The 60,500-nt window shown below is 40.2% G+C and overlaps 6 protein-coding genes across 7 annotated transcripts; 3 read left to right on the top strand and 3 right to left on the bottom strand.

Moving 5' to 3' along the window:
* The first annotated feature begins 1,869 nt into the window (after nucleotides 1–1,869).
* LOC308412727 (RING finger protein 11-like) lies at nucleotides 1,870–10,079 on the top strand. The gene is made up of 3 exons (XM_080907270.1): nucleotides 1,870–2,489; nucleotides 2,878–3,047; nucleotides 7,535–10,079. The coding sequence occupies exons 1-3, from the start codon at nucleotides 2,367–2,369 to the stop codon at nucleotides 7,704–7,706; spliced, it is 465 nt and encodes a 154-aa protein (XP_080763396.1). The 5' UTR covers nucleotides 1,870–2,366; the 3' UTR covers nucleotides 7,707–10,079.
* Nucleotides 10,080–11,020: 941 nt separating this feature from the next.
* rpe65a (retinoid isomerohydrolase RPE65 a) lies at nucleotides 11,021–24,255 on the bottom strand. 2 transcript variants are annotated; one of them, XM_080906836.1, is made up of 14 exons: nucleotides 23,355–24,255; nucleotides 15,074–15,156; nucleotides 14,772–14,922; nucleotides 14,333–14,440; nucleotides 14,042–14,183; nucleotides 13,810–13,957; nucleotides 13,326–13,407; nucleotides 12,861–12,993; nucleotides 12,616–12,755; nucleotides 12,411–12,540; nucleotides 12,204–12,318; nucleotides 11,772–11,866; nucleotides 11,572–11,683; nucleotides 11,021–11,463 (listed from the first exon to the last, which is right to left on the bottom strand). In XM_080906836.1, exons 3-14 carry the CDS (start codon nucleotides 14,816–14,818, stop codon nucleotides 11,318–11,320), a joined length of 1,398 nt encoding a protein of 465 aa, XP_080762962.1. In that variant the 5' UTR covers nucleotides 14,819–14,922; nucleotides 15,074–15,156; nucleotides 23,355–24,255; the 3' UTR covers nucleotides 11,021–11,317. The 2 variants fall into 2 exon arrangements, with proteins under 2 accessions (XP_080762962.1, XP_080762961.1); XM_080906835.1 differs by lacking the exon at nucleotides 23,355–24,255 and adding an exon at nucleotides 15,548–16,075.
* Nucleotides 24,256–24,423: 168 nt separating this feature from the next.
* On the top strand, nucleotides 24,424–33,471 carry LOC308412465 (uncharacterized protein). The gene is made up of 12 exons (XM_080906838.1): nucleotides 24,424–24,704; nucleotides 26,087–26,220; nucleotides 29,045–29,160; nucleotides 29,882–29,959; nucleotides 30,045–30,082; nucleotides 30,246–30,379; nucleotides 31,470–31,548; nucleotides 31,654–31,773; nucleotides 31,878–31,967; nucleotides 32,300–32,383; nucleotides 32,508–32,670; nucleotides 32,793–33,471. The coding sequence occupies exons 1-12, from the start codon at nucleotides 24,583–24,585 to the stop codon at nucleotides 32,982–32,984; spliced, it is 1,350 nt and encodes a 449-aa protein (XP_080762964.1). The 5' UTR covers nucleotides 24,424–24,582; the 3' UTR covers nucleotides 32,985–33,471.
* Nucleotides 33,472–34,471: 1,000 nt separating this feature from the next.
* Nucleotides 34,472–46,271, bottom strand: LOC308412464 (ankyrin repeat domain-containing protein 13C-like). The gene is made up of 13 exons (XM_080906837.1): nucleotides 45,472–46,271; nucleotides 45,338–45,379; nucleotides 43,677–43,781; nucleotides 41,106–41,191; nucleotides 40,839–40,884; nucleotides 40,570–40,636; nucleotides 40,273–40,417; nucleotides 40,039–40,170; nucleotides 39,316–39,477; nucleotides 39,151–39,230; nucleotides 38,909–39,007; nucleotides 35,936–36,036; nucleotides 34,472–35,837 (listed from the first exon to the last, which is right to left on the bottom strand). The coding sequence occupies exons 1-13, from the start codon at nucleotides 45,830–45,832 to the stop codon at nucleotides 35,707–35,709; spliced, it is 1,557 nt and encodes a 518-aa protein (XP_080762963.1). The 5' UTR covers nucleotides 45,833–46,271; the 3' UTR covers nucleotides 34,472–35,706.
* A 58-nt stretch (nucleotides 46,272–46,329) lies between these two features.
* Nucleotides 46,330–48,034, top strand: znf830 (zinc finger protein 830). The gene is made up of 2 exons (XM_080906844.1): nucleotides 46,330–46,915; nucleotides 47,002–48,034. The coding sequence occupies exons 1-2, from the start codon at nucleotides 46,414–46,416 to the stop codon at nucleotides 47,556–47,558; spliced, it is 1,059 nt and encodes a 352-aa protein (XP_080762970.1). The 5' UTR covers nucleotides 46,330–46,413; the 3' UTR covers nucleotides 47,559–48,034.
* Nucleotides 47,801–55,926, bottom strand: LOC308412466 (EF-hand calcium-binding domain-containing protein 14-like). The gene is made up of 9 exons (XM_080906839.1): nucleotides 55,217–55,926; nucleotides 54,513–54,661; nucleotides 54,211–54,356; nucleotides 53,387–53,485; nucleotides 53,174–53,281; nucleotides 50,865–51,017; nucleotides 50,639–50,747; nucleotides 50,409–50,540; nucleotides 47,801–49,347 (listed from the first exon to the last, which is right to left on the bottom strand). The coding sequence occupies exons 1-9, from the start codon at nucleotides 55,390–55,392 to the stop codon at nucleotides 49,169–49,171; spliced, it is 1,251 nt and encodes a 416-aa protein (XP_080762965.1). The 5' UTR covers nucleotides 55,393–55,926; the 3' UTR covers nucleotides 47,801–49,168.
* Nucleotides 55,927–60,500: the final 4,574 nt, after the last annotated feature.

The raw sequence follows: 60,500 nt of genomic DNA, 5'->3' as shown, positions 1-60,500 counted from the left end.
AGGAAAGGAGAGACATATTATCCTGTAAGAAAGAGTAAGTAAAAAATGTAAACTGAATTATAGAAAATCCATCATTCACATTGAACATAATGAATATTAAATGATGATGTAAAAAAAAAAGATGCAAAAATATAACATTAATCCATTTCATATTAAAGCCCACTCCCTGAGAAGTACAGCGTACCTAGAATGTAAGACTGAGAAATATTGTTTCTCTACAAGATTAACAAACTATTTAAAATTAGTTATGCTGTACTTAAGTTATTACTTACATAATTGTGTCTCCTTTCCTGTAAAATACCTTGAAGTTGGGGAAATTTAAACCACTCCATAATATGGTCTGAATCCCAAAAAGTACAACATATTTATAATGAAAGATGGAGAAATATTGTCTTTCTGCTAAATTGCCAGGAAATTACACAGTACTTAAAATGATTTATGCACAATTTAAATTATAATTATTTCTGCGTATCCTGTAACACCAACCCAACTTGTTAACCCCTTATTATAGTGTATCTACCATTAAATATTTGTAGGTAAATATAATTGCAAAAAGGGTAATTTCAAATCAAATACACTGGAATTCCATTTGATTACAAGGGAATAACATTCTTAGCCGCAGGCCGTATTATAAAGTGTTACCCGAGTTTATTGCCTTGGACTCCCACCAATATCCTTGGCCAATATCCAAAGACAAACTTTGAAAGACCTTTGAAAAGCCCGATGATCTATTTTTCAAGACTACTTTAAAAATTAGAAGGAGGTCTGGGATTCTTGGAAGCAAAATATAAAGAAATAACAGGTAACTCAAGACTTTTGCACAGTACTGTTTGAGCTAGCAAAAGCTAGCCTCACCCCCAAAATTGATTTTCTCTTTGGTGCATTGATTATTTTTCTCTCTGAGTCACTATGAAATGTAATAATGGGGTCTCCTGTGTATATATTATAAAGTCAGTGTTTGCAAATAGAGAGTCTGGTGAAAGAGAGGCTGTAAAGAGGTCACAGAGAGTGAAAGAAGGGTTTGAATAGGTGCACTCAGTTTATTAGAAGCACCAGTCCAAACACTGCGGAAAATATTACTGCTAAAGTTATATCCTTACAAAAACTTACTTCAGAGAAAGTTAAGAAATATTATCAGGAAAAGTTTCTCTGTAGTTGTTCCACAAGTCTGTTACCTAGTCCCAAATGACTAAATGTCATGTGAGACATTTAATCATGTGCACACGTGAAATACAATCATTTAAAATGCAACTAACAAATGAAAAAAACAAACAAACAAAACCCCCTTCTGGATAACAAATAACTTGTTAACACCTTACATGTGGAAAAAGGTGCACCCAGATGTATCAGTAATGTTCCCAACCCCTCCCCTAACTATTTGACATATTACCTAATTTCAGCTTCAGATGAGGTTTAAATAGCCAGAGACGAGAAGGCTGTAACACAGCTAAAAAGTCATGAACTAAACATTGTGCTCTAAAATCTAACTTATGTATTTAAAAAAAGAAAGAAAGTATAATGTAAAAAATGTATAATGCACATTGTATACAGTCCAAACTATTCCGGACTATTTTTATAACATGTGACCAAAACTGGAAATTAGATTTTTTGCAATGAATTACAGTGTTAGCTGTGTGGAAAGTGAAATCATTAGCTTCTAAGCAGGACTTTAAATGTAATTATCTGCTCAAAAAATGTTATTTATATACTTGTAATACTCTATAAGTATTCCTTCATATTAATGTAGTCTTTTTTGTAGAGATTAAATATTTAGAAATACTTTTTAACAGTTATTTATTTTTTTGGCTCTATTTTTCTTTGGCTTTATGTCCAATCAGCATGCAGAACTACAACCTACGTCATATGAAACGGACTGATAACATATCCTTTGGCTGAAGAAAGAGCTAGCAAGGAAGCAAACTGTTAAATAATACTCACGAAGTTAAAGGGCGGAAATGTCTGTACATTCAGACACCCAGACAGCTGAGTAACTCGGCTAAAGTTACAGCTGAAGTAGATATTTTGCAGAGACTGCGAGTCTTACACAGGAATGAGCGATACTTATAGAGGAAGTCGCCCAATTGGCTAGCGTAATAGTAGCTAGCTCAGCTGCTAGCTGCCGTTAGCGAGGGGAGTTCTTTGTTTTGTTTTTCAGGTGGAGGTCCAACTAAACATGAAGAGAGACTATTAGTATTTAACTTTTACTTAGGAGTTTTATACGGATAAGCATGTAAAGAGTGCCCACAGCGGTAGTTAGCTGAACAGTAACTAAACAGTTTGTGGTGTAGAAAGTAAACAGCCAAGGGGGGCAACTTTAGCAGCAAATATCTTGTTTGTTGGCGTGGGTCAGGAAAGGACACGACGACATGGGTAACTGTCTCAAGTCTCCTACAGCAGACGACATTTCTTTGCTCCACGAATCCCAGTCAGACAGGGCTAGTTTCGGTGACGGGACAGACCCGGACCTGGAGCCACCTCCGCCCTACCAGGTGAGCAGCTGCTCAGTCTCAACTTCCAGGTGCTTTAATCCAAAACGGCCGGGGGAGGGGAGCGGAACATGCCCGACACATGAGTAACATCATAGTTTGTGAGGTTAATGTCAGTTAAGAACATACATGCTAACATGCAGTAGGTGGTGATAACAAAGGATAACTCAGTTTCATATCTGTGGCCCTTTGAGAAGTAATCATACGTTTAGTATGTGTTAACAGAAGGCATTTATCAAAAGTTGTCAAACCAGACAGCTGCTGCATTATTCACCTTATCCCAGCACAGAGCCTAATCTAGTCTGACCACTTTCTTCAGGCACACAGTTAGCTTATAGGGGGAAGCACATGTTTTGGTTTCATATTGTTGTTTTCCTGTTTGTGCTACCAGGAGCAGGCTCACATGCCCATGTACCATCCTACACCCAGCCAGGCTCGTCTGGTCACCCAGCTGACAGAAGAAGAGCAGATCCGCATAGCTCAGCGCATTGGCCTGATCCAGCACCTCCCTAAGGGCGTTTATGATGGAGGGCAAGACGGCTCAGAGAAGAAGATCAGAGAGTGAGCATTTTACATTTCTGAAATATGATGAGCTTACAACAAGCAGGGGTGCGGTTGCGTTTTTTTAACCTAAGAACTGAATAGACATTTTGGATCTCAGGCTGGTTGCTTCTCAGGAGTACATCGTAACAAAGTTGTTTAGGAGTTTGGCTGTTTCACAGTGTGTCACACTATTGTTATTATTAATGCAGGAGTGTGTCCTTATAATAGAAAATTATTCTGTCTGAAATGTATATATATTATAGGTTAGATATAATAAAACATAAACAATAAACGTAAAAATCTGAGGGTATGAAGTAAACTCTGTTTAGGTCAGATGTGATGTTGCAGCTGTTTTCAAACAAAAGCAAAATCTGGCTCATTAGCTTGAAAACAAACTGCATTTGTACTTATTCTTTCAACTTTTGTGGCACAAATTACTCTGTCATCTGTTAAAACATCTGTTAGCCTTAAGTAACATGTTTCCTTTAACTCAGCTGGTTCCCTGTTGTGTCCAACATAGTAACAGTGACCAGAAATGAAGCAAAACCACAGTCCATTTTCAAAACTGAAAAACTTCCTCTTTTGGTCCCAGGTTTTTTAGAGCATCTCTGGTCTCTTTAGTTTATCCCCCATCTGTCTCTTTACTGCTGTTAAACCCAGTGACAGAGCTCCTAAGTAGCTGTTAGCAGACTGCTATTATACCTCGTGGGCTAGACAGCATTGGAATTTTAGAAATGAGCTATGTTTCAAAAATTAAAAAGCGAGTTAAGAAGCGTTAGTATTAATTGTTGTGTACATTAGTTTTTGCTTCATGTGATTGGGAATGTGTGTAAGGAAGCTGCACAGTTAGAAGTTTTGATGTTGTGTCAAGCGTTCAAAGTGCAGATGTTTTGAAACACTGCTGTGAAGTGTGTTTCAAAACACCCAGGGCACATGGCTACAGCTAGTTGAAGTTTCGGTGTGTTTAACCCCAGTTTTGACAGGTGGCTTACCTGCTGTTTCCAGGTTTGATTGACATTGTGTAGAACAAATCTGATGACACCACATACACCCAGAAAACCTATAACTTTTTATAGGATTGGAAAAACAAAGGAATCTACAGACAGTTGTGGGATCTTTTTGACAGTTGGGTTGGTGAAACCCACAGAGTACACACAACACAACTGCTGATGCCACTGTAGAGGTCAAAAGATAACTGTTGTTGCAAAAAGACATGATTCACTAGTATTTTGGCAGGAAGTTGTGTTGTATAGCCACACATTTATATCATGGCAAAAAAAAAATACCAACACTATGTATGCTCATAACAAAAGTGCCACGTGAATGGATTTTTTTGGAGAGGTAACATATAAAAACAGAAGTTGATTCAGCCTGAAAGCAACCAAAAAACCAAATTTTTGAATAAAAATCTTTTCATAGGGCAAATATAGATGTTGTTACTTGATCCTTTTCTCTTATTCATCTTCGTCAGCAAAATGAGCAACATTCACTCCAATGTAGACAAAACATCTTCGACAAAGATTATTGGCCTATACTTAACCTTCCCATCACAAGAGAAAAAAATTAGGCTATTCAAAAAAACATAAATGGCTCAGAAAACCTTTAAATTGAGCACACTTTGATTGAACAAAGTTAAACATTGGCCAAACAAATATTTTGTTTATTTTTTACAAGATGTATGAAACTGTTAAACAGGTACCTTGTTAGTTAAATCACCTTTTAAATGTAATTTTGTACCATTTATAAAATTGCAACACACACTGTGCCAGCACTAGCAGCAGGAGTATCGGTTTCTTCCACGTTAGTGTCCACACCATGAGGTTACACGTCGCTTTTTACTGTTTAGCCATTCAAAACCAAAACCGATAGTTATTTATTAAGCAAATACGCTAAATTTTATATCCGTTTGAACCGACACACAGTACTTCTGGCAAGTCAGAAGTCTTATCAAGCATAACATGAAGAATACAACTAACTATGAATAAATAAGTAAATGGGTAAACGTGGTTCGCCATTTTAATCAAATAATAATAATAATAATAATAATAATAATAATAATAATAATGATGTGCTTTGCTGTTTTTTTCCTGCATTTCTGTAAAATGATATATTTGAAAATTCTTGGATAATAACAGTTTTTATATCTTAACATTATAAATATTATTTTGGCTAAAGAGTTTGGTTATATTTATAGATTAACCATTATAGAAACATGAAAATAATTTTTGGTAGTTACCAATACTGTTAATTTTGGGCAGCTGTGACATAAACCTTACACCAGGTATTGTTCTAATAAATAAGCATTATGGGTTTTTTTTTTTCATAACTGCTGTTGTACATAAGCAAGCATAATGTGTTTAAGTGACTGGGCAAGGATAGAAACATTTTAAATGTCTAGTGTCTCCATGGTGTACTGGTTAACATGTTATTCTTACTCATGAAAGAGCCCCAGTTTGAAACCAGAGGAAGACACAAACAGAGGGTCAAAAGCTAGTGCACTGCCTGTGCTGTTCCCAAGCATGGGTAAATGGGAGGTTTACATCAGGAAGGGCATCCGTTGTAAAATCTGTGCCAAATCAAACATGTGGATCCATCCACTGTGGTGACCCCTTGGGGACAATAAGAGAGCAGTTGAACGTAGCTTTAAAAGGACTGAAAATGAGACTGAAATGAATTTAAAAACCAAACTGAAACGAACAAATCCAATCTGGAAACGTACCGTGGATAAAATTACCGTAATTGTCGGGCTATAAGCCGCTACTTTTTCCACAAGCTTTGAACCCTGCGGCTTTTAGTCAGGTGCGGCTTTTCTATGGATTGTCCCTGATTTTTGTCATATCGTAAGACGATTTGTTTTGTTTGTTCCGCTGTTGTACGGCACTACGTTGCCTGGCGGAAGGGCATGTGATCAGACACACAGTATCGGTGTTCAAGAGTGGTATGTTGGTCACATGTCCATCCGCCAGGCAACATAGTGCCGTACAAGTAGCACGAAAAACAAACTTCAAAGTAGCGCTACGCGTTCAGCGGGAGTCGTGGATGGTGTGCAGCAATAAACTTGCGAAAAGCAAGTTATGCTCAACTCCACCGGTGGAATCTGACAGCGTGGAAAAGTGTGAAAACATCCATCCATCCACCTGAGCCTAAAAGGTAGTCTGAATCTATTTTTCTGGTGTGCTGTAGGTTATTGTTATGTACTACATTTGTTACTCGTTTATGAAGCACAGCACATGTTTCGTACTTGTAATTACCGCTACTTTTACATATACCTAAAAAGTTGTGCAAATATGTACCCATAACTTATTTTTCAAAATATTAATAAAAGTGATGTGTCTCCAAACAGCCATCTCTTTCCTGACAATTTGCTTTGTGCATATTCTCTTACATATGATAAGTCAACATTGAAACACCTGCGGCTTTTAGTCAGGTGCGGCTAATGTATGTACAAAACAGGATTTTCCCCTGATTTTAGCTTGTGCGGCTAATATTCAGGTGCGCTTTGTAGTCCGGGAAATACGGTAGTTGAAAACAAAGAGTCAAAGCGAAATAAAATAAAATCTAATTAGAAAATACAAAACTATAATAACCGACAATTGATTTCGGATACCTGTGGGAAGTCTTTTTTAGAACCTGTAATATAATGTTCGTGAGGGGCCGACACTGTTGCTGACAGTTATTCTTGTGTGTGGTTCATTGTGTGTTAAAAGCCATGTGATGTGTCCCGGCAGTGTACATGCAGTGCCAGCCAACCGAAACAAATAAAATGCTGGGACTTCTTTCCCTCCTGGGTCTCTGCTCTTTGTTGTGGTCAGGTTTTTTAGGGGGGGATAAACATTTTTGTCCCTGTAGTTTTCCCACTTCTTTGTGCATTCCCTCACATCCATCCCAATGGTTTCAGTAATCTCCCTCCAGGAGAGCATGCTTATGTTGATGCTTATGTTGGTGATTATTATTCCTTATACTAATGCTATGAATATTATTCTCTCACTGATACATTTAAAAACAGTGGTGAAAAAGTAGCTGGATACGCAGAGGATTATTTGACTGTATTGAACAGACATGTGTAGTTCAATTTCTAGGGTGCAGATCAGGTTAATGCCTTAGATTTACCACTGAATAAATCCCCAATTCAACGCAAAGTCTAAATCAACCTTTAGTTGTGTGGACATTTTTACGGGTTAATGATTAACTACTGACTATAAATTGGATCTGTAAAATCATAAGCTGTGTAATTGTTTTAGTTAGACTGATCAAACAAAGTAGATTAGAATGAGCGCTGGGTCTGTCTCGTCACAACTTCCAGTGACTTAGAGCTGAAAATCAGAGGGTATAAATGGAGAATATTTTGACATTTTATTATTAAACAGTCAATGATGAATTGATAACGTGTAACTGCGCTACATTAAAGCATGAATAATTTCAGGTTTAGGAGAACACTTCATGTAGAAAGTCTGAGAAGATTTCTGCTGTCGTGTGTTTACGCGGACTGTTTTATCTGTTTTCAGATGCGTGATCTGTATGCTGGACTTTGTTTATGGGGACCCCATCCGGTTCTTGCCATGTATGCACATCTACCATATGGACTGTATAGATGATTGGCTTATGAGATCCTTCACCTGCCCCTCCTGCATGGAGCCTGTGGATGCTGCCCTGCTCTCCACCTACGAGACCAACTGAATTTTCCATCCCTTCTTCAACCGAATCGATATATCAAACACGACCCCCTCCAGCTCCCAAAACCCAGCAGCTGCCCTCTTATAGAGTGAGAGGAGCTGAAAGAAAAAAAATGAAAGTGTTGGCTTTTGTCTTGCACTTTAAAAGTTTCCCACTCACCTAACGTTGGCCTTTCATACCCCTGGTCTGATTCCAGATTGAGCTGGTCTTAAACATCTGTTACACAAGTCGGTAAAAGACAGGTGTCCCAGCGACCCTGCATGGTTGTGTTTCTGTGTTTCTGTCATGCCTAGGCACTCTCCAGCTTTGCCGCTAACAGCGAGCATGTGGCATTTGTGTCTAAAAGAGCTGTTTGGTGACTGCGTTTCCACTCGAGCGGGTCTCAGTGGCGTTCTCCCCATCGGCCAGCACCTTTATTCATCACTGATCACGACTTAAATGAATAATTTGGTAAACAAATTATTGATGAAAATGCTCGGATGATTTGCCAGATATGTGTTGGCAACAGTAAAGAAGACCTTTCAAACATATTGATCTGTTAAACACATTAAAGTAGCCCTGCCCTTTGGATATGTGGGAATACACTGCTGACATTTACACTGTTGGTGTAGAGAAGAAGCCAAACACGATTACAAAAAGAAAACACTTTACAGAAGTCACCCAAAGTGTAAAAGTATACAGTGGTGTACTTTACTTATATCAAAACTACTTCATATGTGTCTTTAGCCGTTCCTCTAAAAATATATTTTGAATTCAAGGGAAAACAAAGTAGAGTTTTGTAATGTTTGACCAGACGATGTGTTGTAGCTGACGGCCAGTGTAAAGGGCTCATTTGTGCATGGGCAGGTGGATCAGTCAGTGGAAATTAGAAGCGCTTGCACACACTCTTCATCTGATCCAGAGATTTGCACTTTACTCCTAGGACATTATGTAAAACAGTATATTAATATATGTACATTATAACCTTGCACTATCAATACTTCATTCCTTTTATCTCCTGAGATGCAAAAGTTATATAGCTGATAAGGATGTTTTTAAAGCCGTCAGTAGTCACTTATCACATTGAAGTAATCCTAAACACGCATTTCATGAAATCTGATTCATGGTTTTGTGCAATTTCTTTGATCTTTTTTTCTTTGTGTGTGTGTAATTGAAGGGACAGAGGCTTGCTCAGCTTTAAAGGAATGGTTTGACATTAAAGCTTCTTCAAATTCTTGTTGAGAAGAATTTTTAATTTCTCATAGCTCTATTAATGATTTCTGATTGGACTAATTTCCAGCTCCAAATGATTATTTGGGGGTTTTCTTTATAGAGTAACTTTGCAGGATTCTGATTGGCTGGCCCTTTAGAACAAAAGGTATTTACAGCACGTGTTTGTGGCTTGTGTGGTCGCAGCTGCAGCCGTGCACGTGACTGTATTAAAAAATCTGCTCTCGCCGACTTCATACAGATCCAAGAGTAGAAAAAATGCTTGAAACCAAGCCTCTAGAGCAGACTGAGTCTGACTCGGGTGTAACACCCACATATTCTTCATTAAATGAAGCTTTTCTCCATAGTTAATATGAGCACCACCGATTTAAAAAGTGTGTTTGTGACAGAAAGTAAGAGATCAACAACATTTTAAATACAGAGGGAGAACGTTCTAACCTGGATCTCACCGAAGTCCAAACCCACACCAGCATGTTCACCATCATCATTTGTTTCCATCTGAAGATGAACAAACAAGATTGAAGTTGTTTCATGATTTAATTTTATTGTGGTTTTTGTGCTCTGTAGACAGAGCCGGGTGAGCTGTTCCCACGCTTTATGCTAAGCTAATTGCATTCCCTAATCCAGCTTCATCCCTAACAGAGATAACCTTTGTCTCTAAGCAAATAATGTTGAACTGTTCCTTTAATAAAGAAGCATTGTGTGGCATAGCTGGTTAATTCTGAATCTACATGAATACAGTTTTAAATTCTACACAAATATTGATCACATTTCTTTTTTGTTTTGTTGCGCATTATTGTCTTTATTTCTGTAGTAGACGTTACATTTATTGCTTTACTTTTTACTTGTGCTGTTTTGGTGGTGGTGGTGTCGGTGTCTCTTTCACATTTTCTGTTATGTGTGTAAAACCCATCTTGTATTGAAGTATCCAGCTGTTTGGTACTGTCTGGTCGTGCAAACCTGTCCTGGCTGAATTTTCAGAGTGTGAGAGTTTTTTTTCTCTCATGGTGTGACAGTTAAACCTGAGATCATCTTTTTCACTGAGCTTTCCTTTGCTGTGTTTTCATGAATATTTCTTTATAATCTTCTTTTGTTTTGTTTTTTTGGATGGCTAAGGACCCTTTGTGTAAATAAAATAATAATAATAATTAAAAAATTGAAAAATGATATGCGGTTTTGGTTTATTACCACAGAAGCATCCATTGACTTACCCCGAAACTGCTCACATCAGCCAGTGAAGTGGCTAAATAATGGGGCAGATTTGTAGCCCTGTGATTACCAAAGTAAGAGATTACAGAAAACACAAAAGCAAAAACACTCCTTTTGAGCTTTTTCATTAATGCAATCCTCAAATCTGGCAGTGGAGTGGAGAACGTGACTACATAATGAGCGCTGTGTGATTTGACTGATGTAGCAACTCAGGCAAAGCCACTTTGTTTCCTCCGCTTGCATCAGCTGCCGAGGAAAACATGAGCACGGTTGGTGCCCGTTTCAAGCGTTTCTATATGTGACGCTCAAATATCTGAGATTGGAATTACAATTGCAAAAACCACAAATTTAAATCCTTGTTTTAAGTACGATAAAATGTGGCATATAAAGGCTGCGCGTCCATTTCTTAAGCACCTTTTGAGACGAATACATTGCAACATGCGCTTTGTTTCCTCAGATATAAGAACCGACACAGTTAATCAGCTTTGCAGTGCTGCAAGATCTGCGTGCCTTTACTGTTTTTAGATTAAAACTCAAACAACTTTGACAAACACGAGGACAGACGTGGAAAGGTCCCCTATTCGTTTGCGACCATAATGAGATTTTTGTGTGGCAACATATTAAAATTGTACTAATGCCTCAAGAGTTTAGGCTGAAGGATTAGTTGAACTGCTCGTATATGCATCGCTTACTGAGAGAATGCTTGATTTACTCCTCCCTCATAAATAAAAAACAAAGTCTTTTTGTCTCAGTAGGCAGTCGTGGAGCTGGCAGGAATGCAGTGTTGCTCAAAAATTTGAAAGAAGCAACGCAATACAACAGAGAACTTAAACCTCAGATGAAAGGCAAAATACTTTGTCACTCTGTGAGTAGCAAATGAACATGGTGTAACAGATCAACACAAAATAAGAATTGCATTGATAGTTATGCATTTATTTTTGCATCCATGACCCATTTATATGAAAAATCATGTGAACAGATCCTTTTTTTCTTTACCAGTACTGACAGTTCAAGCTTAGACATTTTAGTTGAGATTTATTATCATGGCTCAGAAGGCATCCAGCAGCCTACGCTGCCTGCAAAGGAGGACATGCAATCACTTTCTCAAAAACAGCTCGACACAATGATCAGTTTGTGCCATTGTTCTAATAATGAGTGGCAGCTGGTCACAGAGAAATATGCAGAGTCACGAATCATTAGGGTTTGTACATCCCATGAAAGGTGACGGGAATAGTGCACTCCACCTCTGCCCTGGCAACCTCAGAAAGATCCTTGGCGTTGAGGATGAGGAGGTACGCTGGTCTCTGGGCACCGGGAGCTGCAACAATGGTAAGCAGCACACCTGTGGGGACAGCAAACACCAGCCTTGCTTAAAAATTACTTCTTACAATACAAGTAATTGTTAAAACACACTGCATGGAACATTATACTTTAACTGCTGTAGACTTACCGTCATCCTCATCGACAGCATCAGGAGTCTGTACAAACAACGGCTCTGAGGGGTAGGAGTCGGGCTCCTGCCATACCCAGGTCTCCTTGGTCTTCACGTTCAACTTGCAGATCTACACAGAAATCAAAAGAAAAAAAATCAACCAAAAAATTTTTTTTTTCTACACTCACAGTCTGAAATCTGCTGCTCTAGTCTCTTACCCTGTCTGGTATGAAGTGGTTGAGACCCAGGGCATAGGCGTATGTGTAATTCTTGCCGCCATACCTATTGTAGTTAATCTGAGGAAACTCAAAAGCTACAAAACCAAAGAATAACAAAAGATCACTCAGTAGCCATTCATCCCTTTTTGTCCACTTATCCTATTTAGGGTTGCGATTGAGGGTGGAGCTGTCATAGAGCAAGAGGAAGGCTACACCCGGAACAGATATGCTAACCTTCACACCTACAGTCAGTCACCAGTTAACCCTGTGTATGCTTTTTGGATGTTTGTACTCATAGTCCACACAGAAAGGCCCCACACTAGAATCAAACCCAGCACCTTCTTGCTGTGAGGCAACAGTGCAAACCAATGCACAACTCAATCATTCAGTAAAGTCTAAAAATATCTTCTTGAAAAATAGCTGCATTGTCACCTTGGTGAGGACTGGAGAACAGCACCTCAGGCTCAAGCCAAGTCGACCCATCAGCGTACATGGTGGCTGTAGCTGTGGTGTACGGCAGGCTCACCAGATTCTTCCCCTGCTCCTCCTACATCAAATCCAGATCATGGTCAGAACAACCAAACCTTGCATTTGTTTGTAGAAGATTTTATCAGTCTGATGAAAGAGAAAGGTGCTCACCTTGTGGACATCCAGGGGAATGACGTATCTGCGCACCTCCGGCTGGGGGGCGAGCATGGCTGCCTTCTTCACCTCGTCCCAGTTAGCCCTCAGGTTGGCCAACCAGAGGTAGTTGTAAACAAACTCAAAGCTGCAACACAAAAATGTTCATCAGCATTAATCTTGCTGGATCAAACAAATGCGGTCGGTCGAATGCTTCAGTTACCCTTTCCAAGCACAAAGGTCAACAACAATGAACCCCTGGTCCTCGAAGGTATTAATATGATGAAACATGCCAATAGGTGCTCCTTTAAACTTGAGATCGATGTACTCTCCTGGGTCTTTCTTGGCAATGTGGAACAGGGTCTACAAGAGAACATCAGAGCTTCAGATGAGATTATAGAAGAAGAGCAGCCAAAAACACCAGTGTGGGTTTTTTGTGGATTTAAAGATATTCGTTTGGCTCCTTACTCCTTGGCTCTCATTGGATTCGAAGCAGTCCATGTAGTTGCAGCCACGGATACTCCAGGCACTCAGGAACTTCAGCAGGTTGATTTTCACAGGAGTCTCCACAAAGACAAAGTAGTTGTCTGTCTTGCCGAAACTGAAGTAGATAAAAACACAAAACAATAAAAACCCATCAACTAAATTCAGTTCAATTCAGTTCAGTTTTACTTACATAGCTCCAAATGACAACAACAGTTGCCATAAGGTATTTTATATTGTAAGGTAGAGACCCTTCAATAATACAGAGAAAACAATCAGTAGACCCCCTGTGAGCAATCACTTGGGCGACAGTGGGAAGGAAAAACATTTTTTAAGAGGAAGAAATCTCCGACAGAGCCAGGCTCAGGGAAGTGCACCCATCTCAGAGTGTGAGGCAGGACAAAAATAACACTGAATCACGCACACAGACTCACAGACATGTGGACACACCTGTGCACGTAGGAAGGCTTGAATCTCTGATAGCTGGGGAACTGCACCACCACCTTGGACTTGTCGATCGGATCAGATTTATCTACAAAAGAAAAAGTTGTGGTGTTTTAAAGGGATCACTCACTGTTTCGAAGTCTCTGCTTGGTCCAACACTTCATGAAATCTATATGATGTTTACACTGACAGAAAATACAACCTTTTTCATAATTTATATTTTTGCACTTTAACCTTACTTTCTATGTCTGGGGTACTCACACTGTTGTATTTTAATCCGTGGGTATATATATATATATATTTTTTTTTTAATAAAAGGTAGAAATAGCCATTGTAGAGTAGATTAAGCATCATAAGTACATTTACTTATTCATGTTATTTGGAAAATAACCATCTTTTTAAATTCCATCTTATTTTTTGTACAAAATGAACTGAATTTAATGAAAAACCAAGTGTTTGTGTTATTGTTGCATGCGGGGTTTATCTAAACCTTTCTGCGTGGGTGGGATCCTGACAATATTGTAGGCCAGTGATGCTCCTTTCCCCATGCAGTTTCCAATGTTATACACAGTACCGTCCCTCTCAATATGAGGGTGGGCAGTCACTCCATTAATATTGACATAGCTGCACATATCGACCTGCACAGAAAATAAAGGCGAAAGCTGTAAAGGTGAAAAGATTGCTCGCTCTCGTCTCAGATTCAATGTACTTTATTGATGTACCTTCTTCAGAGTCTCCAGCGTATCTGTGTTGACTTTAGTGATGTAGTTGGTTTCTGTTGCAGCATAATAATCCTCACCAATAGGGTAGACATTCACCAAGCAGTTGTCTGTGACCTCAACACCTTGGAAGTAAGTGAAAAACCTGCAACCGAAGAAAAAACAGGAAAAGACTGCAGTCTATACAGGATTGTAACAAAAAAAAAGGGAACTTGGAGGTAAAATACTGCAAATATTTGCAAAGACATTGAGACATTTCTAATTTGCTCTCAAATGTGTGCATGTGGAACCAACCTGGAGAAGATATTCTTGCAGGGATCAGGATATGCGAATGTACCAAACTCAGTAATGACCACACGCTTCTCTGTAATGGCTCGCACATAAGCATCTGTCCTGATAAACCTAAATGGAGGAAAGAGAGAAAATGCAAAATCCACTTTATGGGTCATTGACTACCCCTCAGACTTCCCATACATGCAGCAAGTGGACGGGAATGTGCTAAACGAAACAATCATGTGTTTGCAGGAGTGTTTCATGCAAATGTGTTTGGTATCTATGAGTCAAAATCTCATGTCAGGACTCAACATGAGCAAACTGGCTCGACTGTGTTAGGTAATCCATGACACCATCCAGTCTTATGGCAACATATGATGTTTCACACGAAATCACACAGCACCGGCTACTCAGCTGCAGTTCAAATGCAATATGTGACACTGATAAATGACCGCCTTACTTCCGGAAGTAGGTGACCTGGCCATTCTTGAAGTCAAATTTGTGCATGAGGGCCTGGCCATCGAAGAGGTGATAGAAGGGTTCATCTCCGACCTCAAAAAGCCCGGGTCCCAGACGGAGAAGGCTTCCCTTCAGAAACGAAGGAATCCGGCCTGCAGAATGAACGTGGATCACAGAAAGTTTTCAGTGTGCTGAGTTATAAACTAGAAAGTATAAATTTCCAGAAAAGTGCAGTCGATATGCAAATGTCAAAAGAGTTATTTTCGTGTCTAGTCTATTTCTGTCTGAAAGATGTAAACAAACCTGTGACTGTTGTGGGAAGAGTCTCAGACAGCTCTTCACATGTCTCAAAAAGCTTCCTGTAGCCACCAGCTGGGTGTTCAAATCTGTTAGCAAAAAAAAAAGAAAAACAAAAGAGCAAAGACATCAAGAAACACTGCCAAAGAAATTATTGCCGATGGGTTTTCAGCAGGTTAAAATTATATATCTTTCAGCTTTAAGTAATTTTAGGATTTCTGATGACTCGTTTTTGGTCAGAAACCCAACCTGCTCCTGACTACCTAATCCTGTGAAAAACACCACAGGATTAGGTTAAAGATTTCTCTACCAAAAGTCGAAATAATTAATTGCATTAATTTCCAAAAAGTACTGAAACAAACATCACAGTTTTCACCTAACAAATCTCTTTAGTTCATTTACTAAAAAAAAAATACTACCCTGGTTGTCATTCAATGTAATAAGAAATATGAGATACAATTGAATTCATTAGAAACTGACCGGCTGACCATGGTTCCTTTTTGCTGTTGAATATAAAACAAAAAGCAAACTGTAACAAAAGCCTGTGGTCACTGGTTTAGTAACTGGAAGCCTCTGATCTCCCACTGGATTTGAGGTATTTATTCATCTGGGCCTCCTCGGAGTCAATCTACGCAATCAGCGCTGTAAAGCTTTGTCCCAGCCAATCATGTCACATGGGGAACAAGTATCCCATTGTGCCAATATCCTCTTTTGGGTGACCCAATGGCTACACCTCTCAACCTGGATTTATTGCAGAGAATATGCACTGCAAAAAGTGATGCTTGGCAAGAGAGTTGCGCTTGTGTGTTGGATTTCTTTTTCTTTCTATTTTTAACTGTTCTGATTTATGTGTTAAGATAAAATTATGCTGAGTCACAGACAGTTTATTTTAGCACTCATGCAACATGTAGGTCAACTACCCATTATGAAGAAATATCAAGAGTAGGAACTTTGATCCACATAACACTGGTTTTGCACATTGTGTGAAATAAAGACAAACACCTTTCTCATCTAAACTGCAGCTTTTATCCCAAGTGCAGTCCGTATTAGTGCCAAAACGTTTATTTACTACACTTTCACTATTTTAATTATGTATGTATGTATGTATGTATGTATGTATGTATGTATGTATATATATATATATATATATATATATATATATATATATATATATATATATATATATATATTTGTAATTTCAAGTATACATAGGGTAAGTAGAAGCTAGGTGCTGCTAATCAAATGAACTCTAAATGATCATCAGTAATCTGTGAGCATCTCTGTTAAAGGTTTTGGCAGTTTGCAAGTGTGGAGCATTGAGATGTGTTAACACAATGCCACAATTTTCCCAGGAGTGGACCCCAAGGTCAGACTGTGTGCCTCAGTTAGCATGTTAAATGTTAAAGTTCATGGCAGTATAAGACCGTTTGGAAGCAGTAAAAAGAACATGGTAGCACAGTTTAGTTCAGTGTCCTCTGAACAAACCATAAAACTCCTGGAATGCTGTCCCGTATATCATCTCAAACACCTCATACTAACCGTGTAGCACAGCGGTGGAGGGGTGCTGATTTTGGCTGTTTTGCAGTCACAGGACTTGGGCAGCTTTCATCACTGAGTTGACCATGAACTTCTCTGTATATCAAAGTGTTCTACAGTCAAATGTGAGGCCATCTGTTCAAAAGCTAAACCTTGTCCAAAACTGGGTCATGCAACAGTATAATAATCTGAAGCCCAGCAGCAAATCTACAACAGAATGGCTGAAAAAAAGATGTTGTAGTGGTCCAGTCAAAGTCCAGACCTTGACCTGAGTGAAATTTTTGTGGCAGGACCTTTAGAGAGCTGCCCACAAACCTCAATGAACTGAAGCAACGTTGTAAAGAAGAGTGGCGTAAAATTCCTCCACAACAGTGTGAAAAACTGATAATGTCGCACAGAGAACAATTACTTGCTGCTAAAGGTGATTCTACAAGCTACTGAACTATATGGTGTAGTTACGTAGTCTCATCCCAGGACTGCAGTCAGTAGTCAGTATGTGGGGAAAACAAACAGGTAATTTTGACCCAGAAATGAAATAAATGAGATAAACTCACTGCTATCTGCACTTTAACACTATTTTTTTCCTTTTTGGACATTAGTACTAAATAAAAATAAGAAATGTTTTCAGTTAAACCTCACTGCCATCATTAGGTGGGATTGTACAATGACTGTTATACAAAATGCTACTTGGATGAAATGTGGCCAGTTGTTCTTTGCTCTGAGCACAAAATGCCTTAACTTGCTTGTCTCAGCGCCGCGATAATCCAGGTGAAAAGGATTATCCTGAAGACAAACGCTGTATTGTTCCTCCTGGGGGAAAAAACATCGTTAGGAGAGAGTTGTGTCACTGCTGTGTGACGTAGCGGCCTCAGCCAACACATGAACTGAATGAATGGGAAACGCAAAACATTGTTGTGATAATCTCTCGGGAAAGAAACAAAGCATCTCTGAGTTCTACGGTGATAATCGCAGCTTTAAGGGGTCGGCACAAGTAACACATCAAATATAATCAGCACCCAAAACAGTGAGTATAAGAAACAAACAGCTGATTAGACCACAAACAAGTCAAGTAAATGCAAAGAAACAAAGAACAAAGAACACCTTTTAACCTCCGTCAGTCTGCAGACTGCTTTACGATGTTTGCACAGAGCATCAAAATGGACTAATATCAAGCACACTACAGCAAAGATTAGAGATTTTTTGAGGATTGATGCCTTAGAGCATGCAGTCACAGTGAAGCAGCTTAATCTCTGCGATCACAAGCAGCAAAGGGTCTTTGATGATATCGCCAATACAAATGAGACAGTACTCGTCTTTGAACTGAAAAACAGGTGGTAGACTGTTCATTATAATTTCAGCCTAATGAGACTCTGGGCTTGAAAAGAGATCTTTTAGTGTATGATGTTGCTGCACCTTATTTTATCCAGGCAACAGAGTGGATCGATGCTGAGAAGCTGGTCGGTTTTAAAAAGAGTTTTTAAAACAGAGCCTTTTTAGGATGTGATTGCATTTCATTGTGAAAATATAAAAAAGATACACTGGATGAGCTTTGGAAAGAGTCGATGCAGCTGATAACTATGATTTGTTACTGCAAATGTGTTCATGCTGATACAGCTGCAGTGTCTGCAATAATTTAACTTACCAAATCCAAAGTGCGCTCATTCAGCTGTTAACACCGGAAGTCTTTAAACGAGATCTCACAGCTAAAAAAAACTGTTAGAAACGCAATATGGCCTCAGGGAGGATCTGCGACAGTAATTTGGCTTCATATTTTTTCTTTTTTGTATTTTAAATTTAATGATTTTGTAAGAAAAGAAAGAGTAAGATAATGTTTCAAAATCAAAACCAGATCAGTGAGATTTTAGAATAAGTCACGAGACTGCAAGTATGACTTAGATCTGGAGTTTTTCATTTTTGAGGAAGTTGTAAGCTTTGGAACAAAATAGTTTCAGCTTCATTGAAAAAACAATGTTACTTTTCCCTCCTCTGGCTCTCAGCTACATCCCCCCGGTGGCGTTTGTTCAGATGTCAAGTCTGCAGGTTATTATCACCAATCAGATCCATCTCCAGACAACTTCACCAACTTCTTCCACTTGCTGAGGCCATTTAAACCACGCAGTCTACTGAAAGTCAGTAAACATAGTCTAAAATATCTGCTTTAGATTAAACTCATGAGTGAAACAAGTCGTCACACCACTCCCACTTTTATATTTTCTTCCATCTAGATAGTAATGACTGCAAGGTGAGGATCACCATCTTTAATTTCTCGAGTTCATGTAACAAAAGCCAGGAGCTGCGACTGACAGAGATGAAACATGTCCACAATCTCATGGATTACTGACTACCTGACAGGTAGGCTGCAGTATGTGAGACTGTCTGTTTTATTGATGGGCAGTACATGCCACCTACAGAAATACTCTGACTGATTGTGGAGTGGATGGATCTATTAGTGATGAGCAGGAAAAAGAGTACAGAGCACAAGTTGATGATTTTGTTGAGAGTTCTGGGAGGAATCATCTGCTTCAAATCCAGGGTGGCTGTAGCTCAGGTGGCAGAGCAGGTCAGCCACTAATCAGAAGGTTGGTGGTTTGATCCCAGGCTGTCTCCTGGCTGCATGCCAAATATCCTTGGGCAAGATACTACCGTAACCCCATGTTTGCCTACTGGTGGTCAAAGGGCCCGGTGGCGCCAGTGTCCGGCAGCCTTGCCTCTGTCAGTGTGCCCCAGGGCAGCTGTGGCTACAATGTAGCTTGCCATCACCAGTGTGTGTGTGAATGACTGAATGTAGTGTGAAGCGCTTTGGGGTCCTTAGGGACTAGAAAAGCGCTATACAAATGCAGGCCATTTACCATTTCTAAATGTGAAATGGAACAGAGCGATGGTGTTTGACTTCAGAACAAAGAGACATGTCCCACGACAAACACGGGTCAAGATGTTGATGTGGTGGATGAGTACCTGACGACAAGAGGATGAATTTGAAGACTGACACAGAGGCTGTGAAAAAAAAGTGGATGAGCAGCCTCTTTTTCCCATGAAACTGAAATCCTTCAATGTGTGCTCAAGGTTTTCTATCACTCAGTTGTAGTGAGCACATTGTACTTTGCTGTGTTCTGCAGGGGGAAGCAGCATCTGAGCTGGAGACACCAGCAGACTGGATAACCTGAAGAGGAAGACAGGCTCTGTGATTTCTTGCAAACTGGACCCTTTTGAAACTGTGGTGGAGAGGAGGTCACTGAAAAAACTGTAATCCATCATTGTAATCCTGACCACCCTCTGTACCACTTACTGCGACCGTGGCTCAGGAGGTTGGGAATCGCATCTGTAACCGGAAGGTCGCCGGTTCGATCCCTGGGCTCTCTGTCCTGGTCGTTGTGTCCCTGGGCAAGACACTTTACCCTACTTGCTTACTGGTGTAGGCCAGAGGGGCCGATGGCGCGATATGGCAGCCTCGCTTCTGTCAGTCTGCCCCAGGGCAGCTGTGGCTACAACTGTAGCTTGCCTCCACCAGTGTATGAATGTGAGAGTGAATGAATAGTGGTATTGTAAAGCGCTTTGGGTGCCTTGAAAAGCGCTATATAAATCTAATCCATTATTATTATTATTATTATTATTACTGGACAGGTAGTGGAGCAGCTTCTCTAACAGACTGACTCAGCTCTGCTGCCTTAAGGACAGACACAGGAAATAGAATAGAATAGAATAGAATTCAACTTTATTGTCATTGCACATGCACAGGTACAGGGCAACGAAATGCAGTTTGCATCCATCCAGAAGTGCTTTAGTGATATAGATATATTACAATATATATTAGCAATAATATAGATATGTGAGTATATTACAGAAATGGGTCTATTATGGTATGTTATAATGTACACGGTATGAAGTATGTTGTGAATATTCTATAACTATAAGTATGTACAGGCTGTAGTGAGTACAAGCTATGTACAGGATATGAACAGGATATAAATATGAAAAACTATACAGAATATGAAATAAATAACTTTACAGAATCTGGGATATACAGCTATACAGAAATGGGAACTATGCAAGTTGTAAACAGTTGTAGGATTAAAGATTATCGAATGTACAGAATGATTATTTACACAGAGCTATACAGTAGTGCAGTTAAGATAAGTGAGGGTGTAGATAGTTTCTACAGAGGCTATATAAAGTGCTAGTGGTTGTGAGTGGTGGTTCAGTCCATGTTATTATTGTGTTTGAGGGTACAGTTGTCCATTGTGGGTGTGTGTATGTTCAGTCCATGAGTTTAACGTGGGTCAGATGTCAGGAGGCAGAGTTCAGGAGTCTGACAGCTGTGGGGAAGAAGCTGTTCCGGTACCTGGTGGTCTTAGTCCGGAGGCTCCTGTGGCGCCTCCCAGAGGGCAGGAGGGTGAAGAGTCCATGTGATGGGTGACTGGGGTCTTTGATGATTTTCCCAGCCCTTTTCAGACACCGCTTCCTGTAGATGTCTTTTATGGCAGGAAGTGGTGCTCCGGCGATGCGCTGGGCAGTTTTCACGACCCTCTGCAACGCCTTCCGGTCCGAGGCAGAGCAGTTCCCGTACCAGACTGTTATACAGTTGGTCAGGATGCTCTCGATGGTGCAGCGATAGAAGTTCACCAGGATGTCTGAGGACAGGTGGTTCTTCCTCAGAGTCCTCAAGAAGAAGAGGCGCTGGTGAGCCTTCTTGACCAGCTTGGAGCAGTTGGTCGTCCAGGTGAGATCCTCGGAGATGTGGACTCCCAGGAACTTGAAGCTGCTCACACGCTCCACAGCCGTCCCCTTAATGTGGATGGGTGGATGTGGGTCAGCATTCCTCCTGTAGTCCACGATGAGCTCCTTGGTCTTCTCGGTGTTAAGCAGCAGGTTGTTTCTGTCGCACCACTCAGCCAGACGATCCACCTCCTCCCTGTAGGCGGCCTCATCGTTGTCACTGATGAGGCCAATCACCGTGGTGTCATCTGCAAACTTAATGATGGTGTTGGAACCATCAGCAGGTCTGCAGTCGTGGGTGAAGAGGGAGTAGAGGAAAGGGCTCATCACACAGCCTTGTGGTACACCGGTGTTCATTGTGATGGTAGATGAGCAGCGGTTATCCAGCCGGACATGTTGGGGGCGGTTGGTCAGGAAGTCCAGTAACCATTTGCAGATGAGGGAACTGATACCCAGGTCTGTCAGTTTCCTGATGAGTTGTGAGGGGTGGATTGTATTGAATGCTGAACTGAAGTCTATAAACAGCATTCTGGCGTAGGTGTTGTTGTTGTCCAGGTGTGAGAGGACAGAGTGCATTGCGATGGAGACTGCATCCTCTGTGCTCCTGTTCCGGCGGTATGCGAATTGGTGGGGGTCCAGGGTGGGGGGGGAGACAGGATTTGAAGTGTGCTAGGACCAGTCGCTCTAAGCACTTAGTGATGATGGGGGTGAGTGCTACTGGGCGGTAATCATTGAGGCAAGATGGGTTGGAGTTTTTGGGTATCGGGACGATGGAGGTGGATTTGAAGCAGGCCGGTACCACAGCGTGGGCCAAGGACAGATTGAATATGTCTGTGAGCACTCCTGCAAGCTCCCCAGAACACGCTCTGAGAACACGCCCGGGGATGCCATCAGGGCCTGCAGCCTTGTGGACATTGATCCTGCTCAGCACCGCTCCTACATCGGTGGGGGAGAGAGTCATAGGTTGGTGGTCTGGCGTCATGTCTGCTTTGGTTGTGGTTGTGGGGTTCCCTCGCTCAAAACGAGCATAAAAGTTGTTGAGCTCGTTGAGGAAGGAGACATCAGAGGATGCGGGGGAGGGTTTGGTGGTCCTGTCATACATCATGTTATCGTTGCCTCTATTCAACATAGCAGCCTGGCAGATAATCATTTGCAAAGATAATAATGGTATTAGAGAACCTCATGGAATGGGTGGCTGAGCAGCTGCAAGCCTTGCAGTAGTTTACATTGCAATGCAAAGTTTTGGATGCAGTGGTGTGTTACCGCGCCAGATCCGCGGCCCCGAACCGTAGTAAGGAAACCTCTGGCAGTTACTTGAAGGTTCCGTAACTGACTCGCAGCAGGTGTTGTGCCAAAAAGTGATTGTCTGCCAAAAACTGATTTCCAGTGTTTCTGTGTATTTTTTATGTGTAATATCTTTATGTATGTTCGTAAATAGACTTCGGTGAACAGGGGATACAAAGGGGTTACATAAAGAATTAAAAAATTATCTGTTTTTTAAGTATCTTTACAACTTGTACTTACATTATAACCAATCCGGTCCTTTATCCCCACTTAAAATATTTTTACAGAACTATTGTAATATTTGCTGCCATTTCTGCTGTCCTGTTGGGCAACTTACTCTTACAAAATACATTTTTAATGTTAATGAGATTTTTTTTTACTGCATAAATAAAGGTTATATAAAAGTCGCTGCCAAAAACTGATTGCGGCTTGTATCTTGCTACACGAATGTTGTTTGTGGCTCAAGATGACTTTATGTCATCCATAAGGGATGCATTTGACATATGTTTAACATATTATAGCCCAACAAGTTACTTATACCACTTTAAATATGAGCAATCGCTTTTTGGCAAATACCGGAAATCAGTTTTTGGCAGACAATCACTTTTTGGCACAACACCGGCAACAGCTTACTATACAGGTCAACTCCGCTAGCAAGAAGATCGAGGGAGACGTAGGAAACTGCTTTACCGAACCTTTATTTCTCCTCCAAGGTACGAACACCGCGTACAGTGGGCTGAAACAGTTTACTCACAGCGGGCATCGCCGATACAACTCTGGCTGTCGAGGGAGTTATTATATTCCTTTTATTTACTTTCTCTTCGTCTCTTCTGTAGTTAACCGTTACTCTTCCTTTTTCCTTCTTTTTTTGCTCTCCGCCCCGCACACATTTCCCATCAGGCTCATCCTTAAAGGGCCACGCCTGTAACAGGTGTAAAGCACGCTGCCACTGGATTCTAGATCAGTGGAGACATGTTCTCTGTCGTGACGAATCACGCTTCTCCATCTAGCAATCTGATGGCCGAGTATGGGTTTGGAGGCTGCAAGGAGAACTGTACTTGTCTAAATGCACTGTGCAAAAACTAAAATTAGGTGGAGGGGGCATTAGGGTCTAGGGTTGTTTTTCTGGAGATTTGGTCAATCTTCATCATACAATGAAGTATTACATGCTCCCAACTTTGTGGGAACGGTTTGGGGATGGCCCCTTCCTCTTCCAACATGAGTGTGCACCAGTGCTCAAAGCTAGATCCATAAAGACATGGATGAGGAAGTTTGGTGTGAGGAACTTGACGGGCCTGCACCTGGCCTCAACCAGAACAGAACACCTTTGGGATGAATTATGCGTGTGAAGGCAGATGAAGGCAAGATAGATTGATAGATATTATTATTCAACTTTATTCCACATTGAATGGCAATCATATTCCCAGTTAAACGCAATAAATCCTTTTAGAAATGTCATAAAGGGATGGCTTTTTCTAAATAGCTTTAGTTGACCAGACTGGATTAATTCATGTTGGTTGGTTGAAAAGCTATGCTTAAGTAGTTTCCCCAAAACTTCTCATCAATACTGAATGAGGCGCTTTGGCCACGTCTTGTATGTAAAAATGAAAATAAAGGGCGCCCTCTGCTGGTAATTAATTGCAGGTCAAAAGTATTTCTACATAGTACAAACCTTGTAGTACGCTTCTTTAAAGGACGGTCGATTTATTCCATGAAGGTAAAGTAGCCTCCAGACTTGATGATGTGCTGTTTTAATAATTTACTTTAAAACCGCCAGTTTCGCTACACGCATGCGCATTTCAATCCATAATTACCCAAGATGGCGGCGAAACGCTACAGTTTGCTGTAGTCGCTAGTTAGCGCATACCCAGAAAAAAATTACCAAACAAACCCAAAATTGGTTTTGTAACCAGCGGATAGACGGTAGTGTGGTTTAATACTAGCAGTTGGCGGTTGTGTTACAAAGGTTTTAAGTCGGGAAAATGAGCTACACAACGAAGGTGGTGCAGGTGACGAACGTGTCGCCGAGCACAACGTCGGAGCAGATGAGGACACTGTTCGGTTTTCTGGGAACCATCGAAGAGCTGAAGTTATTTCCGCCAGAGTAAGTTAAATAATTGTATGTGGGCTTATTAGCGGCTTTAATAGTGTAGTCACAGGCTGTTTGGTCGTGTTTCCTAGTAGACTCGGTAGACTGGTTAGCATGCACGCGTAGGTCCATGCTAACCAGTGACCTGGCCCGCAGTCTTTTATAATGTCTTTGTCTGGCCTCATGAACCACGCGTTAATCCTATTTATGTCTTTGATAGTCTGCTTATTTCCTAAACAGGGATAAAAACGTGTATTTAGGCTTAATATGTCCCCCTCGGTGTTTATTTGGGTCTTAATGTTACCGTAGTGTCTTGTTTTTCAAAGTATGTAAAGTCTCTTTTTATCAATGAGAGGAAATGCAGCAAAAGTGATTAATAATTAATATAAACACGCCCAAGTCGAGCTTGTGAGGAAGGGAAAAATTAGTTGTATTAACTTTAACGGTCTCTCCGATGTTTTGTTAGGGTTAGGATAACTCTACCCCTCCTTTCCCCAGTCGTTTTTATTATAATTGAGTCTTTCCAACAGTCCACAGTAAATTTTCTTCTAAAGTATACAGTCAGGGCCTGGGTACTTGTATTTATTTCTGTTTAAAGTGTATGTTATAAATCTGCTTTAAACTCTGTCTGCATATATTTGTTGTGTGTCAAATCCACACTTAAGTGACTAACACAGCATGTGGGTGCCACTGGACCACATCAGGTTGTCAGAACATTTTTCTCCAGCTGCTCCCTTTAGGGATCCACAGCTGACCATCTGCCTCAATCTCACCCTATCCCTAGCATCCTCCTCTGTCACACCAATCCTCTGCATGTCCTCCTTCACTACATCCATGAACCCCCTCTCTGGTTTCCCAATTTTCTTCCTGCCTGTTAACCCCATATTCAACATCCTTTGTCTAATATATCCACTGTCCCTCCTCTGGATGTGTCCAAATCATCTAATCCTTTTTTCCATGTGCTGTCCCTCTGATGTACTCATTTCTGATTTTGTCCATCCTGCTCACTCAAAGTCAAAGTCTTAACATCTTAGCGTCAGCCTCCTGTCTATTTGTCAGTGCCACTGTATTTAAACCATACATCATAGCAGGTCTCGCTACAGTTTTATGTACTCTTTCTTTCACACTCGCCACCATCCTTCTGTCACAAATCACCCTGACATTTGTCTCGATCCACTCCACCCTGCTCCAATCTTTTCTCCACCTCACTTGTGAACCGTTGATTTGGACGGTTGATACCAGGCATTTATACTCCTCTACCTTTGCTATTGCTGCTCCTTGCATTTTCAGTGTTACATCGGGATGTCAAAAGAGGCTGAAGAAAGCAATGTTTAGATTTTGTAAAAATGTTTTTTATTGCAGTTTATTCACGTCATTCTTCTTTACCACTTCTATAGTGATTCGCCGATGCCGGTGACATCCCGGGTGTGCTTTGTGAAGTTCCAGGAGCCAGAGTCTGTTGGTGTGTCTCAGCATCTGACTAACACGGTGTTTGTGGACAGAGCGCTGATAGTGGTCCCGTTTGCTGAAGGTTTGTATAAAAGCTCATTGTTGAATGAATTGTGATGGTGCAAGACTGTAAAAAGGTTGTTGTTGGTTTTTCCCGTCTCCTGTGAATTCACCCTGGCATGCTTATATGAGCTTTGTAAGATAATTTTGAATGAAAGTGGTATTGCCATTCTCCTCCCATGGCTCGTGTGTTTAAAGCAGACTTCTGCTGTCAGATTTGTGGTGAACTGTTTTAGCGCATTGCACATCTGTTTTAGCACAACAGCCCTTAAACAGATCTTTGTTACCTGGAGTTAAGTTGTTCGGGATATAGTGAGGTGTTTGTCTCTGACTAAAACAGTAATGTGCTCTGCGCTCAGAAAGTTCAGTGTACCAAACTCTGCTTTACACACCAGGACACGGACATCTGTGGGCACCACAGGCACGTCAAAGTTCAGAAGTGATGTACTTGAAATGCTTAACCAAATGCATTTTTATTCTCACCATATATTGGACTACCCCCTGTTAAACTTCTCTCTGTTATTTGTGTGTGTATGTGTGTGTGTGTGTATGTGTGTGTGTGTAATTTTTGTAGTGAAGAAGGCAAAAGCAGCCCCCTCGTTGATGGCTGAAAGTGGTCCTCTGCCTGCCAACAGGGAATTGTAGACATTTGCAAAGGCCAGCAAGCATACAAGCCCCACCACTCTCTCTCTCTTCTCATTTTGTCTCCTTTTTTTCTTTCTCTGCCTTATCTTTTTCTTTCCTTCTGTCTAAATTGTCTTTCCCAGGTGGTTTTGAGAATAAAGTTCAGATTTCTAGGGCATAACCTGAAACTGTGCAAATTCTGCACTATTTAACGACACTTTTGAGGGCTGCTTGGTCAAGTGTTTTATGGTTAAGAAACGGTTCCTTTGCAGATAAGGCTGCCTGTATTCATCACTTTTTAATGTCAACAAATCCCATGAAAACACAGAGGCCATTCAAGTCCACAGACTAGTAAATGCTTGTTTGTTCATTAGGGTAATTGCAGCTGATGCAGTTTATTTAGAGTCGGTGCCTCAGGCACCATCATGCTCTTTTAAAAGCTCACTAGCATACGCAAACAGATTTTAAACAACAGCTGGAAGTAGTCCCCAGCAGATGGACAGTTGTTTGAATAACACCACAGTACTTTACGTTTACTGTATGTTTTTAAAGAAACCACTTCGCCTTCTATAGAAGTCAGACAATATATTTCTGAAAGTTTTACACCTGATCAGCTGGAAATCTGTGTCGGAAATCTATGCTATCACATGATGTTATGATAACATAATAAAATACAGCCGCAAGTACGGCAGTTGGTCTGTTCAGCACCGCCGATTCCTCCTGTGCATTTCAGAAGTTGGAGGGAAAATATGTTTGCATGTGATTTAATAATGACCTAAACAAAGAACAGAGACCCAGGAGGGGGAAAAGATCCCCGAATTTTACACTTTTATATCAGCTGGGACTGCATGTAAAACACGGGGACATGATTACACAGTAATTTACACATAATGCTACAGCACTAGCATAAATGCTGGTAACGCAACCACTTGTGTAGGTTGTGTTGTAGCCCCACAGAAGTCTAAATCAGGCATGAGATGGTATTCACTAGATTTGTGGACAGTAACAAGAATATTTCCAGCCTCATCCTTTTTTAAAATGGCTTTAAAAAACATCAACTTGGGAGTGACACCAGTTATTTGGCTCTGGTGCAATAATTGTATATGTCAGGGGTCTGGGTTATTTTTTAGTTAATACAGAAACACACTAATGCCAAAGTAGCCTACTCTGCACAGAGTAGATTTAAAACATTTTTTTAACCTCACAATGTAATTTCAGACTTGACAAAGGGAAAACTAGTCAGTGATTTAATAAATACATGGAACTAAAACTCTCTGGTATAAATCCTCTGAGATAGGCGACCGACATGACGTAGTGTTGGTCCAGTATCCTCTTTAACAGTGGTTTTCTTTTGTTGTTGTGTTTTACAGTTCTTTTTCCTGGCTCAGCCAGTCCTGTATACCAGGCCCTGCTGAAAATACCATCCAACCGTTTTGTCTCCTGCAGCATTTTCTCTCTCCAGTGTGCTCTTGTGTTTAAGTGTTGTGTGTCTGTATTTAGGTGATGTCTCTTTGTGAATGGATTAAGTGTGAGATGATGATGATGATGATGATGAGCTATTTAAAAGATAAAATTGGAGGTATTTTGCATTTTAAAATAAACAGCCCACCATCCTCTGTCCAGGTTTGGTTAATTGATGCAGTGACAGGTAAGGATACTGAGATAATGATGCAGGCAGCATCTAGCCTGAATTTTGTTATTGCCATTTAGCATATAAACTACTTAATTCTCTGAAATGTGTTTGTGGTGAGTAGACGCTGATGGTTTGCATAGTGTTCTTGCCGAATCCCTAAAATTCTCTCTGTTGTGTGTGTATCTCAATTTTTCTCTGTGTGCTTTTAGTAGCGAAGCCGCCAACGTGAATCGCTTGTTTCAGTAAACGTCAAAAATGAAAATTGAGGGCACACCGAACTGGAGAAGCAGCTGTGCTTGCTAACGTTTGGTTCATGACTTAAAAAACACATTCAGGTGATCTATTCTTGGCAGTGTTCATTGGAGTAGTGTGATTTATTCCAGCAATAGTTAAGTCACTGCAATGATTATGTTGAATTAAGGGAACTCTTCTCTGATGTATGAGGTAAACATGTGAAGAAATGTGAACACTTTTCTTTTTTTTTTTTTTCTTCTCCAAAATGTCTTCTCTGTAGTGTGTGTGTGTGTGTGTGTGTGTGAGTGTGAGAAACCTTTCTTCTCTCCTAATGCCTTTTTCTTTATCCCTGTAGGATCTATTCCAGATGAGGCTAAAGCTTTGTCACTGCTGGCGCCAGCAAATGCTGTTGCAGGAATTCTGCCAGGGGGAGGCCTTCTTCCGATGCCTAATCCCATCCCCAATCCACCTGTAAGACCTCACTGTTTAACTGTGTTGGATGTTACATGGTGACATAACCAAAAGTCTTAACATTTTTGCTCTGACATGACAAAATGTAACTTGAAGCCTTTTTTTGAAAAAGTAATTATGCATTTAAAGACATACAGAAGCAGAGTGTAAGATAACATAAAAATACGACTCACAGATAAACTGGCTTTTGTTTATTTTTGTTTTAAAGTTGGATCATTTCAAAGTCCATCTGGTAGTTTGTATAGTTCTTTAAATCTGTTTTTTCTCCCTGTGTTGTATTTCTGTTTTTTTGGTTATTTGTAGGATTGTGGTAATGCAAAATTGTATTGTGCTCATTCACATCCTTTTAGTATAAATGGTTTGAAGCAGTCAGTCATGTTGCCGAGTTACAGGTCTCTTGCCAAGTTGTGACCAAGTAGTATCCTGTCTATGGTTTTCCTTCATCCACTCGCATATCCATCAGTTACTCCTTCGGCTCTGCCATGTTTCTGTCATTTCAAGTCGAAAGCGTATATCAGCATCGGTTAATGTACAGCGTGTCTGCTTACATCACATCTTTACATGCCTCGCTGGCCATTTACTAATGAGAGAAATTAGTCTCCTGCACATAAACAGTGATTTTTAGCCCAGTGTATCAGATAGCACCAATATAATTACATAAACACTTGTTAGGTGTTCGTATCTGGATATTCTTGGCCTGACATAAATTTGTTTATTCCAGCTTGCGAACCCCTTTGGTGCACCCAATATAGACGCAATGGCAGCGTTTGGATTCCCCGGAGCTGGTATGAATCCCCAGGTGAGAGGTTTTCTGAAATGGCAGTGAACGAAGTTGATGTTGAATGTTTTGAACTGACAGTCTTTATCCTCCCGTTTCCACACAGGCTGCTGATCAGCTGTTGAAATTGATGACGGATCCAAAGTAAGTCTCTTTAAAGATTCTTCTTTGAATGCTGTGCATTAGGGTTTGTTTTTTTTTTTTTGTTTTTTTTCCCAGGCACTGTAGAACAACTGAGGCACAGGAAAGAAGCAGTTGTTTGGTGTTTTGTAGTAATGAGTCAACTAATTAATATTTATTTGTTTAGACTGAATCCCCTGGCGGCTGGAATAAACCTGAATGCTGGGCTGAAGGCTGACGCAGCTAATAAAGAAATCGAAGAGGCAATGAAGAGAGTCAGAGAGGCCCAGTCGCTCATTTCTGCTGCTATCGAACCCGGACGTGAGTACATTAAAGTTCAGAAGCTCTTGTTGCTAGGATGTTGGCTTTGCGGTATAAAACAGTGTCTGGATTGTCTGCACTGCTGTCATTACAAACACTTATTAGGTCAGCTTACTTCCTCAGATGATTTCCTTGGCAGGTTTTCATGTTTGCAAATAGTTTGTTTTTGCTTTTGTTTTCAGTGTTAAGAAAAAACGTTTGTTAACCCTTTAAAACCGGACGGAGCAGGCACGCTCCGTTTTGCGTAACTATTCTTAAATCCCTGTAGAACCGGAACCACGTAAGCTAGCAATAATTTTTTTTGCACATGAAACCGGAGGAGTTGTACGTACTTCTTATGCTATCAGCTCGTCCTAGATTACGGTTTCCTTCCACATATAGTTTTGCAAAAAACAGCATAAAAAGCACTTGCAGCAACAAAAACATAATATTCCAGAAACACGCTTTGCCAATTCGATCAGCTGTTCATAACACTTCCTACGTTGGAATAGACGTCAGCGCGAACTATCGTATGTCCGCCATTACCTGGCTGAAACCGGAAGTGGCATCTTTTTTTTTTTTTTTTTTTTTTTTACCATTTCCTCTTTTTTGTTTTTTACCTTCGGGGCCTTATATGCCTATACTGGTGTTTTTAAAAGTCATGTTTGACTTCATGCTTTTCTGAATAGTTTCTGGGATGCTTAGAACTCAAATTGCACTGCTGGAAATGGTTTATTTTGATGCACGTGCTGTTTTCTTTGCAAATTTGCATTATAATATTTATTTTTGTTTTTCCAGCAGTATATAAAAATTGGTGTATCTCAAAAATAAAACTATGAAGACACTCAAAAAAACAATTTTCAATTTTTTGTAGTTTATTGCACTTTTTTGCAATTTATGTAGTTATTATAGACTTAATGCTTACATCTCATTAAAATTTGGGCTATAACGGTTGTATTGATGTATAGCAACTTGAAATGCTCTCAAAAATGGCACTACAGCATGTAAAAATATAAAGATAACTCTGGCGGACTTGGTTCTATGGTAGGTCTTAAAGGATAAAACACAGAGTACTGGAACTTGACCTGTATTTCATTTTCCTGACGTGCAGATAAGGAGACAAAGAAGAAGCGCTCTCGGTCCAGGTCCAGATCCAGAAGGAGGAGGTCCCGATCGCATTCAAGACACAGGTGATTTACTAAAACTTATCATCTGCAGAGCTGAGATGAGGAAACTTTGTATTGTTTGTTTTCACATGAACAGCAAAGTTAAATGTTGTGAATGAATGGTTTCAGGCGAACCAGAAGCAGGTCGAGGCGCAGATCCAGATCGAGAAGCAGAAGACGCTCCAAAAGCCCGCGCAAGAGACACACCCACTCTAGAGACAGAGGGAGGAGATCTCCCAGCAGATCCAGGTGTGCTAACTGTGTAAAAACCTGTCCTCGAACCTGTACTCTGAGGTCTGCAGCTGGGAAACCTGAGATCTAAATCTATATGCATGTTTTCTTTTTATCTACAGAGAGCGAAAGAAAGAAGATGCAGGGAGAAGGAAATCCAAAACACCACCCAAAAGCTACAGCACAGCAAGGAGGTCACGCAGTGTGAGCCGGTGAGTACAGCCAAGGTCTTCAGCTGACAAGTGCTTGAATTCTATTCTGGTAAAGACCTTTTAATATTAAGAGAATTTAATGACTGTTCTATGGTCAGATTTACCAAAGTACAAAATCAACAGGAACAGAATAGTTAAACGTACGTTTTTAAGTATAGTACTTCCCTAATCACGATAAAGCTGCTAATGCTTTAACAGGAAATAAGATTTAATGCATATGACAGTTATTAATGAAATACTAGATTTTTGGTTTTCAGTCAAATGTATTTATTTCAGCTGCTTCTAATATCCTGCGTATGTGCAAAACTTAAATTATTTTGTTCTGTTTGCAGGAGACGCAGGAAAAGTCGCAGCGCCAGCCGTTCTCCTAAGAAGTCTCCTAAAAGGAAAAATTCCCCGTCTCCATCTCCTCGAAGGTTGTCTGATGTGTTTAATACCTTCTGGCTGCACTGAATGTGTATTTTTTTTTTTTTAAAGGAGAAGTAAACATATATCCATTACTAATCTTATTCTGGACTTTTCACTTTCCATCCTGTTCAGACACAAAAAAGAGAAGAAGAGGGAGAAGGAAAGGGACCGGGACCGTAGGAGCGATAAAGAGCGCGGCCGTGAAGAACGGGAGCGCTCCAGCAGCAAGAAAAAGAAGAGTAAAGACAAAGAAAGGGAACGTGACCGGAAATCAGATGCAGAGAAAGATGTTAAGGTTGGTGTGTTGTGGTTTTGGACCCTGTGAGCATCACTCTTCTAATGTTAGCCAGTCGGAGGGAGTTTGTACTTTTTTACTTTTTTTTTCGAGGTGTCTCATGCATCGGCTTCTTTTCCCAGATCACCAGAGACTACGATGAGGAAGAGCAAGGATACGACAGCGAGAAGGAGCGAGGCGACAGGAAGGACTCGGACGATTCTGCTTTGTCTCCTCGGTCGGTAGAAGGTAATGGCACAGCACGTTCCGCGAAGCAGGCCAAAGTTAACGGTGCCGATGATCGCCACGAAGAGGACATGGACGTCAGTGACTGACTCGTCCGTCCCGTCCTTTCCCACATTCTCCCTCCATGTTGGTTGTGAAAAAGCTACATCTTTCCCCCCTTCCTACTGGGCTGAATCTGAAAATGTGAATTGTTTGAAATGTATCAGTTTCTGTCACAGGAGGGAAGCGTGCCCTTTTGCAAATGTTTGATGCTAAAAATCGTCTGCCCTGACATTTTTCTCGGTTTGTCACATTTACTGTAAGTGGTCTTTCTGCTCTTTGCTGCTACAGATGTAATAGATTACAACTGGAAGTAGGCTTGCTTTGCGTTTCTTTAGCTTGTGTTACCAGATTTCTTTTTTTATTTGTCTTTACATATGAACCTTTTTCATTTCTGTTGTGTGGGGTGGTGTGATGCACGGGTCTCTTGTCTTCACCAAAAATGCAAGCTTCTTAGCTTAGCTTCTTGTTATCTGAGAGTACTGATTGTTTTATCAAGGATTTCTTTTATATATTAAAGCTTATTTAAAGAGCTAAGACTGTGAAAATTTATAACTTCCACCTCAGGTTGGGGGGGCTAATGATACAGATATGAAAATCCTCACATCTGGTTTAAAAACACTTAAATCACAGACATGGTTCAGCTGTTTGATCACAGAGACAATTTTGCCTTCAAACTAGTCAAAGGCAGATGCGCCTAAATTAGTAATGCTAACCTTTGGCATCACGTAGGTCCAGTGCAGCAATACTACATAAAGTCTTTATTGGCATAAAACTAATGCTGATGGAGGATTTCTAAACATAAATTTTCCAGTTCAGTTAGATCATTTTACATGTGGGCCACATATAGCCCACTTTGATGTGAAGTGGGCAGGACCATTTAAATAAAGTTGTGTAATTATAAATTTAGAACATATGGTTTTCATGAATTCACAGAAAATGCTTGTGTACTTCGGTGTCGTGGCTTGATCAACAGGAAAAGCGGTAAAACCGATGATAAGACAGGTAAAAGTTGAAAATCTAAGCATACCTTCACATTTTCTTAAGCTCGGCCAGAATGGAGTCTTTGCTGGGCTAATTCTGGTCTCTGGGACTTGTGTCTAAAACCCTAACTTGGACTAATCTGGCATAGGTTTCTAGACATTTAGGATGTTGAATATATTAAATCTTTCATATTAAAGTGAAAAGAAGCCCAGGCTCTGAGAAATTAAATATTTTTCAGATAAAATGACGAGTTTTATTTTCCAATGTCTGCACTAAACACTGAAGCCAAACGGACAGTGCTCTGCTAGTTTATTGCGTCTTCACACACTGACGATAAATCAGGGGAAATTTTATCATCTTTAGTATCTTGGGATAAAACCAGCTCTCCCTTCTTAGCCTCACCTCTTTAATAAACAGACTACAATATTGTCTTGAAGCATCGCCAGATTTGACCTAAAATACCCACTGAAGCGATAAGAATCCCCAATATATCAAAATATTTGTCCACCCCTCTGGAAGCCTCATAAAATTTTTATTACAAACACGCAGTCAGTTGAAAGATGATGCTGGTGCTTTATTTAAAGGGAAGTGAAGTAGGTATGGTTGCAGTACATATTAGCTGAAGCCAGACAGCTCAATGGATCAGATAATGTCTTATCTGGAGAGTTGAGAGATCCAGCAACGATCAACTTCACAGCTTAGTTCCCTCTACTTGCATTTATATATGTATACATATAGATATATATATAAAAAGATAATCATATGCAGACAACAATCAAGGAGAATTTATAAGCACTAAAACATTTTCTAAGAGTCAGTGTTCTAATTTCCAGTTTCTCCTTAAGTACCAGCCAGCCAGCAGGTAGTAGAACAGAGAATATACCTTTAAAGAAGCATGTGATCCAGGAGGCCAACACAGCCAGAGCATGCCTTAAATATACTTCTTATCAGTGCAGTGTTAAACTAAGAACAGTTTACCTGATATCTCACCTGGCTTCTCCCATTCACAAACGTACACACAACAACCCCTGGTACAGTACAGTTACTCACTCACACACTGAGCACATACGATCACGACAGACATGGAGAGACAGCCGAGAGGTAACATGAGCTAACCTGAAGATGCAGGAGACTGCGTCCCTGCGCAGGGAAAAGGCTCGGATATCGTACTGTAACAATGGAGGTCTTCTTTAATGCTAAACCTTATCCCAGCTGGTTAAAAACATTCTTAAGTACCGGAAATGTATTGCTACACAGTGTTACTCATTTGAGTCCATCTCTCTCTATATATTATAGATAATATATAAATGAATATTAAGCACAGTTTGAGGATATAGCTATATCTGCTATTCTTTTTGTTGTGAAGTACAGACGTGAATTATTTACAAACGAGGGTGTCAGTGCACTTTCAAGAATGGGAAGTCAGTTCTCTGTCCTTGAAGATGAGGGGAAATATTTAAATAGTGACGATGAAGTCTGACAGCTTTCAGAGTAGAGAACAGCAGCATGGAGCAGTGGGTTTAACTGCTCTGTTGAACAGCGAGTACAATGAAAGCTATCATCGATTTCACAAAAACGGCTCCCGAAGCATCTACATGTGAGGTGGCGCTCTAACACCTGCTTGCATTGATTTGCTTTGGATCCATCAGCCAACAGAGCAACTGATCACTAAGACCGGCCCCCACCCGCCCCTTCCTTTTCACAGCTAATAAATACAGAATAAAACAACACAATATTCCTTTTTTTGTCTGCACTCCCAAACTTGCTGGCCATATCCCCGTTTACAGATCAGAGGTCTGGGAAACGACTGGGATCTTCTTTGTAATCGGCGGGGATGAAGAAAATGGACTCTTCGAATTCGTCGTAACGGAATTCCTGAAAGGTGACGGTCGCTGTGATCGTGGGGAAGACGGGGATGTCTGTGAGGCAGGAAACACACGCAAAAAAAGGTTATTGGTGATCCTGCTCCTGAAACTCATCTACTCACAGGAATGCAACGACAGGTCGCTTCACATACCGAGTTTGACAGGAAAACCAGGCGGAAGTTTCATCTGGACAAACTCTCTGAGTTTGTTGAAGTGCTTGAACGGAGCTATGACCTCCAACACATTCAGTAATCTGGAAGCAGAAGAGAGTAAATCAGAACCTCACAAATTCTTACAAAAATAAATAAAAAATTAAAACGGATTCAATGCAATTCGAGATTTTGACTGAATTGCAAATCTTGGTAGAGGTTCAGCCACTTTCTCCACTCGACCTTCAGCACACACACACACACACACACACACACACACACACACACACACACACACACACACACTTTCAAGTCATTCTAAGTGGTGATCCTCTGAATTTATTATTCATAACAGACAGATTCACATTTGATCACGATGTCATATGAAAGGCAGATTTTGCCTGGTTTGCTGTAATAACTTCGCCTGCTGATACAAGATTTCTTCGTCATTTCAAAGTTGCAGTCTTTGCGTCGCGCTCCTAAGCGGCATTCTAAGGAAAGAACATTTCCCCTTTAAAAGAAATATTCACTTGCTTTGTCTAAATGAAACTATTCCAGCATCAGCATTAGCTCTAAATGACCCTTTGATTACACCCGAGCTGAAACTAGATCACTTAAATAAATTTAAAAACAACAAAGTGATGCCAGTATGAACAAGAAAGGTAATCCTGTAAAATGAACACAAAAATTTAAAGATCTTATATATTTATGGACTTTATATTTCAGGTTAACAATTTCCATATATTATATAGTTTCATATAACACATAAATAACAAGAGGATAGTTGATACCGGCTATCTGCCGATATGCCGTGATCGGCATTTAAAAAGTAAAGGGAAGGCGGGAGAAATAACCTTTAAGCATGCTATGAGTGTTGATGTTTCATAGTTTCTCCACTAGAGGGCCTTCTGCAACTTCCCTGTTGGCAAGACGAGAAATCCATGACTTGTCGCAATAATCTTCTTATCTTGTCATTTTATCTTAGTAAGGACTAATAAAAAATAAATAAATAAATAAAAATAATAGAATGCTTTGTGTTTAATGTCTGAAAGAAATATAAAAAAAATATCGTCCTATATATCGGATTTTTTTATTACAAACTATCAGCCTTAAAAATTCTACATCGGCCTGGCTTTAATTTCTGTGAAGTACTTTTTTGTGCTGAAGTCTAAGGAATGTTAGACTTCCAGACTCAGGAAGTTATTTGTGCATACTAACTCATTTTTAGGACAAACGCACGATAATATAACACAATTTAACAGGTAGTAAACGCTCCCATTTTATTTACCCCTTCATTCATTCATGCACATATCAACTTTACCTCACTTCCATGTGTGGCGGTAGCTACAAGTTAGCCGTCCAGGTCTTTTCGCTTTCATGACTAAAACTGCCTTTCATGTAAAAGTTAAACCTAAAACACTGGAGTGACACTGATGGCTGCCCGTGATGATAATAAATCAGTTTCTGTGAACCCCCAAACCGATTCACAAGAAAATAGTCCAGTGTTTTATTTCATCAATCACACAAATCACACACACATGCAGTTTAGAGTGAAAGGTAAGCGGGCTGGGGAACTACCAGCACCAAGGCTGGAAATGATGCAAGAAGTGCAAAAGGTTTATCGTACAAATTATATTATTTATCATCAACAACTAGAGCACTGTCTATTTTGGGTCATTATGACATTAAAACCGAAAACGATCAAATACTAAACATAGCATATTAAACATTACAAAGAAAAATATGCAAAGGGGAAAAATTACATTAAAAAAACATTAGCTCTGATAAAGAGAGGTTTTTATTGCTGTCTCCATTAAGGTTCATTCAGTAGACAAGATAAAGCAATTTATTGCCTTTACTAAGTTCCCGTAATATTTAAACCCGAGCCACATCCCGCCTGAATCCCAAATGAGGGCAACGTGAAATGATCTTTTAAAGTGCTGGATCTTTTTTTATTAGTTCTTTCGTACACAGTCGCCAAAAGACTACTTGTGACCGCAAACAAAACCAGAACAGAAGGGGGGGGGAGCTGGGAACGTGCAGCAATAACACTGAAACCAGTGCTTCTTAGACATGAAACATGTAGTTGATTGATGATGGAATTAAAAGCCAACTTTCTGATGCACAAACATGCAATGCACTGAAAGGATGGTTTTGTTCATTACATCCCAAAGACAATAAAGTATCTTTGGGATTAAGATGATTCCAAAGAGTTCCTGAAGAATTTCCTGACACATACAAAACAGTTTATCAAGGATTCACACCTTGGCTCATCTGAACACTTGCATGATTAGTAGAGGGACAACAATCCTCAGGACAAACCCCAACACCTGTTAAATACCTGGGAGCCTCCCATCAGTGGCTTTAGAGCTAATTAAGCCTCTTGAATGAGACGTGAAAGTTTCACAGACTAAAAAGAAGAACCTACACTGACTTAACCAAGTCAGATAAAATATTTTTTGGGGAAAAATCTTTTCCAAAATTTATTATCAACTCTTGGAAAAAAACAAGGTTTAAAATATATATATATATATATATATAAAAAAAAAAGATTTAAAACTGAAAAACTCTTATCAGCCAGGCCCATCATTTGGCCCGACTCTGAGAACAAGTCTCGACACACGAAAGCCTTGCAGCTCCAAGGTTACAGGTGCATACAGTAAGGCATGAAAAGAAGCGAATAAGAAATTTTAACTTCAAACAAACCGTGCCGGGTTCCCATGGTGGCCAAGCTGAGCAAAAGAACATTTTTGGTGAGGGTGGTGAAGGTGGGGGAGTGTTTGAATTTTGTAATCTTCTCATCAGTGGCTCTCTCCCACAACCAGTTGAAGCCCTTTTGTCTACCTGGCCCAATTATCTGATGTGATTCATCTCATCTCTGCACTACCCTTTTCTAGTATCCCAAGTGTATCCACCCAGGCTCAATCTGCACAGAAAGCTTCGCAAATAGATCTAAGGAGCAAGGGATGTACTTACGACTCAATGCCTAGAGGGAAATCCTGGCTCATGGCTACAGTAGCTTTGAAGTTCTTCTTGCTTTCCTTACAAACAAGCTCTCTGCCAAGATGAGGTGGCCTGAAGGTGAGAAGAGGCACAGACGAACACAAAAAGATGTTATTTCACACTCAGCAGTTATACATATTTTCTTCTACCTGCCCTGAATAAATTCCTAATTACAGTGAGGACTGATGACATCGTAGAAAACACAAGGTGCTTACTTTCCGTGCTCCGCGGTTATGTACTCCTCCCATGAAATTGTATTGGGTGCTGGAGCTGTGAGGGACTGCCTTCTCACGGGCTGGAGGGCAGAAAAACATCCGTCAGTGTTAGCACCATTCACCGCTGGCGGATGAAGCCACGGCCCTGAATTCTTTCCTTCTCACCTCAAAACTCTGCTCACTGATGCTGCCTCCTTTACTTAAGCTCTCCATGATGGCTTTGTTCCTCAGGATGTCTTCTTCACTTAGGTGCTCCCGCCGTTTCCTTGACTCCAGCACCAGACCGTTCACTGCATAGAAGTCAGCCAGGAAGTTTCCAACTCTCTCCTGTACAGGAAACAAACAGATGGTGCCATACTTCCAATGCAACAGCAGTAAAAACAAAATTTCAAACTTGGGATGTGCTGCACAGGCTGTATGGAGGATCAAAGTGAGGCTTGTGATGCCTTCAAGGGGTCATGAGGTAAAACCTAAGGGCTAAGTATGTTTATTTCCCACTGTTGTAATGTGGTTGCTCAGTTTTCTCCAGAATACTGTAGGATTTTTAACCTTACACTATAAAACGCCTCGAGGCAACTGTTTTTGTAAAATGGGAAAGGTCCCGGTGCTTAAAAACCCCAAAGTTCCTTTAATATGTTTTTTCCCCCCTTCTTCCTCCTAATGTTGTCCCATTTCTTTTAATGGATTGGATTTATATAGCGCTTTTCAAGGCACCCAAAGCGCTTTACAATACCACTATTCATTCACTCTCACATTCATACACTGGTGGAGGCAAGCTACAGTTGTAGCCACAGCTGCCCTGGGGCAGACTGACAGAAGCGAGGCTGCCATATCGCGCCATCGGCCCCTCTGGCTTTTGCTTTAACCATACTGTGAAATAAGCCTTACTGTTTTATCCTCTCTGAAGAGCCAGCCGATCTGACTACGGGAGAAAGTGATGGACTTGGTAGAAAGGGTTGCAGAGTAGACGTCGCTGCTCATCAGAATATCCACCTCCTCTTCTGTCTCCATCTCTGACTCCTTGGGGCAAAAACACTGAGTCAACTTCTTGCTGTTCATTTCTTTCACATCTTTCTGATAACATGATGTGAAACAGAGATCTCCTTATGCCCCCCCAGTTACCTCGTGGTGTATTCTTTGGTACACTTTTGCTTCATTGTCCAGAACCACAAAGGACTGGGACGGTGCGGCATCGCCGTTGAAAATGAAGCTAAGATCGCCGCGCTGACATTTCATATCGGTGAAGTCTATGAGAGTGGTGTCAAGTCTAAATCAAGAGAGAGGAGGAAGAGTGTGTGAAGATAGTTACGTCCTACTTTTCAGAGCTAAAAGAAGTTCTCGACCTCAATAGGAAACATGCTACATTAAACACACAGTGGTGTAGATGGGGGCAGACTTTAGCTAGTATTTATATCTTACCTGATATTGATGCCCTGCTTGTAGATTTTACAGGCATCGGATGGCAGCATCCGGGACAATAAAGGCACTACAACAGATGAGACGTGCATTTATTCAATAGTGACTTCCTGCTGTGTTCGCACTTAATGGAGGGTTTTGGGTGAGGTTACAGCTCCGGAAATTTTCAAAGGATTTAAAAATCAAGAGCAGCCTCAAACTATTACACGCTGTAGCTGTGTGTGAGAATATGTTGCAGAAAATTTCACATTTGTGTGAAAGTTAAAACTCACCCCAGCTCTGAAAGTCCCAGTGCAGCTCCAGATAAAAGTCACCGAGCTGCACCAAAGCATTCAAACACATCAAAAGGTCAACGCACAACATAACAGAAAGTTCAGATTATACGTGCATCATCACTTGATATTGCATGCTCACGGGTAATCAGCAGACATTTAACCAAATCAATACAGAGAAGGTTTTTCAAACTTTATGGGACTAAAGGTTTAACGATGTCAGTGGAAAACCTGAGTTTGTCATCACAGTGTTTAAATGAGTCTCACCTCTCTGAGAGCTTTGAGTAATTTTGGCCTCTTGTCCTCCACACTCTCCCTCGACTGCTGCTTTAGTTTCCGCAGTATTGCTGTGACTGGGGGGAGACAACAGGGATGGATCATAATGGATGTGTATTATAAAAATGTGGTATGACTTTCAAACTCATTTTTTACATTGTGTGCCACATACAGGCCTCTGTGATCTTAAGTGGGCCGGGCAGGCGAAACTGTCCTTTCTGTCAGCGTAAAGATGTTTAGCTACACATTAAACCCCTGAAATATCTTAATATAAGAAAAAGCAGTGGCAATTTTAACAGCATGTCTCAGTTTTTCTAAATGATTTCATTGTTCAGCTATTACTTAATTCCTCTGGTTTGCATGAATGGTCATAAGGCTATCTTTACCAAGACTGTAAAACATATAAAAATAAAGTTAAAGGTCCCCAAAATGTATGCCCTCCTTCACATTTTCAGCCTGCCAGTGGGCCAGACTGGAGTCTTTGCCAGGCCGATTCTGGCCACCTGGCCTTATGTTTGACCCCGATCTAAAGTCACAACTGTGCATTTTAACAGGAGCTGCTGAGTGCATGTTATTAATACATTTTTAAACCCCTAAAGCATGAGTATTGGCACAAGCCACAAATATTTTATGGTGGTCACCCTCTCTTCCAGCATTTTCAGATGACCTTTCGCGCTGAGGGAGATATGAGTGCCAGGATATGCATATTTCACAACCAGTCCACAGGACTGAACTCTGTCACCCAAACCCCGACACACTGATTGCCACAACGCGTCAGTTAAAATTGTGTGATTTTCATAGATTATTACATAACACAAAAACACTGAATCCCACCCAGCTTTATATAATTTATATAACTGTGCAGACACCACAGCCGTGTTTGGATCGGCTGATGTAACCCGTTGGCTCGTGAAGTGCACGACTTCCTCTCACAAACTGACCAGCGTCCTCTCAATGATACCAGAATGAACCACAAAAAAAAAAAGAAGAAAAAAAATTATATCTCAGCATATCTCACACGTATCCTTGGTTATTTCAGCCAGGGGAAATATTAGGCAGAAAATAGACGTGACCGAGGAGAGAAGTGCTGACGAGGCACACGCTGCTGCACTCGGGTAGTTCATAATCGCACGTCCAGATAGCGAGCTGCTGACACGATGGGCACATGTGTAAAAGTGAAAGCTGATGACCAATGATAAGACTGCAGTGCTTTGTGACAAGCTATAACACACACAAATAGACACTTGACATTTGGCAAACCCCATTATTATTCCTTGCTCTCTGTCTCTCTTTAACACCAGCTGTGCACCGGCTGTAATTTAGCCAAAGATTTAAATCTAAATATCCTTTGTCACTGGATTATGAATTTCTATGCATGGTTTAAATGCACCCGGCCCCCTCTCTGCCCCTCTGCCACCCCTTCACCCTTGTGAGTGATGTGACCTTCTCAAAAGCAAAGCTCCCGGTCCCAGTCCCAAGACAGCCTGCCACAGCAAGCACAGAGAGCCGAGACGCATACTAACAAGGCTGAGGGTCATTATTCAAACTACCAGGCCTCAAACGCTTTGTCGCAGGCTGTGTAAGAAAATGATGCTCATAGCTCACTCGTATCATCTATAGAGCCAAAAGCAAGAACTAAAAATGTGCAGCTCAGCACAGCTACAGAAACTAAAATAAATTATTTACTATTCAGCCCTTTTAGCAGACAATTTATATGTTACTTTAGCTTGAACAAATCGCACTAACTTAACCCAAAACCTACAAGGACAGAGGAGCGAATATATCTCCAAAGCATTAGCTGGGACCTTTTACATGTCATTTGACCTATTTCACTAGATGTCGAACCTAAAAGCGGTAGCATCGTTAAGCAGGGCAGTGGCAAGCTTTAAGCTTGGGGCTAACACTAAGCCATTGCTAAGGCAGTGTTCCAGCCCATCTGGATGGTGAGTGCTCAGAGAAAATCCCCACCATAGCTTTTTAGATGGGATGGCCAGACAGCACTTGTTGTGGTTAAACACTTACATGACTAACAAATGATCCTTTGAATACTAACACTTATCTCATTACCTTACGACAATACTGGAGGAGACAATTTGCTAGAAATTCTACATCTTCAGCCTTATTACACAAGTTTTATTTGTCAAAAAAAAAAAAAGAAACACTGATCTAACCCTCATTTAATGTAGACATGTTCTCTGAAACTTAAGATTTCATCTATAATCAGAGTAACTCATTTGATTCCTGATGCCAGTGCAAAGCATGTGGGGAAAGAAAATCCAACCAAAACACTGCAGCTATCAAGCTGATGTTCAGTAACACCACTACAATATGAACATTCATACAGAACACCTTCCCAATTACCGATATGACTGAATAACCCACAAATACTGTCTAAAGAACACATTGTATATCTATATAACCCTCAGATAGGCAGAACTCAGCCTAACTGTCAAAACAGGGAGTGTGTATGATTGCAGGTGTGACACTGAGATTGCAACAAACAGATCCAAATATGAAAAGCTCAAGTCAGTCTACAGCTATTCAGAGTAGTTTTAGGCTTACTCATTTGCCTGTCGCCGTAGCTGATGGCTTCTGCTAGAGGACTCCATCCCTGTGCATTTTTTATCTTTACAGGTGCATTATGGGCCAACAGGAGGAGAGCGCACTCTGAAAAGGAGGAAAAAGAGAAGAAAACAACCAAACAATGAGTGACAAATGTGATTAGTTCTACAGTTCTGTTACTGCTGCACTATCACTACATGCATTGTTATTAGAAACAATTTTAATATTTGCAAAAGGCCACTATATAGTGTTCTGCACATGCTCAAATTGCGCTCATTTACAGGACCATGATTTGAAGGGTTGGTAAAACGGGTTTACCCACAATAATGTTTCTCATGCTGTATACTGCTGCAGCACTCTGTGGACTTCCTGACTAAAGTGCTTCTCTTTAAGGATCCTCTCCCAAAAAAACCCAAAACAGTTTGCTTTAATCGGTGAGCTGGCCTGACAACATGTTTAGAGCTGTGGGTGCTGAAATCACACCACAACCATTGCCTTTAACTTATGTGAATGTAATCTCATCCATTACAATGTCAGGGTTTTAACAGCAGAGAGCAGCAGGTTCAAAAATGGCTCGAAAGCGACATGTGGTTGATATTAGTCATAACAGGCTGTGTTTGTGTCACTGTTTGACAACTGAAATAACAAAGTGTACATCAGAGCAGCTTCAATTTAGAGTAATTTCTATAAAGACAGTGCATGGGCGCAGAGAGAGCAGGAGAGAAGCAAACAGATGGTAATGCTGGCCACATTAGAGACAGACACATGCTTACGCTAAACATTTCCTGCATGTCGGCGGAGTTGCCATAAAAACTAAAAGTAGTACACTTGGTCTTCAGTTACTCAAATGACAGGAGTGCATGAAGACTCTTGACTTTACTCATTCCTACAGTTATACTTGGCAGATTTGGCTCTAGCAAGGAAATAATGGCAGACTGTGAAACAGCTGTCTGCATCTGGATTAAGTTGAGGCAGCTGTTCTGTCTTCATTTGATGGCATGCCAAACTAGGCATCAGACAGCCACTTTGTTAAACAGTGAAGTAGGTACGGGGCAGCTGTGGCTCAGGTGGTAGAGCGAGTTGTCCACTAATTGCATGGTCGCCAGGGCAAGAAACAAATTCTTTTCTAATAGTTCAGTTTAATCTGTATCAAATTAAGGTTTCAGGACTAGAGGACTTTGCGTGGTACACAGACTACAAAGAGCTTTGAGTCAAATTTGTGTTATAATTGACACATAAATGAAATTGTGTCTCTGTGCCCATAAATTGGCTTCTTTGTATGCAATTACTGATATATGTGGATTTCTCTGAGCCTAACTAATGTGTCATACCAAGATTATGTTATCGCTGCTCTGCAGAGGTCAGATAAGACAGGGTTATGCGCACAAAGGGTATGTGGGCTATTCCAACACAGGAATAGGGAACTGCTGCGTTCAAAGGGGGCTTTTAATGAGGATTCAAAATACTCTTTTAATAAAGCCATGTTAGGCCACGGAGAGCACGGCAGATTTAGTCAAATTTCCTGGGCTTAAGCAGATACTGGAAGATTACTTTTTCAGAGTGCTCTTGGTAATTTTGTTTAATCCAGTGCAAGGCAATAATAATAATAACAATTTTAAAATGAGGTTATTTCATTTTACTACTCTATGGTTCAGCATTACCTTTGTGGCCCAACATGACAGCCAAGTGAAGAGGTGTGTTTCCTGGAATTAATAAAATAAACACATCAAGTAAATATCAGCCTCTAGCACAAACACTGTAAATGGAAATGGAAACATGACAGCAGAAAGCTTACCATGCACATCCTTCTGGGAGATGCTGTGGGTCCTGATGAGAGAGGAGAGCCTACGCACATCTCCCTTAAACACGCATTCATGCACAGGGAACTCCAAGTCGTCACTGGTCAGGATTATTGGGTTCTTGTTGTTGTCGCTGACAACTGATGAGTTACCGTTGATGTTGTTGGCATTGAGCTGCTGCTGTTGTTGTGCCGAGGTTTTGATTGACTTCTGGAAAGCCTTGTTGGACTTGAAATGCTTACCGGTGCCGTTAGAGATAGTCCCGTTGGAGGTCTCATCGTACGTGTCCATTATCTCGTCATTTTTGTTCGGTTTCTTGTGGTCCTTTCTCATGGTGCGTATCTTCTCACCTGTCATGATGTCTATCGTGCGGTAACTGGTGAACTACACACGAGGCTAACGTATGGTGAAGATGCGATATGGTAGTGGGCATTAGCAAAAACTCCACAAATATGAAAAATGCTCAGTCCTATTAGAAATTTTGAGCTAACGGCGACGCTTTTTCGCAACGCTTCTGTTATTAAAATAGCGGTACGCGGTTCCTAGGACACGTTAGCTAGCTGCAAGAAAATGAATATGGTTTGATTTATCTATGGGTGCGGCGATGAAAACAAAAAATAATGACAAACATTAAAAAAACCACACACACAAACAATGAATCGGGATAATAAGAAAGAAGAGCAAACGACTACATCGTTGTCTCTTCTACCGCGTCTCTCGGATGCAGGTTTTAAAACGGTATCGACGCTTTGCGGCTGAATTCAGGAGAATCGGGCGATACAACAATACTGAGCCTCAGCTAACATCTCTGCTAACCCCGTTAGCAGGCAACTGACAGATCTCGCGAGATTATTGTATTGCGTCATCTTTATGAGACGCGCGTACTTCTCCAGAAGCAACTCGCTGGCTAGCTAACGAGCTTGTTTTTGTTTACAAGAATGGCGACCTCTAAGAAAGGGAAGAAAGTTGTTAATCAAGAGGAACTTCGACGGCTAATGAGGGAGAAACAAAAGCAAGCCAGTGACAAGAAACGCGTCGAGTCTCCGTTTGCTAAATACAACAGTCTCGGCCACCTCAGTTGTACCCTGTGCAATGTGCAGGTGAAGTCCGAACTGCTGTGGTCGGCGCATGTTCTTGGGAAACAGCACAAAGAAAAGGTTGCTGAGCTGAAGGGAGCAAAAACTCAACCGGTGACACCGCAGAGTCAGCCACTGAAGCGGAAAGCACCCGACGACGAGGACGTTAAAGGAAAAAAGGCGAAACCCGCAGCGGCTCCTGGTCAGCCTTCGTTAGGACTGCCAGGAAATTTCTTTGAGAAACCCAGCGAGAGGGCAGCTGCTTCTTCACAGAAGACTGCAGGACTGAGCCTGCTGGCTGGAGTCTATGATGAGGACGATGATGATGATAATGAAGCTACTGGGGAGACATACAAACATAACAGTATGTTTGCACTGAAGCAATTTCCTAATGTTGTAAACCCGCTCAACATTTGGCAATAAAACCCTTTCTGATTCTGATTCTGACAGGTGAACAGGTGGCCACACATCCGCCTGCTCAGAAGGATGAAGCTGCAGGACTACCAGCTGACTTCTTTGACAGCTCCATCCCACCCACGCCTGCAATCTCCCATTCAGGCTCCATCCTCAAAGCAGACGTTCAGGAAAAGATCCCAGAGAAGAAAGACAACACAGCCGAGGCGCTCCCGGAGGGTTTCTTCGACGATCCGGTTAGAGATGCCAAAGTGCGCAACGTGGACGCTCCTAAGGATCAAATGGACAAGGAGTGGGAAGAGTTTCAAAAGGAGATCCGACAGGTGAACACAAAGTCCGAGGCCATCGTGGCAGAAGAAGACGAGGAGGGGCGACTTGAACGTCAGATTGATGAAATTGATGAACAAATTGAGTGTTACAAGAGGGTGGAAGTACTGAGGGACAGACGGGATGTGGTGAAGAGCAAGTCTCTGCCCAGAAAGCAGGAACAAGTGGACACTGGCGACAGCACTGAAGAAGAAGAGGAGGAGAATGAAGAGGAGTTGCTGGGGCTTTTGTCGCAGGACTGGAGAGCCAAAGGAGCTCTGGCCTGACTTTCTCTTGATATGTGTGACTGACCTCAGTTTTATTCAGAATATTGTTATAGCCTTCCTCAAGGTGGATGCCAATTTGTTCCAGTTTCCAAAAACTGTGAAGTTTGTGAAAATGTCTATCAAATCTTTCTCCCTTTGTATATTTCAGACTGGATTGGATATAATTCTAGTAAAAGACCTGAGTGCCACAGACACATGAGAATTGCCACTTTTGTCTTATGACACATGGGAATCCAACAATCAAACCTTTAACTGTATGTTTATTCATTGGTGCTCAAACAAAGACATTCATAAAATCTCTCATTTACATACAGTAGCAGCATGGACCCAAAATCTATGCAATGGCGACCAAAGCCAGCTAACCCATGTCCCGCAAAAACAATTAGTCGCCTACGTTAAGTTATAAATAATGCGTTCATGTTACATAAAAAGGAACATGCAAAGCACAACAGAATTAAAAAATGCAACATGTTGGATTATGTCTCTAAAGCAATTTTTTTTTTTATCATCCCAACCCCATTTACAAGGTAACTAGATTAGAATACATTTTTACAGCATACAACAAAGTCTGAATATGACAAATTTATGATGTAAGTACAACATTATGAGGCCATTTAAATGGCATAAAATGAGTCAAGTCCAGAGTGACGATCAGTGCTTCTTATACTACCTGTTACATATTGTGAGCTATGTCTTCTGCCTTTCCACTGCAATTCTACACAGGTAACATCTAAATCATTTTGTTATTGCTACATATGCCTCATGAGTTACGGCTTTAAAAATCTTTTACGTGACTTTAAGTGTTCGTAGCCCTTCAAATCTGCAAAACATCAGGAAAATGCATAAAACAGAACCACAGTCACTAGATATACATGTACAGATGGATAATATACATGATCCAAACCATCTGAATAAGGTAAATGAGGAGGAACAATCAAACTTGTATCCAGCGTAGAAAATAGCATACAAAAGTATGTTTTTGGAGAAGTAAGGAAATTGTCTAAAACCAAAACAAAAGCCTGACAAAGCTGTTTATAGTAGTCATTTGTAAACATTCATAAAATTCTATCTCATGTTCTATAAATAAAGTTTACGTGAGTTGTACCAGGTGCCGGCAGGAGGAAAGTCTGCTATACACTGACAGTTACAGCCTCAGTAAAAGCTAAATACACAAAAACTTTACATCAAGATGAGACAGTTGGTCCAAGGAACGAACAAACCAACCAACAAATAAAGACAAGTACATGAACACTGCAAGTCTTAAGATTCAGGGTAAAGCAAGAGAGTCAAAATAATTCACACTTATTTTCCATGGATTAATAATATAAACCGAGCCGTTTGTTAACATAGGAGCTGGATGTTCTATATACAGATACTCATTTGGATTGCTGTTAAAATTTAAGATGCTTTGGGGCTGACACTAAGTCGAAATGGACTCGAGGATGGGGAGCGAGTACGGGGAATGTCAGTGTCACTTTTTCCACAATCAGTAAGATAAATATTCAGTTCAGGAAAGTGCAGCAATTACAGAAAAGAGGCGGAAAACCCAAACCCCACAGACCCAGCTGGGTATTCAATACTGTTCACTGCTCTCGGTGATGATGATGTGCTCACAAACCTAAAGCAGCTCTCAGCTCCTTCATCGAATACTTCTGATCCCCGTCAGTGTCAAAGCACTTGACGATACGATGGCTGGGTGTTGATGTTCCAAATATTTCCCTCAGGTCCTCGTAGGTCAGACTCAATGAATTTTGTTCAGCATCTGTCTGCTGGAACATGCGTTCCAAGTCTGTAACAAAAAATATTTTAATTACAAACAAAATTTGTACACTTTGGAAATATTTAATTTTCTGCTAAAAGCAAAGCAACAAGTTCTGGAGCCTCCTCACTTCTGTCCTGTTAGTTTGTTTTAAAACATCACATAGCTTATTAAGATTTAAAGAAAAAAAAAATCATAAAGAACATCAGGATTCAGCATTTATGATTTTAGAGTTAGAGCCGAAATACAAGGCATATACAACCACCAACAAAAAGTTGCCCAGTCTTCAGCAGATACATGTACTGCACATATAGTGACTGGGTGGAAATGCAAACTGCAATTTCCTAATTGTAAACAAATATGGTATATAACTGCCATGGTGTGGCTCAGTTTACCACACAAAACTGAACCTGTTTAATCCAGAGGTTGTGGCATCACTGCTTAGAAAGTGACCGTTCACAGTAGTGTCCTTCTTCCGTCCTGCAATCAATACCTGCACTCATGAAATTCAATTATTTGCTCTTAATTATGTTTCATTTCATGCCAGGACATTTGACAGAAATCTAATTTCATAGGTTTAGAGCATGTCCACACATTTACAGTTTTCTAAGAAAAATGCATTTCCGCACCACTCTAGCATTAGGAACCCTACAACTGAGTCTTTTAGAAATGCCTGATATTAGGTTTGCTAGTATGTGTGGAGATGCTAAAACATTCTTCTGACAACAGATCATTTTCATATAAGTGTGGATTTAGCCTCACTGTACTACAAGGATATGAAAGGACTGCGATGGTTTTGTTCTTGCAGCGCCTCGAAAGCTCATTAACGCAATGTATCCCTTTTGCTGAATCAATGCAAAAAAAGTATCAAAATAAGATTAGGGGATTATGCGCTGGGCTATTTGTTGGCTGAAAGGTAGTCTTATCATCTTGGTAAGGTTGCCAGGCAACAAGCAGAGACTCCTTTCATTACAGCGAAGAATCAATCGTCTCATTTAACTTCACAATAAAGCCAGCGTGTGTAATTCCCAATATTTTGATTTTTTTTCTTATGAATGCTGAGATATGTATTTTATAGTGTTAGAGTGCACCTGTCAGAGAACCGATGCCAGGCAGTGACACAGTCTTTGGACATTTTGTCCAAATATGTCTCCTCGAGCGGTTTGCAGTTAAAAAGGGAGGATGCCTGCTCGTCTGTGGCTCTGTCAGCGGGGTGGTGATCTCTGTCAGAAAATACATAAATAAAGAAGAAATAAGCATTAAAATGCAACACGGGGCAAATATGACCTCTGTGATGAGCTCCCTTTTGTCTACACTTTACCCTGCACATCCCCCGGTGTTGCTTTGGTTGTTGTAGCTTCGTTCACCGCCTCAGTTGCTGGACTTTCACTGCTGACTGCTGCTTCAGGTGCTGGGTCATTGTTGTTCAACTGTACAGCAGAAGATAAAATAAAAAGTGCTTACAGTGTTCCTGTAAATCCTGGTATCAACACAACGCCACAAAATCATCAAAGGGAAGGGAAAAAAAGGCTCATCATATTACTGACGCTTTGTTTTGAGCCGTTCTCTAATGAGGCCACTCTCTGATGAAGATCTGCCACTGTAGAGAGGAGGATGTGGATCTGCTCATCAGTCCATGTGTGGTGCTGCTCCTCTGTCTTGTTAACCTCACTCATGGCTTTTCTCAGGTCTGTTATGTCCTATAATGATTAAAAAGAACATGTCAACCATCTCATAGTTAAGGGAAAATAGATTTTATACCAAGGTGTTAACAGGTTCAGGTTGACAGTGTACCTCATATGACTGCTGCAGTCATGGTATCAGGTAGATGGAAGTGTACAATTACTTTCTGTGTGTCTTTTATCTTCCTGTTGTGCTAATGAAAAATAATGTGGAGAAAACATTCTGCAGTCGTCTCGGATATTTGACCTAGTTTCACTCTGCAAACTAAAGCATCTAAGCTCCCAAAATAGATTGGCACTTGTTTCATGTATTATGGATGGAAACACAAGGCATGAATCCAAGAAATGACAGGACCTTCTTAACCCAGCAACTCCGTCAATGTAAGCTTGACAAGAACTGCAAAAGCATGCATGCATTTGTGGTTTAGCAAGTTAATCTCGCTGTGGCGAAGTTCACCTCAGCTTCTGGTTTGGATCTGTGTAACAGTTAAGCAGATCAACTAACATTTCATCGACTGAAACGCCTTGGTCATGTCTGAGTAGATATGTCTCAATTCTGAGTGAGACTGAAAGTACATTAGACAGCAGGACACCAAGTTATTTAACGCATTCATTCCAGTGCGCGCAGTACTTGTTTTATGCGCACACCTGTCTCTATACGTCCATACATAAATAATAAATAAGATCTGCAGCCTTCAGCAGCATTTGAAGGGAGCAGAGATGTAAATAAAAACAGACAAGCTGTCAAACAACATAAGTGAAATCCAACTTTGACATTGACTCATAAAATAATTTTTCAGCTTTGCTCATGTGAAATACTAAAGCTTGAAGCCCTATCCTATTTCTGAAGGAATACAGCTACTGATTATTCTGTGATGGTTGTCAGCTGCCAACACTGCATTAACCCTTCAATATTTGTGAAAAACTGCTGGGAAGGCTATACTCATGGACCCTTCTGCCTCTCATACAATTTATCAACATTGAGAAACAGTCGTAACTACTGAGACACACTGAGATATATAACCACTGGCTACTTTATTAGGCATATCTTGATAGTGCCAGCTAGGATCCCCTTTTTCCTTCAGAACAACCTCAGTTCTTAGTACATAACGAGTGGTTATTTGAGATACTGTTGCCTTCCTATCAGCTCAAAGCAGTCTGGTCATTCTTTTCTGACCTCTGGCATTTTCACCCAGAGAACTGCTGCTCACTGGATATTTTCTCTTTTTCACACCATTCCCTGTAAACCCCAGAGATGGTTATGAGGAAAACTCCCAGTAGAACGACAATATGCGAAATACTGAGACTAGCCCATCTGGCACCAACAACCATACCACATTCACTTAAATCACTTTTATCCCCCATTCTGATACTCATTTTGAACTTTCGCTCATCTTGACCATAACGACATGCCCAAATGCATGAAGCAGCTGCCACGTGTTTGGCTGATGTTCCTAAACATGCAGTTGAACAGGTGTAACTAATAGAGTGGTCACTGAGTGCATGTGGATAACACATGCACTCAATAACACAAACAAGAGGGTTGTGTACATTCTAGAAGGAAAGTAAAAAATTAAGAATAAAAATAGTTACATTTAAGTGACTAAAAATGTTTTTTGCATGTGTAACTACACAGAGCAAATTATTAAAGGGAATTTTTTCTGTTCTCTCGTTTGCTTAAATCTGCATAATTAACAATTAAAACAAAACGTAAAACCTAATTGCTTATACCTATATACACTTTCTGAATCAAGTAGCTTTAGCCATTTTCGCTTCAGTTTAAAAGACATTTTTCCTTCAGAAATATTAAAGATATCTGTGCTCCCTGACATGACACTAAGACAAAAGAAGAAAAACTGAGTGTTTAAAGCAGTCTCAGATTTTTGCTTTCAGAAATTGTTTGCGCATTTAATGTAATTATTACCTGAAATCTTTCCCAGGTTTATTATCAACATACATTAATGTAACTGCATGCAAACAATGGCCAAATAAGGAAAAAGTACAATTAGTCAACTGCAAACATACACAAGCAAGAAGTACAAAAGCAATCTGAAAGTGTGAATGTGTGGAGGAAGCGCTTTCAAGATCTGATATGCTCTTTAGTCACAACATGTAGTTGTACCAACTGTCAGTTGTTCAATCCAAACTATTACAAATGTCACTGATAAATTTACCACTGTCTCCTTCAAGTCGTCATCTTTCTTCTGAGTTTCAAGAGCAGCCTGCATAGTCTTCACATCGTGTTGTACACTTGTAAGCGTGCTCCCAATTGTAGCAACACTCTGGAAAAGAAAAATATTTGTAAAGTCACTTCTAACAAAATTTTTAAAAGGGGGAAAAAAGTACAAGGCATCTTTTTTCTGTTTTTATTACCCTTTTCTTCTCACCTTTTGAAGCTCTTCTACTGTTGTTGGAAGGCTAATTAAATCAGCAGCGGATTTCAAGTTGGCTTTTAAATGGTTTACAGCAGAGTCCAGCAAACTGATCTGTACAAATAAAAGACACAAACCATCCACTTTATTAGGAACACCTAACAAAAAATGCAATCTAATAGAACATCCCTCAAATTTACCATCACTAATGTTACAATATTCTGTTTGTTTTACATATTTAAAACAAATGTATGTGGTGCTTTTGGACTGTATTACTATTACATTATTATACTAGGTATGTTATTTTGTCCATCTTGCTTTGAATTTGAATGTTTCAGTAAAAATGTAACATGTTTGTTAATAAATTACTAAAAAGCTGACGTCTTAGTCTGGTGACTTCAACAAACTGGCATCTTTATATATTCAATCATTTTATCTCAGCAAACCTAAACTTAAGACTAAAGAGACTAAATAAATGTAAAAATCTTCTTCTTTGTTCCTACCTATCATTTCAGAAAATTAAAAAAAAATCCAATCCAATTTGTAGGAACATAAATTATGCATTTTCTTTTTTACAAGTTAACACCACAAATTAAAAAAATATACTTTAACTACTACTGTTGGCACCACTTCTATTTCATGCATTATATCTGCAATTTCGAAAACTTTTCTAAAGCAATTTTCAGCTACATGGTATGAAAAGTGCATCATCCTGAGTTAAATCTCACTCTAAGTTTAACTACCACTCAGTAGCTTATCATTAACAGCTCAGTTTTGTATGTATGACTGAGTAAATGTCGAGGTGGTTTCAAAACCTCCAGACAGACATTATGACTGACCTTTCGGTTCATTTCTGTCAGATTGGACCAGAGTTTGTTCAGGCCTCTGCCACCGTTCTCAATATCATCAAGCTGTCTCTCCTTGTTTTTCAGGTCCTCGCTTAATTTTGGTATTTCACTTGACGAAACCTTCTGGCTGGATTCCACTGTAACAAAAAACAACATAAGTGTTAAAATAAAGGAATATGTGACTGTTTAACTAGCATATAAAATGCTTGTGTACAAAGTACAAGACCTTTTTTTTCTTTTCTTTTCTTTTCAGTGATAACAAAAAGATAACAAGGTTTGTTTAGGAGTCTTACTGCTGTGCAGCTTTTCTTTCAGGGAGTCCAAATCTTCTTTCAGAGCAATCTGCATCCATATGAGCCCACCACAGGCCATGACACAGGCAGCTAATATGATGAACAGAAACAAGGGATAGCACACATTGCAGCACTGTGTGTAGCTTCTTCTGTAAAGAGAAGAAACACAGTAACGTGAGACAGCTTTACAGCCGTACACATTCTTCCATTTTTAATGAAGGAGATATTTTCAGAAAGCTGTGTGCTATGTTATGGGAATTATGAGGATTATTTGTAAGCAATCATGCTTCAGAAATCTGGATGGGTAGATTCTATACAGTCAATGATTTTCCTGATGCTCCGAGCACAGAAGCAGGAGAGTGAATTGATCTGACAATAAAGAGGTTTTCTTTTAATCTCTGCACTATAAAGGCAGTGTGCTCGATGGGAGCTGACTGTTGAAATGATGCTGAAAAACATATTTATTATTTTTACATTTTCCCATGTATCCCTGAAGTTTATAAAATAGTGACAAGCCAGTCCCAAAGCATGACACATTAAAACACAAGCACACGTTATTAAAAGTGAATTCAGAGGTAGAACTCACTTTCAGATTTTCTTTAGAAACTCAAAGTGAATTTAAGGCATCTTATTAATGAGGTCAATTGCGTAGGAAAAAACATGCTATACACACGTAACAAAATCTCGTTAAACTGCTTACTTACTTCCCAAAGTTGACTCCGCCGTTCATGCCGTTGAAGTCGTCATCGTCGGAACTCGAGTCCGATTCCGAGTCCGGAGGCTCGGTTCGGAGAAGCCGGTGACCGGAGCCCTTTTTGGTCTTCTTCCTCTTGCTGTCCCCGAGACCAATCAAAGCATTTAGCTCCTTCCTCTTCTTCATCTTCTTTTGAGGGGTCAGCGAACCCGCCGAGCCCGATTTAAACCCCACTAAATCCAATGTTTTGTCCAGTTTGGTAGATGTTAAGTTTACGGAGCGGAGCTAAGCTAACTTAACGTCCTTTTGCTAGCTTAAATTTCAACCAGGCAATGGTGCAAATAGATAAAAACACATCGGTTTTTTGGATTCTTTACCATACAAATAATGCACGAACAAAGTGTTCGGTGTGACGTTACCCTCCGACAAATAAAGGAGCTTCTCTAAAATAACTTGTTAAACGCGCTACCGGTTAGCTTCCTCGGCTAGCATCTGACAGCTTGCTAACGTTTGCTAATGCTGGTCGCCGCTGTGCTCTTACAACGTCTCATTGAATTTTAAAATTTGCTGCTCTGACCTGTGTCATTTCCGAAACACAGCATTCAAGTGTTTAAATAAATCAATACAACCTGTCGGTCATATCGTAAACATATTTCCAACAACAATTTGTTCTGCTGCCTGTGTTGTTTGGGTAGGGCGTCCCAGTAATCTCACAGCTCATTGGTCCAAAACGGTGCCACTTCCTGCGCTCCGTTTTGACAGGGAGCGAGCCATGGGAGCAAAACACCAGCCGTCCCCGACAGACAGACAGCAGTCGCACGGTCGTGTCAAAAAGTGACAGATAATATTTAAACTGTTGTAAATGACTTATAATCTGTCACTGTGAGCCAGGGTTTTGCAAATCAAAGAAGACCGATAACAGTGGAACACAGAGTAGGTGCAATAACGCTGAGTCATATATAAATATATATGAAACAAAAAATTTGATGGAGCTTTAAAGAAAACAGACGACAGTCTATGAATATTTAATCATTTGATTACAGTCTATTATATACTTTAAAAGCACCTGTTGTCTTGTAATGTTCCTACCTTTCATGCTTTGCTGAGGGAGGTTACATGCAAATGTGTCAGCCAATTGATTCAGAAAATCTGGTCATAATAGTTTTAACTGTGCCTTCTTTAACTGATAAGTGATGTTTTCCTACTTCTCAAAACACTGGAAAATTTCACGGTGTAATCACTGATGCTTGTATTTTTGTGTTGTCTTTTATTACTTTTTTGTTTTTTGGTTTCAAGTGGACTATAATGACTGAAATAAATAAAGTTCACTTAAGTTCAGGATGTAAATTACAGTACAATAATTAAGAACAGTGTTGTGCACATGGCACACATAATTTAAATATCAGATAAATATAATACAATATAATTCTCTCTCTTATTTTGTGTATTTGTGATAAAATTGGGACAAAGTTTATAATAGCATAACAATAGGGGTTTATATGTTAACTTCTTGGTTCTTTCATTTTTCCATGTTTTTAGATGAGGCACTGTTTTAAAATATAGGCTTTAATAATGTTGCTAAAATACAAATCATGATGACATTTTATAATTAACATGGAAAAAATTCTTATTGCAAATTAAAGATATGCTGTTTAACAACAGGAGGAGTTGTTGTGGTTAAAAAATAACTTAGCAAACACTTGCATCCACTTACACCTACATTAGAGATTGTACTCGTTCAGTTATGATATTCTTTTATAAGATCCTATTTATACACTTTAAAAATAGGGACTTAAAGTAGTGATCATTTTCATCCACAAGTAAAAGAGTTTATGCTTTTTTTAAAAAAATAAATTCTTTGTACTTTTATTCCCTCAGCAGTATTTACTTATTCATGTATTTATTCTTTTTTTTTTTTTTAAATGGTAACATTAATGATTCTGGGCAAAAATTAAAAATTAAAACTACTACCAGGTAAAATGAATAACACTGATTATTTTTCATTCACTGTGCACTGCTTTGCTGGGAAACATTAGGTTCTGGCTTTCATATGGATGGTATATTGACACCCACTTACACACTAGTGAAGATCAATCACACACCCTGAAGGGAATGGACTCCCCAAGCAGGACAACATACCCTGTCAGCCAAACCACAGAAAATACTAAGGAATGGCTGAAGGGTAACAATAATAATTCACTAATATTCTAAATAAATATTTAAAGGAAAAATCTTTAATTGAGTCAGAGCATCTGGGCAACATTATTCTCACTGCAGGATTAAATTCCCTGAAAACTTGGCTTCAAATCTTACAATTCTCCAAAGAATTAAATATTTATGAACAAATAAGCAACAATCAAAGTTAAGGCAAAGAAGAAGAAAAAAACCCTCAAGTCTGCTCTGTGTTGGTGATATTTTATCAATGTCATCATATTTTGATGGAAAATGTTGCCAAGTTGTGATTTGTTAATAAAAAAAATTCCATGCTACCTTTTTCCTCACAGGTTACCTGCTGTGTCAAACAAATGAGAAGACTAAAGAAGAAATACATTAATTACAGTTTCCCTCGGTCGCTTTGGTTCAATTCTCACAGCACAAAAGTCATTCTCACTACTCTTACTGCAGTGCTCCAATCAGTGACGCATTTCCTCACTTACATTTGACATTCTCATTGTTTTTACACACACTGCTATTGTTTCTAGACAGACTTCACTTCTAAAAGTATTCGTTACTGTGTTCACACACTTCTACCTTGAATCTGACAGCTCATCAAAACAGTTTGTACTTTTGTCACAAGTCTAGATTGCTCGCTTTCCCGAATACTGTCCAGCATTGCATTAATTTTTTCAATCAAATTACTTTAAACTTTTTTCAGATATGTGTGAAAGAATAAATGCAGTAACACACTGTCAGAGGTTTTCTTGCAACAAATAGAAATGCTCCTCTGCATAGTTTGCAGGCAACGAGTTGAGTTACTGTTGCCTTCCTATCAGCTCGAAGCAGTCTGGCCATTCTTCTCTGACATCAACATTGTACTTTCACGCAGACAACTGCTCCTCACTGGATATTTTCGTATTTCAGAAACCCTGGAGATGGTTGTGCAGGAAAAACCCAGTATATCAACAATGTCTGAAATACTCACACCAACCTGTCCGACATTCCTTATTCCGATGCTCGGTTTAAGCCTCAGCAGGCTGTCTTCACCATGACTACATCTCTAAATGCTTTGAGTTATGCTGGATTACTGTAATGAGCAGTGGAACAGGCGTACCTAATAAAGTGGTTGCTGAATGCATGTTGTTGACTTTACTGGACTGTACAGTAGTTGATGCTATGTTCTCACTATGTATATTCTTTGGCTGTTTTCTGTTTCTGAGCACTATTTTGCTTTTCTTCATCAGTTTTATAAAGTTGTTTTTTTAAAATCCTTCACATTTCATTTCCAGAACTCTTTCCAAAGTAAGTAAGGTTTTGAGAAAAAACCTCAACATTTCAAATACTCAGTCTTTAAATGGTGTTGAAGCGATTGATGGACTCTTCATGCTTTACCAAATGGCAAAATGTTTGATTGTTGGAGTGTCTTTTGCACAGGTGAGCTCTGTTATGAAAAATTAACTGTTTTGAGAACTGCACGAAGAGTGGTGAGTCTGACTTCTCTCTTATGAGAATTGAGCCAAATCAGCCTTGACACAGGCTCTAAACTCCCAGTCACAGCCTGCAAACAAAGGGATTTACTGCCACTGTGTCAAAGACCACAAGACACCCGCTGTAGGCCACATGACCATGTCCCGACAGCTCCCAGTTGTTTCTGCACTGGTGCTGTGCGACACTGCCCATTTTGGTATCGATCCTCTACCAAGTAAATACCAATACTGATACTTTCATCTTATTAAGGCAGCTTACGGAAGGTGTTGTGTCAGATCTAATGAGAAGTTAGATGATTATTATATGTATTATTTCATTATTACAATTAATAAATTCTGAACACATTTTAATGACCACTAAATCTCTGTGATTCTTTCCACAACAACGAGTAAACACAACAAAACATACCATTCAGCTCCTCATATATTTTGAAGCTGTGTTTTTTGGAGACCTGGAATGTAAATGTGTCTGTCTCTAAACAACTTTGGCCCAAATTCTGCTGTTTAAATGTGCAATAGGCTATAATTAAAATAGACATGGCAGTCAACACAAAAAAGATGTCTGAGGTTTATTTTTTCATTTCTAAAAGCAATAATTTATTCAACACAATTCAGTGGGCTACAGACTGAGCCTAGAGGATAGAAACAAAGTATTGGTCCTATCATGCTAGTATTAGTCCAATACCGATACCAGCATTGGTATCGATATTACAGATATTGCCTTTATTTGCCTTATCGTGTTGTGGATCAAAATCAGAAAACATGTATATTAATTTCAGGGCCTCTGCGAGTTGCAACAGTCTGTGATTCATAAATTAAATAAGTTTGCCGTACTGTGGCGTAGAACGAAGAAAAGCTGCAAATCCTCACATCTGAGAAGTCTTGTTTGCATAATATTTTCATGAATTCAACTCAAACTATAAAACACAGTTTAAGTTTTTGTTTCAATTTGTCACTTCCAGCATGGGGTCTTCCAGAAATCCAGCTGACCTGGAGTGCTATTGGGCTGACCCAGCAAGACACGTGAGTAGACGCTGGGCCTCTGCAGACTGGCCTTTAGCTTTTTCTTTTCTTTTTTTTTGCACTGAAAACAGACTCCCACTGGTCTGCTTTTGGCTTTCAAATATGTTCTTTTATGTGTCTGGCCCCCATACTAACACAGTACAATACTAATAATAATGATACTGAAAGAAAACCCCTACACTGGATGAATTTTCTCACACACAAAGGGACTGAGATGCTCCTTAGCACCCCAGTATGAGTTGATTATTGAGTGCAAAAGATGAGGCCTACTGCTGATGCTTTATTATCCCCGAGAAAAGAATTTCTCAAGGCAATGCTTGTCAGTGCACAATAATAGCACGATGCCATCCACGGAACTACAAAGCTTATATTATCATAGCTTAGCCAGACTATGTGGCTGCCCTGTTATTTAAGTGCATTAAAATGGAAGGCAGTTACTGTATTGTTTTGAATGCATTTGCTGTGAGCCCAGCAGTGTTGTATAGGTAGCGAAGCAAAATTCAATCAGTGGCTCGTCTCCACTAAGAACACCTGGTGAGAGGACAAGCATCATGCTGCGGGCCTGTGCAGAACACTGTCAGTGTGAGGCTGCAAATCAAAGCATCAGAGGTGTTTCATCTCTCCACT

This window comes from Rhamphochromis sp. 'chilingali' (genome assembly GCF_963969265.1).
Source record: "Rhamphochromis sp. 'chilingali' genome assembly, chromosome: 16".
NCBI classification, from domain to species: Eukaryota; Metazoa; Chordata; class Actinopteri; order Cichliformes; family Cichlidae; genus Rhamphochromis; species Rhamphochromis sp. 'chilingali'.
The sequence above is the reverse complement of the archived record's forward strand: the minus strand, read 5'-3'. Positions and strand labels throughout refer to the sequence as shown.

Coding starts and splice junctions, on each gene's coding strand:
- LOC308412727 (XM_080907270.1), top strand. CDS start 2,367: ATGGGTAACTGTCTCAAGTCTCCTACAGCAGACGACATTTCTTTGCTC. Junction 2,490..2,877: donor AGCCACCTCCGCCCTACCAG/GTGAGCAGCTGC, acceptor TTGTGCTACCAG/GAGCAGGCTCACATGCCCAT. Junction 3,048..7,534: donor TCAGAGAAGAAGATCAGAGA/GTGAGCATTTTA, acceptor ATCTGTTTTCAG/ATGCGTGATCTGTATGCTGG.
- rpe65a (XM_080906835.1), bottom strand. Junction 12,994..13,325: donor AAGCCTTCCTACGTGCACAG/GTGTGTCCACAT, acceptor TATCTACTTCAG/TTTCGGCAAGACAGACAACT. Junction 11,464..11,571: donor TGCTGTCGATGAGGATGACG/GTAAGTCTACAG, acceptor CTGTCCCCACAG/GTGTGCTGCTTACCATTGTT.
- LOC308412465 (XM_080906838.1), top strand. CDS start 24,583: ATGAGCTACACAACGAAGGTGGTGCAGGTGACGAACGTGTCGCCGAGC. Junction 24,705..26,086: donor CTGAAGTTATTTCCGCCAGA/GTAAGTTAAATA, acceptor CCACTTCTATAG/TGATTCGCCGATGCCGGTGA. Junction 30,083..30,245: donor AAATTGATGACGGATCCAAA/GTAAGTCTCTTT, acceptor TTATTTGTTTAG/ACTGAATCCCCTGGCGGCTG.
- LOC308412464 (XM_080906837.1), bottom strand. CDS start 45,832: ATGACAGGTGAGAAGATACGCACCATGAGAAAGGACCACAAGAAACCG. Junction 40,637..40,838: donor CTGGGACTTTCAGAGCTGGG/GTGAGTTTTAAC, acceptor CATCTGTTGTAG/TGCCTTTATTGTCCCGGATG. Junction 39,231..39,315: donor TCAGTGAGCAGAGTTTTGAG/GTGAGAAGGAAA, acceptor TCTGCCCTCCAG/CCCGTGAGAAGGCAGTCCCT.
- znf830 (XM_080906844.1), top strand. CDS start 46,414: ATGGCGACCTCTAAGAAAGGGAAGAAAGTTGTTAATCAAGAGGAACTT. Junction 46,916..47,001: donor GGAGACATACAAACATAACA/GTATGTTTGCAC, acceptor TGATTCTGACAG/GTGAACAGGTGGCCACACAT.
- LOC308412466 (XM_080906839.1), bottom strand. CDS start 55,392: ATGAAGAAGAGGAAGGAGCTAAATGCTTTGATTGGTCTCGGGGACAGC. Junction 50,748..50,864: donor AGAACGGCTCAAAACAAAGC/GTCAGTAATATG, acceptor TCTGCTGTACAG/TTGAACAACAATGACCCAGC. Junction 50,541..50,638: donor AACACCGGGGGATGTGCAGG/GTAAAGTGTAGA, acceptor ATTTTCTGACAG/AGATCACCACCCCGCTGACA.